Raw genomic sequence first — 72,089 nt, forward strand, 5'->3', positions numbered from 1 at the left:
TTTATCTAGTAAACGTCAGCAGAGCACAACATAAATTTATATTTTTGAGATTCTGCATGAATTTGATATCTTTGATGCTAGCTCATCCGAAAAGAGTGTTTAAGCACTCAGATTTAAGCCCTTGCCCGTGTGAGAACCTTTCCTTACAATCTGACGTGCATCTAGTCTTCTTCTGCAGGTTCTATAAGAAAGACAGAAGTGAATATATTCTCCCGATTTTAAAACGTTACAATTTTAAACAATGTCGGGTCACACTCTACTTTTTATAATTTTTGCATGGCCCTCTAGTCTGTTTTACTGTAGCAATGTTTATCTGGGAATGTATCAAAAAAGAGGAAGCAGTGGGGCAGAAGTTTGTAGTGGCTCTAAACATTCTACCTATTTAATCTGTTTTTTTGGTAGGAAAGTTTTTATGGGCCTGTATAAAAAAAAAGGAAGCAGTGGGGCTTAGGAATGTAGTGGCTTTCAACGTTTTACTTATTCATTTATTTTTATGACTTATTAAAGATAAAAATTGAATTTTGCATGCATACCGTATGTTTAAACCTCTATAACTCATACTGGTCTCGCTTTTAGAGTATCCCCATTTCCAGGTTCTTATAAAAGTAATCTTAATGACTTGTGTTATGAAATATTAGACATGGATTTTATATTAGATGAATTGCGATTTTAATGTTGGTTTCTGACATTTCTATCTGTGCTTTTATGATCTTATTTATTGGATCGAATAAAGAATTATTGACTGACTGACTGACAATCAAACCAGGCTCTGTGCTAGACTCACTTCCACCCTCTAGGATGGGGCTCCTAGACCCTGATTTGCTGGATCTTCTCAGGACCTCCATTCATAAGGGTTTTGTCCCACGTTTGTGGAAACACGCTATGGTTCTCACACTTTTAAAGAAGCCTAATCTTGATCCAATCAACATGGCGAGTCTCAGATCAACAACAAGTACATTCAATGCTTACCACATTTGTGGAAGCCCAGCAATTCCTACCCCTCCTCAGCCGAGTTTTAGGGCTTGACACAGTATGGAATTCACCCTCCTAGGAGTCATGGAGCATCTAAAATGACTCCTGGATGAGGGTGGAACAGCCTCGCTGAATTTATTAGATCTTAGTACGGTCTTTGATATTGTGTCCCATTCCACCCTGGCAGAAAGACAGATCACACTAGGTCTGGAAGGAACAGCGATAGTCTGGATTACCTCCTTCCTGAAAGACAGGTCTTCCCAAGTCTTTTCAGTCAGAGATTTGTGTCTTCACCTCTGGTGTCCCCCAAGGCAAAGCCTTAAGTCCGGTCTTATTTAACCTATATGTTCCCCCTCTTGTGGACATGGTGGAGAGCTGTGTTTTTTTATGTTTTATAGTGCGCGAACTAGGCCCGAAGGTATCAGAGCGCTTTATAAGAGCTCCAGTTGCGTTACAGAGGAACACATTCATTTTTTGTTAGGCACAGGAAGATTAAGTGATTTGCCCAGAGTCACAGGATATTGAGCATCCCTGCCAAAACTTGAACCCAGTTCCCCAGCTCCAAGGCAGACCACCCTAGCGGTTAGGCCCCATCCTCTCCTGGCTTAACCCAGTTCTCCTAGGCAGATGTCACAAAAATCATTTTCTCTCTGTCGTTTGCATGGGGGTACAACCCAGACACCCTCAATCTCGGTCTGAGACAAGTTTTTTCCCTGTGATCTGCAACATTGGCCTGAGTTCCTGGATGTTCTTCCAAAACTCCCCCTAAAATTGAAAAGTTTGGGTTTTTGGCTGGATGAAAATCTCTCTATTAGACCTCAAGTGGTTAAAATGGCCTCCACTTGATTTGCCACGTTGAAGTGGGTGAGGAAGATTATTTGGATTATTCCCCACTCTGCACAAAGAACACTGATCCAGGCCTTGATTCTCTCATGAGTAGATTATGGCAACATTCTTCACTTAGCAGTAGACATGGCATCTATTTTTCACTTGCAGGTTGTGCAGAACTCTGTGGCTAGACTCCTGTATCGACTCCCCAGGCATGCCCCTGCTTTGCATCTCCTCCATGAGCTGCACTGGCTCACAATTGAAAAGAGAATTCAATTTAAAGCTTTATGTTTTATTTTCAAGGCTAACGCTGGACTAGGCCCATGCTCTAGTGGAACCTTATCAGCCCAGGCGGACACTGAGATCAGGCTTTATGCCTTAAGCCCAGAATCTGTCTTGTGAAAATGGGAGGCTGCTCCTTCACATACCTGGGCCCAAAACTGTGGAATGTCATCCCAGAATCCTTAAGACATTTCACTTCTCTGCTGATATTTTGAAGGAAATTGAAGATCTGACCATTTTAATGCCTCAGCTAGACATTTCTGCCTCGGCTTAGTGCTGGGAACCTGCCTGGCTGAATAAAAATAATAATGATAATATTTTTGGGAGACCACCAACCTCCTGGTTGCCCCTTCCTTGAGGTTTCTGACTTTAGTATATAGGACTCCCTTATCCAAATAGACTATGTGGAATTCACTGAAATCACACTTGCTTGGAGGCAGCCTGCCTCAGGCCCTCAAGAATGGGACACTCTCTCTGTCCCTGACACAACTCCTCTCTAGAGGGTGCACCAGCTCTTTGCAATACTGCCAAGTCAGACAGATCTTTCAGGGGTGGAAACCCTACCTCAGAGGTCAGAGCTTCCCCTCAAGGTCAGAGTCCTCATGCACCTCTGGATTTTTTTGGGCTGGCTCAACAGACTCGGTGGCCTTTCTCTTGTCATTGGAGGCTTGGCACAGTGTTCCAGAGAGCAAGTGTCCAGAATTTCCCTTCTCTGCAGTCTGTGACCGGGTCACAGGACATACCTTCTCATGGAGGTCCAGCATCCTTGCATGAACCATCCTCCCCATTCATGACCAATGAGAAGCTTCAAGATCATTGGAGACACAAATACCTTCTAAGGGCCTGTCACAATTCATCATTCCAAATTCACCATTGCTATGGAATGGAGTTTGGCTCTGCTGTCTGTATAGGCCACCTAGTGATACACATCAGGCATGATCTTCTCTGGAGAAATCAGTTTCTTTGTGACCATGGTTACACTGTATCCTGTATCTCACAGAGCCTCAACCTCATCTCCATTGATTTTAGGCCTCTGTCTAAACCTCTCCATGCTGGGGGGCAAGGCAGCAAGGGCTGCAATTTCTACCCCACCCAGAGAAGATAAGGTTGCCACTGTGAACCCTTTTCCCATCTCTGGAACAATCTCCTCCTCCACACCTACACTGACAATTCCCTGGGGCTGTCCACCAGTGGGGGGTTTCTTTGTGCAGACAGCATCTCCTCTTTTGTGCTCATAGTCATAACACTGTCCTACCTTTAAGGGATCACATAACTTTTCTGCCTTTGAAGGGTCAAAAGACTTGATACCACCTCCCCGTGAAGTGGGTGTGATTCGGGCCACACCCCTCCTTGTGCATGTTTTTGCGGCTGCAGTGAGGACTTTTCTTTGGTTTTATCTTGTTTATCAAAGACTTTCCCCATTGAGAAGGGACCTGTTCCCTTTCTTTTGATCACCCCTCCTGGTGTTTTGTGGAAACCCTGGTTCTTACCCACTAATCAGCTGTCTCACCCAGTTCCCTGTGACCAGACAGCTTAGATTCCACTAGATAGTGGTATAACTTTTCTAAGGTGCGATTAGTCAAAATGTGCTCTTTCATGAATGCTTTGTACAGTCCCCTCATAGGTACTTACCTGGTTGCCCTGTATCCAGCCCTCTAGTTCCTTTACTGAGATGTCTACAAATTCCATCAATGACTGCGGGTTTACTTTCATGTTGTCCCTGAACTTCATTCTGTACTGCTCTGAGGTGAGATCAAACATCCTGACATTTCTTCATGTAGGTGTACAATTCTGCTTCATCCCCTTCTAGGGCAAAGAGCCTATCCCTCCCAGCTACTGGGATCAGATTCCACTGGAGTGAACCCCAGTATTTGAAGCTAACCCTGCTCATCCTAAGGGCTCTCTTAAATGCTGTCAGCCATTTGTCAATGTCATCCCCCTCATGAAAATTGGTCCTACACTGTATTCTAAGCTCAGCTACTGTGAGGTTAGTCAGGTTAGCCAGATGATGCTCCATGGTCTTTTTCTGCCATTTCCTGCTATCAGTCCCTTACCTCTGGCGCCTACTCCTGCAAAGTGGTACTCCAATGCTACCCTCAGGCAGACCACAACACCCAGCAGCCTCCGTTACTGGGAGTAGGACAGCATACTTTTTTCCGTTGTTTCCTACCACAAGCCCCATATCTCAGAGTGCCTGCTCCCACATCACGGGACTCCACAGGTTCCCTAGCCCTTGAGAGCCTTGTCCCGCTTTGCGCACTTGTTTTTCTGCGCCTGCCTGCCCTTTCCCGAGCGAGGTCCAGCCGGCCTCAGACCTGGTCTTGCCTCTTTCCCACAGCACTGCCGGTGCTCCCCCCACTGTTGCCGTTCAGGTAAGAGATTCCCTGTGCTTGCCTCCTGCTCCCCCTCAACTGCTCTTCCCCCCATGGAGGCCACCACCACTCCCTTCCTTCCCTCCAGTATCGCGCATCCATAGAAAATGGAAACTGTAGCACGACCACGCAGCGGACGCACGAAGATGGCATGCAATGGATGCGCCTGGACCACACCCACCACCAGTACCCCAACCAGCTCACGGACCCCAACCCGCGCCAGGGCCCCAAACCCAATGGACCACCAAAGCTTCACCTCAGACCAACTTTCAGCCCTGAACCCCAGGACAGAAACAACTGTGCCAAGGCTGCCCCCAGGAACACATGTTGGAACTGCTGCTTCACCTGCATCACTGAGGTACCACCCACACCTCTCCAATCAGCCACATCGAGTCACACCCACCCACCAACAAGGCCAACGCCAACACCTCTGAAAAGATCAACTGCCTGCTGATCAACACAAGTTCACTCAAAAAACACACCACAGAAATCGTGGACATTCACAACCCACACCCCAGATACCGCTTTCATCACAGAAACTCAGATGAACCCCATATCTACTCCCGAAATTGACAGAGCCACGCACATAGGATACAAGATTGCACACCTGGCCCAAACGAACAGAAATGATGGCGACATCACAATGATCTACAAAGAGAACCTTGAAACTCAACCACCACACACAACTCCACCTCCTTTATGGAAAACCTCCACTTCCAAATCTGAACAAACAGAAAAACCACCATCAGAGGTGCCTGCAAACCAACGGGCCCTAGCCCTGCCTTCTGCAATGCAATCCCAACTTCATCGCCCCTTTCCCCATCAACTCAAATCTATACATATTCCTAGGAAATCTCAGGTTTCACCTCAAGAACACAAAAAACACCCAACACGGCTGACTTCCTAAAAAGCATAGCAAAACCTGGACTCAAGCAGCTTGCCACCGGCTCCACCCACACCGCAGGACACATGCTCAACCCCATCTTCTCAGCCAGAGTTAAATACTCCAACACAGAGGAACTCACCTGGACTGATCACCACTGCATCCATTTCGTCATCCTGGTACCTTCAAATACACTGCCCCCACTGCCAGTGATACACGGCTCAACTGGTCTAAGCTATCAGAGCAACAATGAACCAACACCCTCAACTCCTGCCTAGCTACCACCACCACCACCGAAGACACAGAACAAGCAGTGGAAAACGTCACAAACTGGATCACAGAAAGTTCTGACAAGGTTGCACCAAGGAAACTCTCCAATCCCAAGAAATGAACACGGAACCCCAACTGGTTCACACCAGAACTGAAACCCTGAAACCCGACTGCAGAGAGAAGGAAAGAAGATTGCTCTCCAGTAAGACTCTTGAGAACAAAAAAATGATTCAAAGACACCCTGAACCAATACCACCATCTCCTGAAAAGCACCAAGAAGACTGCCCTTATCAACAACAGCTCCAAACAACAGCAAGAAACTGTTTAACATAGCAAGGAGTTCAACAACCCCTTGGCAACTGAAAACATCATTATGCCCTCGCAAGCTCTATGCGACACCCTATTAGACTTTTTTACAGCAAAATCAGCACTATTTACCTAGACCGCGTACTCCAAACCCATGCCAAGGACAACCTCAATTTATTCATGCCGACTTTCACCCATCAACACCAGCTCACCTCATGGAGCACCCTTACTGAGAAATAAACGGCCTCTATCATGAGATCCATCCACTCCAAAGCCCCAGATGACCCCTGCCCCCCCCACATTTTCACCCTCTGCAATCATCCCATCAGCAAATAACTCACCAAGGTCCTCAACTCCTTGATCACCATAGCCCACCTCCCCCCGAAATGGAAGCATGCTGACATGAAGCCGTTGCTGAAGAAACCATCCATTGATCCAGGAGATCCCACGAACTACCAACCCATCTTCCTGCTACTCTTCCTGGTCATCAAGAAAGCTATCAACAACCAGCTAACCAGACATCTGGAGAACCACAACCTGCTGGACTCATCACAAGCCAGTTTCAGAACAAACCACAGCACTGAGAGAGCTCTAGTTGCAGCCACGGACAACATCGGAATGCTGCTAGATCACAGAGGAACAGCAGCCCCCATCCTCTCCGATCTCTCAGCAGCCTGCAACACCGTATCCCACCACACACTGGTCAAAAGATTCCACTAGATTGGAATCCATGGAGCAGCCCTTAAGTGGATCACATCCTACCTAAAAGAAAGAAGGCGATCATCTTCCCTCCCTACTCACCGCTCCCTAAGAACATTACCTGCAGTGTAACTCAAGGCTCTTCCCTCTGTCCAACCCTCTTCAATGGATACATGACACCCCTAGCTAACCTCGTCAGAAGTCACAGATTCAACATCATCTCATATACTGATGACATCCAACTCATCCTCTCCTTGATAAACAACCCTATAACCATCAAAGACAAGTTCCAAAGAAGCATGAAGGACATGGTCTTATGGATGAACAACAACTGTCTCAAACTCAATTCCGACAAAATAGAAGTACTCCCTATGGAACAACGAAGGGTGGCCACCTGAGCTGGGCCCTACCCCCAAACCCACTGAACACACCCGCAACCTCTGCATCATTCTCGACACCCAGCTATCCATTAAGAAGCAGGTCAGCTCCATCTCCTCACTTGCTTTCTCACTCCCCAAGTGCTCCGCAAGGTCTTCAGATTGCTCCGACCCAACACCAGGCGAACTATCACATAAGCTCTTATCACCGGCATAATCGACCACAGCAGCTCCTCTACGTAGGAATCACCACCCAACTCATGAAGAAAGCAAAGACCCATCAGAATACAGCAGCCAGACTCATCCTCAACCTCCCCAGACAGACTCACATCACCCCTCACCTCAGGAAAACTCGATTGGCTACCATTCACAAAGAGATGAAATTCAAGCTGCCCAACCATGCGTACAGAGCACTACACAAAGAAGGACTGGCATACCTCAAGAATTGAGTGAACTTTCACCAACCCGCCATGGAGCTTTTTTCCGGATCCCTCTCCTGTTAGAAATGGGGGTCTCTAGTTGACAAGTTGTTACCCTGTCCAGGTATGGACCCTTCTTCCTAGTCAGGATAAGGGGAAACACTACTGAAATTACCCCTGCTCACCCCCTTGGTAGCTTGGCATGAGCAGTCAAGCTTATCTCAGAAGCATTTGCACATAACCAGCAGTAATACAGTAAAGACACTACAAAAGGACACTGCACCAGTTTTAGAAAAATATCCAATATTTTATCTGTGCAAAACAAGACCAAAAATGATAAAAATCCACCATACAGTTCTTAGAAATATCAATAAGCAAAAATAGACTTAAAGTACAGTTCCTTGAAGTTTAGAGCTGTGTCCGGCACTATCGCGGCGTTGTGAACAACAAATCCAAAGAGTTCTGGCTGTACGCGGCATCGTAGGCTAGCTACGGTGTGGGGAACATCCGCAAAACAGTACCTTTAAAAAAGTAGGGCGTAAGGGACCTCGACACAGCACCAATGTCGGTGTGAAGCGATGTCGTCGGTGATATCAGGTCGATGGTGTGAAGTGAGGCAGTGCGAAGTGCGGTGTACACATGTCACGGTGCAAGCAGTGGCTCGGTGGCCAAGGTGTGCGTTGGTGTCAGTGAGACCAGGGTTGGGTTGCGAAGTGTGGTGGTTCCTTTTGCAGTGCCTTCAGGACACGGAGCCGGCATTGGCATCGTTGACGGAATTGGGTTGCTTTTTCTTCTGTTGCTGCACAAAACACACCGTTACCAATGCTGGTAGTAGATGAGCTTGAATTATTTGCTGTTACTGAGACTTTCTGAACAGGGGGCAAGCTCTACCTCAAGCCTTTAGAGAAACTCAAACAAAGAAATTGCAGAAAGTTCAGTCCAGTCCTTTCTATGCACGAAACAGAAGCAGCCACTGCAGGCCAACACAGCAAAGTGGTAGTTGTCCACACAGTTTCTCCAACTCTTCTCCTTGGCAGGTTCCTTGATCCAGAAGAGTTCTAATGTCCTGGGGTCAGGGCCTCAATATTTACACCACAATTACTTTGTTCTATTTGTGACAAGGATCTCTGAGCCAAGTCCAAACCAGTTCTGCCCTCTCTGGCCCAGCTTCACTACAGGGGGTGGAGATAGCATTGTGCAGAGGAAATACTGCATATTCAGGTGTTAGTGAAAACTCCTCCCACAACTCTAAATGCAGACTTGAACTATTCAGCCCAACTTTCACCCAGGAAAGGCAAGACACACCTCAACCCCCCATGTGGCTGTCTACAGTGAATGCACATCCCCAGCCCCTGTCCCTCCAAACCAAACAGTTAATAAACAAACCATCAGAGGCACACATAACAGTTAAACAAGAAAGTGCCCACTTCTAAGAGTGGCATTTTCAAACATACAATTTGAAAATCGTCTCCCTAAAAAGATTTGTTATTAAATTCTGAGTTCAGACAGTCTAAACTCCGTTTACCCATCTTTTCCCAAAGGAACGTTATGCTTGTAAGATGTTATAAAGCAACTCCCATGTCAGCTTATGGGACAGATAGCCTGTCAATAGTCAAAAATGAAATTGGCAGGACATATCACACACACCAGGACATGTTCTACCTTTCACATACACTGCACCCGGTTCATAGGGGTACCTTGGACCTATGTGAGGGGTGCCTTACATGCAGCGGCGAGCGGCACAGGTAAATGCAGTATGGTGGTGGGGTGGGATTAGAGCAGGGTGGGGGGAAGTCGACGGATGATGGGATAGGTACAATTAAATAAATAAATAACACCTATTCCGTCATCTGTCAGCTTCACCCCTGCCATGCCCTGCCCCACCACGCTTACCATTGCCGGCAGTCACTGCTTACATGTAAGAAAAGAGAAGGTTAGGGCCTGGCAAGTGGGGACCTTGCCAGGGCTACAAGCAGTAAAAAATGTGCACAGTCACTGCAGTTTCAAGTCTGAGGCTGCATGTGTGGATGGCACAATCAGTGCTGCAGGCCCCTTTGTTTTTGATTTGCAGGCCCACTAGCAGCATTTGATTTCCAGGCCCTTGGCACACACAGTGTACTATGCTAGGGACTTAGTAGTAAATCAAATAAGCCAAAAATGCAAACACCAATCCATAAACACAATTTATAGTAGGAGCACTTGCACCTTAACACTGACCAGCAGTGAGAAAGTGCACAGGGGCACTAAGCCAGTGAAACAAAGTCCAACATACCATTAAAAACAAGAGGCCAGAAAGTAAAAATACAGGGGAAACACGCCAAAAGATGCCAGGTCTAACATCTGCCTAGCAGTCACCCAACGCATCTGCCGAGCAAACTGTAGAAGCCGTTCCTTCTTCCACCTGGTGACTTGCAACCCCCTCCCCCTGCACCTCAGAACCTCTCCATCGCTCTAGCCATTCAGGAAGGATCACAAGACCTGGATGTTCAACCAATAGGTACAGTCATCATGATATCACAGCACCTTGAGACTCTCACAGGTGAAACAGCCGTGCTTGATAAATCCTGATTGATTGATTGATGGTATCCCTAGTTTTGGGTCACACAAAAACTTTGCATATTAGAGACAGAACAAGTTAGAAAAATTAAAAGTGAATTAAAAGCAGTTTAGTTGAAATTTAAAAATTACTAAAATCAATGTTTGTTTTAAGTCAATCTACGGGTTTTTAAAGAGCTTCACTTAAATACTGTATGGTATGGTCAAACACAAGTACTGGATCCCACCACTGCCCACTAAATGTTGAAAGGTTTAGTAATAAGGATAGGTAGGTACCTACACTTAGTAATAACACCACAATCACAAGCAAGGCTCAGTCAAGTTGTCAATAAATTAATCCTTGCTCAACCTTTGGTAGCTTGGCTGTGAGCAGACAGGCTCAACTTAGGAGACAGGTGCGTAAACTAAAGTATGTCTCCTCGTCAGACTGACTTGCAGTTGGATGATGGCGGCTTGGATCAGTATGATGCCTCAGTCAATTCCTGGGAGTCTTTTGATGATGAAGAGCTACAGAGTTTCAGCGGGGCAAACCGAGATCTCAGGCCGAGTTGCGGTACGACGTCGCCGGCTTGACTCTCAGGGACTGGTCAATCAACTTATGAAGCTTTCGGACAAAAATTCTCCAAATGGTCTCAAACTTCCAGATCTTCACCCAGAAGGTCCTTCTGGGCTCATTATTCAAGGTTCCTGAATCTCTGAGTAGCTCCTTGGGAGGTTGGGACTAAAAGATCCACAATGCACCTGGCCAAATCCTTTAAAGTCCACTTAACACTGTCCAGCTGGGTTCTTTATGGTGGATATGATGCAGATGGAGCTCTTTTAACCTGCTGCTTTGAGGGAGTCCACTCCTCATACTTTTAGAGGCAGGCAAAGTCCCTCTTTTGCTGAATCGCAAAATATGCAGTAGGTGCAGTCCTTCAGAGTGTAGTCCTCTTGGTGTAGGCCAGGGGTTCAGCAGGGTAGTTCTACTTCTTCTTGTTTCTTCCAGGCAGGGATCTGAGTTGCTGGGAAGCGCTCCCATATTTAACCAGGCTATTGGGCATCCAAGCAGGGCGGCACCACTGACCAATGAGGTCCAGGGAGCCACCCTCAATGATGACCACTTCCCCTGAAATGTGGCAAGTTCTTTTCCCACAAAGCACTTTTCTTTAAAAACCAAAATGGAGAAAATTTCTGCCGGAGCTTAAGGTCTTTTTCACCAAACTTAGAGGTGTGACTATCATTCCCAACACTCCCCTTCCAGCCCCTCTGTAAATTCAGTTACATGGGCTTCTGTCTGGCTGGGGGTGCAGGAAGCGGGGATGGACCTCGGTCCTGTTTTAAGTGTCTGTCCCTCTATGTAGATCAGTTTGGCTACCCAGTCCCCTTCCTGCCTTTTGCTTTGCAGCTTGCAGAACTCCTCCCACCAGGTGTCTCTTTGTTTCCCTTCATGCCACTTCACACATCATCAGAGCAGCTTAAATCAGGAGAGGCTACTGTAGAGGTGGATTTAGGCACATCAGAAAAGCAAGTTCTATAACTTCTCTTCTGTCATAGTTATAATAAAACAAACACAACAAGATGATGGACAAAGTGCTGAACCTTTTCAAACACTCACTCCCAGTTAAGAGATCAGAGTTAAATCCATCGTTCCTTTGCTCACGATGCCAGCTCAGTTTGGACCCAACCATATGCAAATCAGTCTTGACCCTGCTCCCCATGGGAACAGTCCAGCCCCAACTGCAGGGTGGAAATCCTTGGCCCGGAAACAAGCATCCTGGGACCGGTTACAAGGTATCGCCCCTCATCAGCCAGGCTAGCTTGAATCCAGTGGCACAGCAAGCAAAGAACCCATGTATAGGCATACTCTTAGCCACTTAGGGTGAACATAACACACAGAACAAAATGATGGATGGAGTGATGAAACTTTTCAAACAGTCACCCCCAGTCAAGAGATCTGGGTTAAATCCATAATTCTTTTGCTCATCGCGCCTCCCAGTTTGGACCCAGCCAATGCAAATCAGTCTTGACCCTGCTCCCCATGGGAACAGTCCTGCCCAAACTGCCAGGCCAGGTCCTCCTTGGACCAGAAACATGAATCCTGGGACCAGTTTTGGGGTATCAAGTGCTGTTGCTCAGGTCTTGAGATCCTCCGCAGTGTCAAAGTGTACTCCTATCATCCTGAGAAACCTGGGAATTTTGGCTCCAAAGACATCCAGAAGCCTGGGCAAACCAATTGCTGGGCCAAAGATGCAGGTTGCTCCCACTCAAAACTTTTCTGCAGCAGCAAACCCTTTTCAGCAGGATGCCGTGGACAGGGTATCTGGCCTCATGGATCCCTGTTCAGCTATACATTGCAGCCTTACCCGCTTGTGGAATCCAAGCTCCAAAAAGTGACCAATTACAAATGTAGAATTTCTCACTGGGAAAAGGCATCAAAAGTATTCGGCTAGTGAGGGACTTTCCTTGATCCAAACTTTAAATTTCTCCTGCATGAAGCTTTCCCACCAAAAGACAATTGCTTCACCTGGATCTCGTCAGACGGCTATCCAGCCTCATGGAGCCTTCTTTACCATAGGCAACTGTCTAGTCCTTCTGAAGATGTTTGACTTCCATTTCAGAGATTGAGGGCCTGATTTAGATTTTGGCAGACAAGTTACTCCGTCACAATGGTGATGGATATCCTGTCCGCCGAAATCTAAATTCCATAGCAAATAATGGCATAATGGCATTCAGATTTAGTGGGGATGGAAGTAACCCATCTGCCGAAATCTAAATCAGGCCCTATTTCTGATGGTAAAAATTCTGAATGGGTTGAACCTGGTTACTTTATCTGACCTGTGCTACATAAGTACAGAACCCAGGCCTAAATCATGCATAGGTCCTAGTCATGCACAACCAGATGACTGCATTCGGTGTTTAATGCTTTTTAATGCTCTTTTTATTTAAAACTTAAATAATTAACGTCTCCTGTTCCCCTTATTAGATTTTTGTTGTTTTGGTGTTATTTTGTTTATTAAATCATTCTCTATGTTTATAAATTGAAGTGGGGTGTTTATTGTGTTGTGTTTTCAATTGTTTTGATACTTTTGAAAGTATTACACATTTCTTAAGTTAAGCCTGTTTGCTCTATGCTATAGTTTCCAGGAGGTAAATTACTGAAACCTTTACTGGATCAAACAAGAATAGCGACATCATTGCTTGAGGTGGACTACAATCCACTTGAACTAGTAATCTGCTTTCTCACAACAACAATATCAAATATTGGTATTTTCTTTTCTCATTATACTGACCTGGTCTTCTTTTCTGCAAAGACGTGGAACCTCCATTGCTCTCCTGCTCTGCAGTTCTCTCTTGTTCGCAAGATGAACAATGATAGAACAATGCAGTTGCACTGTATACAGTATATTTTTTCTTAACTTACATTCGAAAATGTTTCTGTTATTTGTGTTGGTACCATTTTAGACTTCAGCTTACATAACTATAACTAACTTGGGAGAATGTTGGCTTTTAAAGATTAAGTAAGTTACCTTAACTGTCATCTTCCATCTATGACAAAGGCATCACACTCATGGACTTGCTGAATAATGTGTTTATCTCTGTAAAGTTTTGCCTAATTACTCCTACACATCCAATCATCAATCTCCTAACCTTCTTCCCCAAAATTGTGAAATCTATTGGGTGGTTAGCTACTTCCACCATCAAAAGATCACGTGAAAGGGTAGATGTAGTCCAAGACGAAATTAAATAGTTATGCGGTAGGATACAAAACATTGCTCACACCATTTTCTTATCTAGGCCAGAAAGGAATATCATAGTTACAAAATAAATCACAACAATGTTGGGCCAAGGATAGGCTGTGCACTTTTTCTTTCACAATTTATGCCCAACAGAGAATTAATCTACCTAATGATTCTACCAAAACTAACCTCCTACTTTGACTTGAATGTACTTTGCGCTTATTTTAGAAAATTTGATTCCCCCTTTACACTGTGATTTATAATTGGATTTTCAACCCATTGCTTTTTTTTATTTTTTCTGCTTTGCCTGTTCTACTCAGAATAAGAAGACCTTGTTTTTCTAGTGACAACATCCCTGTTTGGGGATTTTAAGTACACCAGACATTAGTCCCATTAGAAAACCCTTGCATTAACAGAAAGTCCTCGGGGAGAGGGCAGAAAATATATTTCTGCTCAGGCAAGAACTGGAATGAGGGAATGATTGGGATTGGGGTGAGGCAGAACTTTGCAGTATGTTCTAAACTCTTATCCTGTATACCATTGGTTATTGTATGTAGTGTTTCTCATTAGTGAGGAGTGTTGACTAGGTTAAGATGGTGAGTCAGTACACAGATGTTACTATTGCTGACTGATGTGAGGGTGAGTGTTCTCAGGTGGCATCAAGTCATGACGGGGTGAGGCAAAGGTAATGCATCATCGGTTTTCTAACAGTTATCGAAGCAGCGTGGACTGTAGACATGCATTTTTTGTAACCTGACTTAAGGAAGCTCAAGAGAAATAGAGACTAGACTTGAGAGAGGGTGATGATTATCGGCTAATGTCTTTGTGATAGGCCAGGTTGGGGGCTCAACATCTACTCTGATGGTTGTTAGTTGCCCTTGACTAAGGGGTGTTACAGTAAAAAGTACAACTAATGAAGCAATATCAATAATAATAACTATGAAAAATACTTATGATCATAATACAAATTAACAAAAAAAGTCATGTTGGGAAAATAAAGGGTTTATTTAAATTAACATACAAATGCTCCCACTCCACCCACAATAACCCAGCCCTCTCCCTGAAAATCCCTCAAAAATATACAAAACTAGACTATACTAAATCTAGTCTATTCCACCTCTTTCTGAGCTGTTCCCAGCCACACCAACTGCAACAGGCCCTCTCCGCTACCTACTGATGCCCCAACAAATAATCCAGTCTTTCCTTCATTTCCCTCTGGCCCTGGTTAAGTTCTTGAATGCCTGTGAGGCACTTTTGGAGTAGGACCTCCACGGTTGAGGTGGGAGTGGTTGTGGCTGCTGAGATGAATGAGCATCCCCTCCACTAGATTCAGTGCATGGGTTTGATGGAGCCTTGCACTCGTTTCCACTGGCTGTGCATTGCAAGTCAAAGAGAGTGCTGCTGTCTCTTCCTCTTCCCTTAGGATCACCAGTCAGCAATACCTCACCATAAACTCCTCTATTTTTAGAGGTGCAGCCAAGCTCTACCTCCCACTGGTGCTCACAATCCTTGGTGGTATTAAAGGAGCTCGAGGAAGGGCCTTCAATGGGAGCAGCAGGATATTATTGAGAAGAAAGAAAAAAAGAACATGACCTGTAGGGATCACTGACATAGTATTGTCAGTCAAAATATCGAAGTACCAGAATATCGTGTCCAAAATATCGATGGACAAAATCTCAACTTCCTATCTCCATAAAGGTAAGTACCAAAATATCATTGTTAAAAATATAGTTGTATAAAATATCGATTTTTTTATGTCTTAAAAATAATATAAATTAATTAAATTATAAATATAATTAAATAAAAATAGTTAGATTTTTTAAAATTAATAAATAATAAATGTAATGTTATATTAAACATGCATATTTTATATATATTAACTTAATAATATTAATAAATAATTTAATTACAAAATGTTAAAAACATAATTTAAATTATAATTAAAATATATCTAAATAAACCTGTAATATAACTATAAAAATGTATTAATTTTATATATAACAAATTAAATTCTTCCTCTTTTTGTAGCAGTAGGGAAAGCGTTGGATAGCGGGTGGGTAAAAATTACTATTCCCACTCCAGAGAGTGCAACAGTAGGGAAAGTGTTGGATCTCGAGTGGGAATAATTTACTATTCCCACACCACCAAGTGTAACAATAGGGAAAGTGTTGGATAGCGGGAGTGTAAAAATTACTATTCCTACTCCAGTGAGTGCACCAGTAGTGAAAGTGTTGGATAGTGGGAGGGTAAAAATTACTATTCCCACTCCAACAAGTGTAACAGTAAGGAAAGTGTTGGATAACGGGTGGGTTAAAATTACTATTCCCACTCCAATGAGTGTAACAGTAGGAAAAGTGTTGGATAGAGGGTGGGTAAAAATACTATTCCCACTCCAGCAAGTGCAACAGTAGGGAAAGTGTTGGATAGCATGTGGGAATCATTTACTATTCCCACTGCACCAAGTGTAACAGTAGTGAAAATGTTGGATAGCCAGAGGGTAAAAATTAGTATTCCCACTCCAGTGAGTGCAACAGTAGGGAAAATGTTGGCTAGTGGGAGGGTAAAAAATACTATTCCCACTCCAGAGAGTGCAGCAGTAGGGAAAGTGTTGGATATCGAGTGGGAATAACTTACTATTCCTACACCACCAAGTGCACCAGTAGTGAAACTGATGGACAGTGGGAGGGTAAAAAGTACTATTCCCACTCCAATGAGTGTAACAGTAGGGAAAGTGTTGGAGCACTGTTGTTAAGAATTTCACACACTATTTGACTTAATACCATATACACTGTTAGTGATTACTATTTATACCATTTTGATTGCAGCCTTGAAAAAAAAGTTAACGAAAGTAACAAAACACGTGTCGGCTGCTCCAAACTGCCATCATTTGGAAGGTTCTAGAAATAGGACCCTTATTTGGCGACTGTACATTCTCCGTTTGTTGAAAAGCAATGCTATGGGCATATAATATCTCTGTTCTTCATTTGTGTGCCCTTGCCCCCACCTCCTGACCTCCATGGTCAGTTTGCTGTTTTTACCCCGCTTTTGTCTGCTCTTTGTTCTCTGCCTGCATGCTCTGGCCCCTCCCACCTACTGACTTTGGTCAATTTGCTTCCCTGTCCCACTACCCGCTACTCTCTGTTCTGTTCATGCTCCTGGCCCCTCATACTTGCCCACCATTGTCTATTATGCAGCCCATGTTGGTCTGCACTCTGTTTTTATCTTTTTACCTCTGCCCCACTACAAGCCATCCATTCTCCATGTGCATGGCCCAGCCCCTCCCTCTAGCCCTCTATGGTCCATTGTGCTGCCCCTGCTCATGGAGGTCTGCTCACCATGCTCATATTGCTGCCCCTGCCCCCTTCTGCCGGCCCTCTGTTCACCATTCTTCCCATCCCATCAGACCTCTGTGGACAAAATACTGCACATGCCCATACCAGCTAGACCAATGTGGTCAACTTGCTGCCCCTGCTCTGGCCCCTTTCCTTCCTGCCCATTGTTCACTGAGTATGGTCCTCTGATCCCTTCCCTCCTGACCTTCATGGTCTGTTCTGCTGCTCCTACTCATGCAGGCATTTCTTATATGGTCAGCTTGCTACTCATGCCCCCTGCCCTCTGTTGTCCAAGTCTATCCATACCCACTCCCTCCTGTCCAATGTGGTCTTTTGTGCTGCAACTGCCCCTCCCACTTGCCGTCTGTGCTTAGCTTGCTGCTCATACCCACCGCCTCTGTTCCCTCTGTTTTCTGAGTCAATGCCCTTCCCTCCTCTCTCCCGACCTGTATGGTTCGATGTGTTGCCACCGGTCCTCCCGCTTGCCATCCATGGTGATCTTGTTGTACTTGACCCTTCGCCATACCCTCCAGTGTACAAAGCAATGCTCCCTCAAGATTGTCAACTTTTGCACTTCCAATGCCTTTCCTGTCTGCTGTTTATGATTAGCTTGCTGTCCCTGCTACCCCTGCTCTCCATTGTCCATGTGCATGCCCTTTGCCCTTTCCTGCCCCCTATGGTCCATTGAGCTGCCACTGCACCTCCTGTCTGTGCTGCATGGTCCGTTGTGCTGCTCCTGCCCCTCGCACCTGCCCACCATGGTCAGTCGCCTGCCCCTTCCCCACCTGTCTTCCACAGTCTATGTCCCAGCCCACTCCCTCCATAGACCATTGTGCCACCAATGCTCCTGCACCATTGCTTGTGTGGCCTGTTTTCCTGCCTGCCCTACATGGTTAGCTTGCTGGCCCTTCCCTTCCCCTGTCCTCTATTGTCTGAGTCCAGACTCTACCCCTTCTCTTCTTCCCTCCATGGTCATTTGTGTGTACCTTCCTCTTTTGCCACCATGGTTGGTTGTGCTGCCTCTAACACTCCTGCCTGCCACACATGGTCCGTTGTGCTGCCAATGCCCTTCACATGTGTCCTGCATGGTCATCTTACCATACCTGACCACTTCCCACCTTCTCCTCTTTGACAGAAAGCATACCCCTACCCACTTCCTCCTGCCCTCTATGGTGTATTGTTCTTCTATCGACCCTCCTGTCTGCCCTTCATGATTAGCTTGCTGCTCCTGCCACTGCCAACATCCCCTATCCTCTCTTATCAGTGTACATGCCTCTGCCCTCTCCTCCTGCCCTCCAGGGTCCATTGAGCTGCCTCTGTCACTCCTGCCTGCCCCGCAAGTTCGTTAATGCTGCCACTGCATCCCCTACCTTCCCTGTGTAGTTCGCTTGCTGCCCTTGTTCCCTCCCTTCTAACCCTCATTCTCAGAACCCCTTCCCTACCCCTTCCCTCCTAGCTTCCATGGTCTGCTGCACTGCCACTCCCTCTTCTGCTTGCTCTGCATGGTCAGTTGTGCTGACCTCGCCCCTCATGCCTGCCCTTGATGATCAGATTCTTGCCCCTGCCACCTCCCCCGTCCTCAGTTGCCTGAGTCGGTGCCCCTACCCCTTCCCTCCTGCCCTCCATGAATCTCTAGTGTGCCCCTGCACCTGCCCCTCCTTCCTTCCCTCCATGGCCTGTTGTGCCACCACAGCTAGCTGCTGCCTTCCATTATCCATGTGTGTGCTCCTATCCACTCCCTCTTGCCCTCCATTGTTCATTGTGCTACACTGCCCTCTCTGCCTGTCCTGTGTAGTCTATTGTTCTGGCACTCCACTTGCCCTACATGGTCAGCTTGCTGCCCCTCCCACCTCCCGTTTGCTCTCCATTCTCTGAGTGTGTACCCCTACCCCATCCCTCCTGCCCTCCATGTGCTGTTGTGCTGCCACTGTCCACCTGCCTGCCCTGCATCATTCATTGTGTTGCCACTGGCATTGTCAACTTATTGTCTCTGCCCTGCTCTTCCCCACGGCCTTCATTGTCTGACTTCTTGCACCTGCCTCCTCCCTCCCAACAGTGTTCTAATGAACTACTCAAGTATTATCATTCTGTGTATTCAACAGAAGTGTGGCACATCTGAAGTCATCTTGATGTGTGCTTTAGAAAGCGGAAATGAGGACACATTTCCGAGTTCTCAAGTAGCGACAAAGGACCTTTAAACTAAATGCTAATTTTATCTTTTTTTCAATTGATGACTTTATAATTTGTTGCATTTTGCACACTTTTAACATTGAGCTACATTTGTCTAATAGGTCGACTACATTTGGGCTCTTTTTCTTGGGGGGCCACCTTTGGAGACATTTTGTAAATCTCCCTAATTTCTTAATTTACTACAGTATTCTGTATGGGTAATGCTTCCAGTTTTAAAGGTTTGATTCCATCAAGATGACGCCCTGGTGTGCCACTTTTGTCATAGATACAGAATTTTAGCACTCCAGTTGCTGTTAAAACACTCTGATGAAGCTGCAGTTGATCACCTTGGAGTTAACGGGCAGGCTGCTACTAGTGTTGTAAGTACATATTTCAGTCTGCATTTCAGAATGTTTTACTAAAATGGAAGAGGAAGACAGTTGAGAACTCATTCAAAATGTGTTCTGATTGCCCTTTCCTTTCGACAGCACTAACCATAATTTCTATGACAAAACAGCCTCCCTCACTGTGAGTTTTACAGCTTTGATTCAATCAATATTGCTTCAGGTGTGCCACACTTTTGTAATAAATAAGAAACTTTGCACTCTAGTTGGTTTATTAGACCACTGAAGGACTCTGCAGTAGAACACTGGAGAATCCCCTGAGAGGCTCCTGTTGAAAGCACATGTTTTTATAAAATATGCTCGCACTTTAGCTTCTGGAGCACCTTGCATGTCCTCTATGGGAAAATCATGAGAGAAAAGAGTTTTCTCTCCAAACATCATTCATTAAATTCCAGCAGAGTATCAGCATGTGTAATCAATTTAGAATACACACCGATTGCCAGAACTGGTGGGGTACCAAAAACAAATTATTTATCTTGTGACTACAATCTGTTGTCACCCTTTATGTGTGCTTCTTTTTGTGATCCTTAGAAACAGGCTTTAACTACAATGTATTTCAATAGGGATGATATCCCAGAGTCCTGCTATGACTGCCACAACATTTTGTCAATGTTGTGGCCAGCCACGTAAGGTGGGTCCTCCCATGTGTTTGGAGTCAGAGTATGCGTATCCTGCCCCTTATGTATGTTTTAATTCATTTTCAGGACACAGGGACCAATCAGAGCATATATCAACACCAAGAGGGTCATCAGCATTGCAGGTGGATTGCCACCGCCGGGCCGGTGGTGGCGATCCACCCGCTAATGTCCCTGTTAGACCCTGTGCCATTTGAACATGGCGAGGGGCACCGTGGCGGATGGAAAGAGCGTCTGCCGCTTTTCCGCCGGTCGGATTGCCGACCGGACAGAAAAGGGAGATGATATTGGCATGGGCAACCTGAAAGACCTTTGGCCAGCGGAGATTGCTATGGGGGCCTGTTATGGGCCCCTGGGGGGTGGAGGGGTGGGGGTTGCACTTGGCATACACAAGGTGGCAGGCACTGCACAGTGCCTGTCACGTTATGCATGCCAATGCACAACATGCATCTTGAACATTGTGGCGAGTGCTGCTTGAAGCACCGCCCGCCACAATGTTTAATGTGCGGGATGCGACCGACAGGGTGGCGGTCGCATCCTAAAAGGCACAGCGGCACTGCTGCACCCCTGGTGGGCGGTCCCACATACCGTTACGGTGGCAGGCAGACTTTGTCCGCCCGCCATCGTAATGGTGCCCCAAATGTCAATATAGCTACACATTTTGAGCCTTCATTTGTCAAAAACTACAGGACAGATGTACTCTAAATGACAAAATGGACTCTTTCTGAGAAAAAATCTAGTTTTCTGGCAAATGTGGTGCAATTCTATACAGCTGTTTTAGATGTAGCACTGTCCAATGGACAATGCATAAGGGAAAAAGATTTTAGGCTCCCGTTTTTTCTCGGGCCTGGCTTGACAGATCACCCCAAAACATTACAGGAATGAAAGATGCACTTCTTTTGGAAAGTTTTGTGAAGATTCATTGAGTAGCAGCAACGTTATTAACAACACAAACAAAACAGACAAAACCTGCATCCTATGGAAAGTCTGGACTTAACTATAACTACACACTAGCAGTACATTTATAAATATACATATATTAAACAGTGGCATTCACCACTGTGTAATTAGAGTTACAACCAGGCTTTCTTGGAAATAAAATTCTTGTGTTGCTAATGACTTTGTCACCATTTAACAAATCTTCACGATTTATTTTAAAAAAAAGGTTCATCCACCTCAGCTCCTCCCTGTAAAGATTTGGGATGATTTGTCAAGTGGGGGCCAAGAAAAAGGTGGGAGTCCCTAAATGCATTTTTCCCATCTAATTTCTAATAGGAACTTTAGAGACATCTACAGCTGAACAGAATGACACCAAATCTGTTAGAAAGCTAGATCTTGATCCATAAAGTGTGCATTTTTTATTTGGTGTACATTGGTTTATTAGGTTTTGAGACATTAAGTTTCCGAATTTATAACTATCTAACAAGGCTGTACCTTTTGCAGTACTTCTGCGGAGTACCATGGTACGGTAAGCTGAAAACATGCAATCTGGCTAGTACGACACTTACTCGGTACTACTGCTGTGCAAAGTGGTCAAAACATCTGATTGGCTGGCAGTAACATGAAGAGAAAGTTGCACCTGCCATTTTCTGACTCTGGGACCCAGTCCCCGTGTCATAGAGAACAAAAACAAATAAGGCATACATGGATAAGTTAGGAGTACAATGACCACCTGGCCCTTGTAGGAGGACAGTGGACACTGGCAGCCTTCACGGGGCAGGACCTGTCCCACCTGTTCCAAGCAGGGTTCTTTACAATAGTTTTGGAGGCACTCCATCTAAATAATACCAGCCTCTGGGCCGGAAATAGGCTCAGGAAAAGGGCTGCCACCACATTGTGTTTTCTCTGAGTGTTTTTTAGACGCCGTAACTGTTGCTGCTCAGAGAGTGCTGGCAAATGACTTCATTTATTAATACTAGCCCATTACTAATGAGATGATAACAAATGCATTTGAAAAAGTATCTATGCCCTCTTGCCCAATGGGCTATTTAACTCCTGATAGCCTACAAGGAAAAACGGCAGAAAATCAGGAACTACATTTTATTTTGCCTTTCACAAGTCTCCCAAGTGGCACTCTACAATGTGATTCCATTAGTCATTCCTGGCTTGACAGCAAACCGCATGTCGAATTTTCTAGCTTGTAGATTGGAATTTAACAGTTTCATTATCGGCTCGAATCCCCAGCATGCATATTGCAGTTGACTGAAAAGCAAGAATCGGTCAATGGTGTTATTTAATACATAGGGTCACTTGCCAGCTATGTTTCAAAATTTTACAAAGTTCTCTAGTTCATTTCACAACCTACTCGTTTCACATGCAGGAGCAGCCTGTGCAGGTAAGAGCGGTAGGCCGGTGGTGCCGGGTTGGGGAGGGATTCGACAGTCAACCACAAGGGAAAATTAAATAAATAGTTAATTTTCCCTCGTCGTCGTCTGTCAAAATCCCCTCCACCCAGCCCCACCGTGCCACGGGCCACTGCTGTTCGCATGTAAACACAACAGTAAGCTCTGCTCATATAGTTTGTGAGGATCCACTCTTTGCTATAAATCAGGTATTAAAACAAGCATTGGCAATCCAAATCGCTTTTTTTATAGAGGGAAGATGTAAACTATGCATTAGAATGCAAGGGTGCCCTTGCACTATGGTGCGAGGGGGCCTACATTGCCGCTAGGCAACCCAAAGTGCTCTAGCACATGGAGAGAGCAAAACTCCTCCATTTCTCTGAAGATATGGTGCAGTTCTGCTCTCTCCGGGTGATGCAGTTCAGCACAGCAACTTTGCTTGCTTCACTGCATTGTGTGATTTCTTTGTAATAATGCCCCTTACTGTTAGTGCTGAATCGTTTGTTTTCCTCATGCTCGGAAGTAGCAGTTACCTACTAGGTCCTTGTTCTTTAGAGCAGCACTGCCACAGCCTAAATAACAATGCTCTACACAGGCACACAGGTGCCAGCCTCTTAAAAAAATATGTATCTGCACTCCCCAGGTGATGTGCAGTCCCAGACTCGGTGCTGCACTTGTTCAAACATGTTGAGGGCAGCTACTGTATTTGGAGGTCTCATGCAATGAATGACTGCCTTTTTTATATTTTGAGAGGGTGGATGCAGAGGAAATATTAATAGTCCCCCTTATGGGTGTTCTTCAGTTTTTTAAGATGAACGAGAGACCGAGTGGTACAGCAAATGTGATAATCTATTGTTTAGTTTTGTTTAATTAACTTTGGATGTTGTGAATGGCATCATGGCACTAAGAAAATAAAAGATAGCAAATTATATCATTTCATTTCTTGGGAAGACATCAGCCCTACTATGTTGTTGTAGCTGGAGTGCCACATGAATCATGGTGCCTCTGTGGTGTGTTTGTGAAGGGGCTAGAATGTGATAGTTGCTGACACGTGCCCCGAAATCATTTTGGTTATCATGCAAGCAGAAGAGTCGGGCAGAGAAACCCGGCCATAGTGCATGGGAGGAGGAGGTACAGAAAGCAATGGGAAATGTAAATGAGGCTTGGTAGGTGCCAAAGGCCTTGGGAAAAGTGTTTGCTCATGAATATATTGTTAATGAACTTATGAGGCCTATAGGGATCTAAAGCCCTGTCAGCCCAAATGGACAGGGCACACATTGCAGGAATTGCTTCAATGAAATTCCATTTGTGACTAACTGGCATTAACCGAAGCCATGTCCTGCCAGCTCTCAGTAATTGTGGGATCTGGACAAAACTAGTAACACTCGCATACAACAATCCTGGTAAGCAGCTGCTTGGGTGCAGACTGGTTGCCTTCCTTAACTGGGTCTGTGTATCCAATGAAATGTCATCTGCCTTTTGCTAAGGTATTTCTGTTGATAATGGATGTATGGCATGCAACGGGACTGGTTCATCCAACACTGTTTCTGACAGACCGGTACAACTTGACACTGGGGAACTTGCTGAAGATCTTTGTAATGCAGAACAGGATGACCATTAAATGTGCTTCAAGCAGACCAGAAAAAATAGGCAGCGTTTATGAACCTAGCTGCAGCTTGCCGTAATGCACCTCTTGTTAAGAAGGACCTAAACACAAGATTCACAATGAAAGAGAATCACTTACAATATGTCAAGGGCAGAATGGGTTGAATTATGCGGGTTGCTCGGATCACCCAGCCACACCCCAGATCGGATGAGTTGCTGGTTGAGGTGGAACAGACACCACTGCTATCACAGAGCATGCAGAGAAACATGGGCTCTGCTGACACAGGAGAAGTAAAAGGTTGGTTGGGGACAGTTCACTGATTCTCCCTGATTTGGCCTGTTTGCATAGGATCCAATAGAAGTGTGTCTCACTACAGCTTCAGTCCCTAGTGACTCTGTCACCTCCCCTTTGTATTACTTTCCAGCACATCCCCTAGATAACAATATGGGGGTAAATGCAGAGAAACAGAGATCAACTGTAACTTCTATAGGAGTATATGAACATAATGTACAGAATCTTTCAACTCCATCTGGCAGGATTGTGGTAATTCTCCCCAGAAATGAAAACAAACCAAACCAAACAAATTCTTTTTTCTACAGACATACATGATAAGATTATCTTCCTCCTCACAGTCACCGAGGTCTCATGTGCACCCATTTGATCTTCCTCTGGGCCTTTGTGCCTTGCAGCACTCCCCATTTGAGCCCCTGCCTTCTGTGTCTCCGGAGTTTCTTACCCTGAAGGTGTGTTTTCTCATGGCTATCACCTCGGAGATGCATTTGGGGGAGCTTGGCGCCTTGCTTTGCCATCCTCCCTTCTTGCGTTTATTTTCTGATAAGGTAGTCCTTCGTCCAGACCGGGCCATTCTTCTCAAGGTGATCTCTCCTTTCCATTTGTTCCAGTGTATTGTTATTCCTGCCTTTTTACCTGACCCCTCTACTGTGGAGGAAATCCTGCTTCTTTTGATGGATTTAACAAGGGCTTTTGTTGTTTACCATGAGGAGACTGCCTCCTTTCGCCAGTCACTTTTGGTGTTGCACGGCGGGGTCATTGCACTACAATGGCTACACTTTGGCGTTCGGTCCGCTATTTCCTTTGCCTATCTTCATTCAGGGGTTTCTCTTCCTCCTGTCATTCAGGGTCATTCCACTAGGGGTTTGGCTTCCTCCTGGCCTTTTTTTAAGGGCACCTCCATGAGGGATCTTTGTGCGGCAGAATCTTGGTCCTCCCCTCAAACCTTCATCTCCCATTATAAATTGAGGATCGGGTGGTGTTTTCTGGGGATTTTGGCTCTGCTGTCCTTTCTGCTGTTCACTGATTGTGCTTGTCTGTGAAAACATTCACTTGACATCCTTTTGGTTGTAGATTTTTTTGTGTTTTGTCTGGCACTTGGGTATACGCTCCTGAATGACTGTGTTGAGGAAGACGGAGGAGCAAGGCAATAACTCAGTTACTTACCAGTAATCTTCGTTACTCTGCGTCATAGTCTTCCTCATCACAGTCATGTTCCCTCCCTCCCGTCCTTGGGAGTTGGGGGACAAACTAAATAGAACCTTATACTTCTGGTTGCTACTTTGCTTGTGGTTATTACAGGATGTGATCTGGGGTTGCCCCACCCTTATAGGTCAGGTGACAGATACTTTCTGTCAGGCCGCCATGTTGGGTGATGTATTTGTTCTATGGGTGAATGCTATGCCCCGAACACATAGTGCTCCTTGGTGACTGTGACTCGGAAGACTATGACTCGGAGTAATGAAGATTACAGGTAAGTAACCGAGTCAGTTTCAAAGTGCACCTTCTGAACCCTGCTAAAGCATGCACACATTCTTTAATCAACATGACATCTAATACTGAGCATTCAAAACAGGGACTTTGCCACAGTATTAACAAATTGGGATCACATTTCATGTATTTGGCAATACGTGCCAAAGAATCCAATGGGACAATTGGTTGAGTAATTGGATGCACAGAGGGTTACTTACCGGTTTGGTCAAATCAGTGAGAGAGGAGAATCGAGCAGCATTCTCAGCAGCGATGAATGCTGTGCACAAAATAACAGGAGAGGCACTTGAAGGGAAATGCAAAGGACGGTGCAAGTTTCTTTCAACATGTAGTCTCTGCTGCCCTCTAAAGGCAAACTTCGATTGCTTCTGGTTTTACATGAACATTCATATTTCAGTCTAATTGCCTTTAACCAGTGGAAATTAGTTAAAACCGGAAATTGGGAACCATACACATAACTAATTAATAATACGAAATTTATAGTTTTAAGTTTCATACAAATACATCAAGTACAAGAACCCTTAATGCGGTGGTCAAAAAAGCTGCATTTTTTATTTTGACTCCCATAGGAATATTTGCTCTCTGCTGCATAAGGAAACACTGAACTGGTGAACAGAATTATCGTGATCTTAGCATGAAAGTAGAACTTTACAGGGAAATCCTTTCCTTCGTTTCATGTAAATTTGTCAGTAAATTTCAAGGCATTTTTCCACTACAGTAGTTTGTCACTGGACTTCAAAGGATTAAAGGTTTCAGGTATCTGAACTGTTAGTCTACAGGCAGTGCTCTACCCCAGGTTTGCTGACTGTTCGTGGACAAGGATCCTGTTAACTCTTGTTGTCCATTTCGAGTCTGTGGTATGAAAGATTTGTTCACAAACCCCTTAAAACAGGTCCATGAATCTTTAAAAAATATTTACAAAACCAAGATAAATCCGATGGTAAACCGAAAGTTACACACATTGGAAGGCTGGGCGCAACATGGATTGGCAGCCTGTAGTAGGTGAACACATTATTACCAAACTAACACTTTTTTGCCCCCTCACCCCCAGAAACTGTGCCCTCTGTTGATGGGTTTGCATGTAACTCAAAATACTAACAGTATTCTAAACATGATAAGGGTCTACCAAATTTCACACTAGTCCATGATTCAGACCAAAGATATTAGTAAATAAAATACATTTTTGACTCCCCCTGAAACTTTTACCACTTTGTCAAATCTTCCCAAAACCTGAGGTTCATGCATTGGGATTGACCTGTTAAGGGACTGTCAAATATCGTGCTGATTCATAGTGAAGTAGCAACTTTATTAGCAAATAAACACCTTTTTGACCAACCCTGCTCAATTCTGCCCTTCTCGATGAATTTGTAGGAATCTCACAAGATATATTTAGGTAAAGTAACTATAATTTGCACCCCAGTTACTCATTACATACAACATCACATAATACCACTCATGTGATGGTAAATTATGAGTTATGAGCTCTTGCCTACTCCTAGTGCAGCTACCCTAATAATGCAGCAAGCAAGGGGAGTCTGGTTAGACTGCTGAACAGCTAATTCACCCGCCCTCAAAACTAGTTGTATGATATTCCCCATTCGCCCTAAAAAAAGGCCATTTTATATTCATTATTTACTTGGGAAATTTACTGAATAGAATTGTAATAATTTCTTGTAATATATTCTATCACACTGTATTTACCTGTGAGCCCTAAAAATCCACAACTTTTCTTTTGCTTGCAAAATTAGGTTGGGGAGAGATTAATTTTGATCCAATGTGTGTCATGTTACTGAAAAGCTTCTTGGATTAAAACTGACAATCCATCTGTGGTCTTAATCCAGGGGATTTATATTCCGACAGGGAAGTTATCGGAATTCTCCATGTTAGGATCTTGGGCAGCATACAAGGGTTTCTCATCTTCCCAAGCAGCGCATCGAGTCACTGCGATTTTTGTGGGGAAAAAATTGGAAGTAGAAGTTGTTAATTTTGCTAGTAACAAAAATGGAAGATGGTGTTGGGTGACCTGCAGGAGGGGGTCAAGATGCCTCACGATAGTTAGTATTTATGCCCCAGTGGAAGATAATGCTGGGCTTTATGAAGAGCTATTCCAATCACTAATACAAATTCCTGGTGAAGTAATCATCAGGGGGAATTATAACTTCCTACAAAACCCAAAGTTTGACTTCTCAGCTAAATTAAAACGGCAATTAAAACCAAAAAAATAAAGTTATAAAAAACGTATGCAAAACCTTGGGACTTGTTGAGCCCTGGAGTGAGGCCTTTCCTACAAAAAATAGTATACCTACGTTTCAGGCAGATAAGGTACTTCCTCCCGTATAGATTTCTTTTTAGTATCTAAGACCCTGGTATGTAACAACTAACGAATCCTACCGAATGGATTCTGGGACCACGGAATGATTGTTCTCACGTTCGAGCTCTAATACAGCCTAGGTGATGGGCTTTAAATAAACAGAACTTACAAGAAGAAAAGTGAGTGCCATTTTACAAAACCGTAACAAAGGAATGTTTGCCAATAAACCATGGAACTGCTCCCAGGAGCAATGTATGGGACACTTTAAAGGTATTCATTCGAGGGTGGGGATAGGAAAAGAAGCGGAAAACACTAAAAAAGATAAAGTACAGAAGTAAACCTTGGAAAGGAATGTGCAGCAGTGCAACACAAGTTTATTAAGAAGTTTAATGTATTTAACAAAGAAAACTTGACAAGGCTAAACAGGTGCTAAGTGAGGCATATTATGTAGAATGTGAAACTATAAATCACGCCTACACGCACAAGGTAAATGAGGAAAGTAATTTAATGGGGAGATTCCTTGCTTGGCAGGTTAGGGACCAAACTGAAAATAATCGGATTGATGCGCTGAAATGCCCTGTCACCGGCATGAGGAACAAGGATTCAGTAGGGGTCGGTGAAATTATTTATAGAACACTGTAGACGGATTTGTGGACAAAAACATTCAATTAGTAATGAGTGTCTTGAAAAGTTCCTTCTGGACCAGAATATCCCGGTGCTATTTGCAATTGAAAAGGTAAATATTGTGCGACCCTTTTCTAAGGAAGAACTGGCGGAGGTCATCAGGAACCTCCCCAATTACAAAGCTTGTGGACCAGATGGTCTCCCTGTGGAATTTTTTTAAGCATTCGCCCGGATTTTACTTGAATACATTTTAATGGTCGCCAATAAAATGCTGGAGTGGGGTCCATTACCAGCGTCATTTCAGAAGGCAAATGTGGTAAGATTTTTAAAAAAGCGGAAGGTTGGAGAGGATCCTAGCTCATATCGTCCAATCAACCGAAAAGATATTTAGGAATTATGTTGTCATTACGGATTGAGGATCTATATGATTTTAATTTCTTCCCTTTGCTTTTCAAAATACAAGATTTATTCTCACGCTGGAACTCTCTTCTATTAACCATTATGGGGAGGGTCTCTTTGATTAAGATGTCCATTCTTCCGTTATTTAATTTCTTATTATCGGCTATCCTGTGTATCTTAACTGCATCATTCTTTAAAAAGGTAGAAACCATGTTTAGGTCCCTTATTTGGAAAGGAAAAATTCCCAGAATTGCACTAAGCACTAGCACTGAACTAGCACTCCATAATCTTAGGGATTATTATTTTGCACAGAATATGTCCAGGTTTAAAATAGAATCTCACACAGCAATATTTGTGAACTATTTTATGCAGTTGATTTGCACAGAACACCTGATAAGAAATCCGTTAAAAATGGTGAAATCACCCCAAAAGTTCCAATATAAGAGCATGCAGTGTTTTTCTCGAAAATGCCGGCATTTGTTTAAGAAGATATGCAATTCCTTTTTGTAATACCACAACCCCTTCATTCTAACTCGTTTTTGAATCAGTAGGGTTTAGGAAAATATCAGACTTTCTCCTGATTGGAAGATGATTCAACATTTCTGAAATTTCTGAGTTAATTCAAAATGATTTTCTTCTCCTTGGCTCTTATAGAATGTTATAGAAAGCCTTTAGCAATTTGGATCTGGGTCAGATAAATGGGAGTATAAATATATAATTCACGCTATTTGAAGAAGATACAGAAAAAAGTCTGTGGTAATGGAAAAAACTCTTGGCTTCTGTCAAATCCCCGGACCTTATGCAGAAAGCAATTGCAAAACGGGTAACATAGGAAGGGGTGGAATTAACAGCTAAAATGTGGACTGAAGTTAATAAACTTAATTTCAGTATGTTACATGGCGGTAACTGGCACTGGATGCTATTTTTTAGCAAATAGCTGCTGTATAGAACCCCACAATTTCTCTCACAGGTTACTCCTAACCAATCCAATCACCGTTTTCGGTGCTTAAATGGGCCGGCAGCCAATTGAATGCACATAATTAGTCAGTGCCCTTTGGTACAGGGGTTCTGGAATAAATTATTTCTGTTTCTGGAGACTGAATGGCAAATCAAACTGGCATCCAATAGTTGGTTGAAAGTCTTGGGATATGATCCATCTCTTGACGTAATGGAGTAGTGGGGAAAATTAGTATATAATTCAATGGATGTGGCCAGATGCCTTCTGCTACAAAAATGCTGATTACGACAGGTTCCAACAATGAGTGATTGGATTCGGAAAATGAAGCAAGTCAGAAGTAGTGAACGGCTATATGCAATGCGAAATGGGCCGATTATGAAGTTTGAAAAGCAGTGGGAAAGGTATTTTGAGTAGAAATAAAGGTTAGAATAAATGATTTAACTGTTATTCTGCCATTTTGCACATCATATTCAAGTTTCAGCAATTTAAGTGATTCACACAGCTTAGTTTAAGTGGTCGCTAGAATGATAGCATATATATTTTAGGAATAACATTTTGCACATCTTATCCTCACATGTACTCTAAGGGGCATATTATCAAGAACAGTGTTAATATTATCGCTGATTTAGCGACAGGAAACTGCCGCTAAAGCAGAGATAATGGGCTTGATAATATTTCCTTGAGAATTCCAATAGAAGCCCAGGTTCACACCAGAACATGGGCTTCTATTGGAATTCTCAAGGGCATATTATCGAGCCCATTATCGCCGCTTTAGCAGCAGTTTCCTGCCACTAAAGCGTCGATAATTTTAAAACCGTTCTTGATAATATGACCCAAAGAGTTTTGTATTGTCTATTTACGGAAGCTGCTAGAATTATATATTATATATATTATACATAGTTTATGTTTTTTTTCCCCTGACAACTCTTAAAGTACCAACGTTCATTCTCTTAGCCTTCTGCTTCTTGTATCTCTGAATATGAATATGTATGTTGTGCATATTGATTATTGGTGCATGACCAATATTTTGGCACTGTGATATACAAATAGATTTGAAATTAATTTGGATGTCAATAAAAATAATATTAAAAAAACATATTACTGAAAAGCTTGAAAATTACTGAAAAAAGAGGCACAAAGCCTCAGTCAAAATGCTTTTTATGAGGTTACTGAACTCCGAAGTGACTTACAATATCACATCTAATGTACACATGGAGATACATTATACTAAATAGATGATTTCATTTTATCAATCGAATTTAATATGACCCTGATCAGGTATGAGTATAAGAATGTCCTGTTTATTTCGTTCTGGGACTTGTAGTTTTAATATTTTAGGTAGATAAGCAAGGCTATTCAACAGAGAATGCAAGGAAAAACCATCAAGATGCAGTGCCCCAACATACAATAGAACACTGCTTAGAATCTCTACTCTTAGAACTCTTGCAGATAGCTCAATACAATGTACAATAGCCTCATTTCTCTTTTTTTTTTAAACAGATTTTATTGGTGTTTGGTTAACATAACATTCAATTGTGCATTTCTCATAAGCATTCGTTCATGTCCTTACAGTACAGTGCTCTTTCCCTTGTCTGTTTTAATGTCTTAACAAGCCTCATTTCTCTTTTATATGTTCATAATAATAATATGCTTTTTCTATAGAATATCTACACAAAATGTGTTGTTTTCAATGCATTTGTGGTATCTCTTAGGGGTATGGAAGGCTGAGTCGGCCATACAGGTACTACAAATCGATCATGATTCTCCATGATGCTGGAGGAAGAAAGCCTCCTGACAATGTAAAGACGTGACAGTAAAACAGGCCCCTGCAGTCCCTGGGGTGCAGAGCTGCCCCCAAACCTCAAGGGGTCCCCAGCCCGTAAGGAGGGGCCCTTGCAGCCCAAGGCAAATGAATATCCGTGAGATATGGCAGACTTGGGGGATCCTCATCGAATTCTGCAGCGATCCCCCATCATTTTACGTTACGCCACTGATGAGGTGACGGGGAATGAGAGAGCTCCCAAGTTAGTAAAAGCCGATGCTGTGATGTCACTCCTTGCTTGTACTAAACCGTTAAAAACTTGTAGGGATGCAATTCTCTTGTTACAAGATTATTTTGCTTTAGATTGTGCTTGTAATAGGAAGCACAGCCTAATCCTTTTTCGGTATGTTATCCTCTCCCACTTGGTACAAGAAGATAATTCATAGGCACTCACAGAGAGATTCAAGCAGAAGCAATGGCTAATAAAGGAAATACTCTTGCCCAAAATATTTTTTTTTCTTTTTCAGGAAACAAATTATATGGTTTTACTAGAATATAGGTATTAGCTCACTCATCATTCTAAATTCAAAAGTTACCCACTTTTACAATGAATCGCCTAATCAATTGCAGCGAGTGGGCTCAAAAAGCTGCTATGCTGAATTATTTTTCAGGCTGGTGCCTCTGAAAAACATCAAAGGCATAAAGCTTATGATAACAGTGCTTGCTTTAAAGCCTTGTTTTGCCGCTTAGCAATCACAGCATAACAGCAGTCTATTTATTTTAATTGCTGTTCTGGAAAATGATCATCAGGTGTGATTAATCTGTTCAGAATAGGATGGCCCGCATGCCTTTATCCACAGAAAGCATAGACAATCACTTTTGCATAGTTGATGCTTTCCACTTGATTTCCATCTACTAAATCAACAACAAAAGCTTTTGTAAAGTGACAATATCCAGGTTAATTTATTGTCACGCGGCTTAGAAAATAGTTTATTATTTGCAGGTAAACATAAATCATTTCACTAATAAATATTGCTTTAGAGAAAATAACTGATATTAAAGTATACATATATAAATGTATGCGATTTGAGCAAAAACAATGCCAGTAGTGAGTACACTGAATAGGATAGAGGGAGCATAAGATAGCAATAAAGACACTTTTTTTAATTTTGCCAGCACCAATGCTTGACAACATTTTTGGATTACGCATATATAGGAACATTTTACCCAGATCACAGATTGTAACATTAAATGCTGGACATTCGGCAATATCATTGACAAAGAGCTATCTATCTTCGCCGATCAATCAGACAAGAAAGGAAAGAGATGACTGCTAGGTCGCACAGCACACTCCACTCCAGTATTTACAGCTGCAAGGGAATGCAGAGAGACTGTGGACAGTTAAAATAAATCAACCGAACGGAGAAAAGGAAGGATCGCAGTGTGTTTTTTTCCCACAGAGTCATCCAAATTGCAAACATAACCATGTACTATTAATGGGGAAACGACGACTGCTCCTTCGCATAGCTGGTGGCACAACACGATGCAGAGATTGGTGCACTCCTTTGTATTTTTCACCACAAAGCTTTTTTTCCCGTCAACGAGCTGCCCAGTGATTGCATAACACGTCATCAACTGCCCTTAAGATATGAGGAGGGACCTTTTTCGTCATGCATAGGAATCGAGGTCCTCATTGCTAAACAGCCACCCCTATAAATGCATACTTTTTTTCATCTGGTTATTAATTCTGTACTCAAAAATATCAAAAGAGGACAGAGAAGTAAAAGCGTCCCACTCACCTTCCCAAATAATATCAGTAAATACCAAGGGGAGTGGGAAAACACAGTCTCATATTTTGGTATCTCCAATAAAAATTGTTGCGGGACCCTCAACATAAATGTTCTGTCAGTGGCGTATTTTCTCACTGACGTACTGATTACTGATTGTATCATCATCGGGTCTGTCCTCTGCCAGGAGGTAATGTCTCTCACATCAGAAACAATTTGGGATCCATGAACATAGAAACTGTTTTATAATTAACTTTTACCTCAACAAACGATGACTAATAAAAATTGAGATATTGGCAAGGTTAAAAGAAATGGATGTGTGTGGGGAGGGTTAGGTATCTCACACATCTATATAAAACACATGTTTCAGCCTACTGGAGCCTAATGGGGTCGGTGGCTTTTATCAGGACCGTATTTTATTTTATGGATCTGTTTTTTAAACAAAATGGGACACTTTCCCCTGGTTACGGCAGCGTCCTCTCAACGGAGAACATTGGAGGGTATCATGTCCTCTCCTTAAATTTTCCCTTATGAAGCTCCATATTTGTTCTGTTCACTGTCCCTCCTCACCTGCATATATTATGCAGGTCGGGAGGGACAGCTACAGAAAGAAATCTCAGCTCTGCAGAGCGCAGCATTATCCGCCTTCCTCTCGCTACCTATGAAGCCTCATAAGGGAATACTTAAGGAGAGTATATGATATCCTCCAACATTCTCCATTAGTTCTGTGCACCAGTCTCTCAGAAGAGGCTGAGCAGAACCTTTCAGGGAACCACAGACCTCGCATCAGGAATAATTGGAATGAAGCAGTCCATCTGTGCCAGCTGGAGTTAATTCCACTGATGCTCACAGTACTATACAGAATACATGAAACCACTGTACAGTGCCATGGCTTCTGAAATGGATGCCCAGCTGGTGTGTAAATGAGGCTACTCAATAATATGAGTAGGATATTGCCTTCTCACTGATTCCATCGCCGACATATAGAACTGGTGGTAAACCAGCTTTTTTCAGTCTAAGAGCTGTCCAATATCAACTGTGCACTATTTTATAGATAGTAATTGTTCATCTAGCTTCTGCGTATACTTAAACATTTAGTGGCATTGCTAAAATTGATGGATGAAATGTCATTAAGGGCTCTATAGATTCCTAAAACCACCACTTTGTAATATGACCTAAGATATATTCCAATTCAGTTGTCTCATGTAATTTTATTGGAAAGGGGCAGAGTTGGCTTCCCAGACAGCTAGACAGTTGTTTGAATTTCTATATCTAGGCGTGGCCTAATTCAAATTATTTGCATAGTATTAGTTAAGATTCCAGATGACTCTTGTGCAGTAATTGGTTGATCATGTTTATGCTTTCATTGTACCAGGTGGGCCAGTTCATCGCACGACCTCCAATCTGCATCCCCGTGTTGTTCCATTTTGGTGTACTCTTGTGGATCAGTGTATCATCTCTAATCTTCCTATGCATAGTGAACAATTCACAAGCATTGCCTCAATGCTAATGTTGGATATCAAGGGAAGTATAAATGTCTGAAATACAAAGTATTTCCAGTCTCAGTGTGTTCTGCTTCATACCACGTTCTGTAATGATGGGACATGGTCCGAAGGCCAATAGAGCGGGAGTTTGACACCGGGTGACTCTGCGCTGGAATGTGCCTGACCCCAAGATGGTGGCCCTCACCTCATCATAATTAAAATCGAAAGCTCTTCTGACATAGAGTGGGGTCCCATGTACAGCCCATTATTATCCTCCTTGCCTAATCCCATCAAGCCCTTTCACCTCACCAACCTCAGTCCTGCCTCAGATGCCTGACCTTAATATGGCAGACCTACCGGCAATCGACCACCACCAAATTGGCCTCCACCCACCCCCTTCTCCCTCCACAGGACTGCAGCAAAGAGAGAAGGCCCTCCAACCACACCGGACTACATGGACTGGCTCTGCGAGCTCACACCAGTGAGGCCAGTGATGCACTCCCAACATCCTCCCCCACTCAGATCACCCATCATGTCAATGAATATGTGATTCATCTATGTTCTTTAAATGTTGTAATTTTTTAATTGATGTCAATTTTGTATAGTTTTTGGAACCTCATGTTTAGCGCTCTGATACCTTCGGGTCTAGCCAGTGCTCCATAAATCTCATAACCCAAACACCCACCTACCTTTTAACCAACAGCTCCTCAAGACCTGTCATCATTTTTGTCGTGGCTAATTTATCGTTAATTGAAGAGGGATATACTTTGGGCTGAATTTTCCCTTCGTCTTTCTGTCGTATCCCCCCCACCCTGTTACCCCACCCCTTACCCTTCTACGTTTCCTCTGACCACGTCCTAAAAGATCTCTATATGCTCTCCCTGCAACCGATATAACCTATAACTGATGTAATCTTGGAACAATTAGGATATCCTTGTAATGCAACGATCCTCTGGTTAAGCGCTCTGATACCTCTGGGGCTAGCCAACGCAATATAAACTTATCAAATTAAATAAACTCAAAATTGGTTCACCTGATCGCTGAGACCTGAGCAACATGGCTGATATCCGGTGGAGCTGCTAGACAGCTATTGAGGAGATGGGCCTTAGTTTCCCCCTGACCGTCACCTACCCAGCCGGACATTGGGCACAGTTCCTCCTCGTCAGCCCACTACTGACTCCTTCCTTCCCTTCCTCCTACAAATTATTGCAATATTATTTTTGTTCACTGTACCTTTCTATGCTCTTGTAACTGATGTAACTTTTATCATAATGATCTTAAATGTGAAGCGCTCTGATACCCTCTTGGGTCAAGTTCGCGCTATATAAAACTTTATAAATAAATAAAGAAATGTAGACAATTTCTTGAGACATGGGGCCAAATATGCTACGTGCTGTGCTTCAGAAGTTTCCACATGATCCACACAGGGAACAGCTCCACCAAGGAGATTCTAGTGTGCAAATTTTGAAGGGTAAATCGAAAACAGTTACTTGCCCAAATTATGGTTTTAATGTCAAGAGTAGTATATATCATTATATGTAAGGAATCCAGCAATAGTAAAAAACGAATACATTAGTTGCACATATTTCAAGACAACTGCCATCTTGCTGTCCTGAACTCTTCCCCAGATGGATTACTTTCATAGTGACCATCGAGCGAAGTAATTTGACATAGCATAATTAGCAGATATAGGCTCTTTTCAACAAGTTGTTGAAATCACTAATTTCAAAATTACCTCAGTATTTAAGCCTTTTGTGGTCCAATCTAATTTCATACTTTACCAGTAGTAATATTGCAATACATTGGTAACACTTAACACATTTCTCAGTAGATCTTGTAGCCTTAGAAAAAAATGTATTGTCTCAAGCAAGGTAATCAAGGCTGGCAATGAGGTGCTGAGATTGTTAAATCTGAGAAAATACAATCAGCGCACAAATTAGTGCCTCATTACGATGTCGGTCGGTAAGCCTCTGACCGCTCGTCGGAGGTTACTGACAGACATGCTAGGTTTACATTCAGACCACCGAATTACAATGTCAGTGGTAGGAGTGTAAACCAGCCAGCCAATCCAACTTGGTTCCGATGGGCTCAAGGAGCCCGTCGGCCAGTCAGAAACTGCCCATAATCCCTTAAGGACGCGTTTCCGCCATTAGGATTAGGATCTTGGTTTCTCACGGCCTTTCCATGTCTGCCTTTACTACATGGAAAGGCTGTGAGAAAGTGACTTTGGGGGCCCCTAGCACAGCCCCCATCCCTTCTGCCGCCTATGGTTGTGGCCCTGGAGGGCACATATGGTCCCTCGCTTCACATCCATGCACAGTGTGGCAGGCACCATGGGGTGCCTGCCACACGATGCATGGCTGCTCAAAATGTCCATTTTACAATGGGAGCCTGTGCTATGTCCATTTTTAGACTGCTGCACTGTCTCCGAATGTAAAATGGAAGTTTGCAACGGTAGCATGTGCAGTCGTATCCTAATTGCGGTGTCAGGACCGGCAAGCGGAGGTCGGTCAGTTCCGCATCCACATTGATTTCGGTTGGAGACAACTACAGCTGACATCGTAATCAGGCCCCTAGTATTATCATTGCCAGCCATCATAGATATCTTTTGGATATGACCAAACTAAAATATCACTGTTATTAGGAGTTCTAAAGGCAGGAGGAAGAGGATAGCGGACAGTCGTCTCAAGCCTCTTAATAGCTTAAACTCTCTTGACAGCAATCTTTCACAATTAACATAGGTAGTCAGATCTAAAAAAGCATTTAACTGTTACTATGAAATTTGGTCTTAGTTCAGCCCACTCCATTATCCTGAAAACAATCTTCACTCCACACTGTCAAATGCTTTTTTGCTTCAAATGAGCTTTCAATAGTATCATCCCTCGAGTCCCTAGTTTGTCACAGTGGTTTGGCAGAATTCTCAAGTGGTTCCTGGAGAAACAATTGTGGGAAAAAGCCACTTCTCAGTAATTGGCCAATTTTGAGATCCCACTGCATAATTACCATGCCAATATTTTATCCAGAATCTTAATCAGTGAAATAGCACGAGTACAGACTTTAACTGGCTTCAGGATAAGTGGCACAACAGCAGTTTTAAAAATAGAGTTATAACACCTCTGGTTGCAACTTCCCTTCCTTACAGGCTTCATGCAAAAAGGACCTTATCAATAGCTTACCAATCGTGCAGAATTCCTGAAGGGCTCTTCATACATCCCTTATAGTTATATCATTCTTCAAACAGGTTTCTGTCCTCTTCCAGTGATAGCTAGGTGACCAGATCAATATAGTTCACAACAGAAGAATCCAAATGTTTCTGTGATGTCCTTAGAATATGAGCTGCACTATTTCCAAGAACTGGTTTGGTAATGTGTTCTTTTCTGTTTGAGTAGCAAAGCATACCTCTGAAAAACATCAATAATCAATGCATAAAGCATATGATGAAATTGTTTGCTTTAAAGTCTTCTCTCCATTTTCATAATATATCTCAGTTAATAGAGGACATATTTAGCTTTGAGATGGCATGCTAAGCTTCGGCTGTGGATATGGAATTCAAAGCATTTGTTTTTCTTTTTTCTTTTCCCGTGCAAAGAGCATTTTAGAAATAGATCTTTATATCTCATCATGAGGTCCTTGAGTAAGTTTTCAAGCAGATATTGTTTTGTTCTTCCACTCAATATTTGAGATGGCTGAGTCATGCCTAGGCAACATTTTAATTACACTGAAATGATTGGAGTATTTTTAATAATTCCACATTACTCTTAAAATGCAAAATTACAGAATCAGTAATTAAGAGTAATTCGGGAGAAAAGTCTGACCACAGGAGCATAGGAACAACAAACTAAGAAAGGATGAGTGGCTGCTGACTACTGCTGTTTAAGTTCTGTAGTGTTTAGGGCTATTTCCTTATTGCAAAATTCATCCGCAGGCCCATTGTGGGTGTGAGAGTGGTTTAGACTAGGAAAATAGTGCAAAATGCTGGATTATGCTTCTCACACAATTGCACATAACTATGAGCAGCTTTCCAGTAATTATGAGTAATATTGTTAGAGAGAATTAATCCAGTTATACCTTCTCTTAGTCATGCTTTTCAGATTTCTGCATGATGTCTACCTTGCATGCCAGAGGATCTGAGCAAAGGAGGCAGATCATTTGTTCTTGATTATTTTAATATAGATTCTAAGCACCTTTATTTTCAGTTTATAGTTCAAAGGGCCACTTGGCTCAATCTGTTTTTAGCCACACAGTAGAGTAGTTTGAAATACCACTCTCACGTATTTTACAGTGCAAGACATAGGGCATCAGAGGACTAGAGAGCCATCGATTTTGAGCTAGTGCTGTGCATACTTGAAAAAAATATAAAATATTTTTCAGTACTGTGGATCAATTGCCATTTGACAATCAGTCTGTTCTGTATTTGGCATCTTATCAAAAGCACCAGATCTGGAGAATATGGAGTAAAGGCCCATACTTCATTCTCAATAAGCCCATCAATCTGTATTCTGGAAAATTGAGAAAGAAATTTTGGTTTGGGGTATACTGATCTGAGAATCAGTATGAAGTCTAATATCTTCACCTGTGGCACTAGAGAGCTCGCTAAGGTCTGAGAATTGTGTGGGGTCAGTGATCTCTTGATCAGTACTTGGAAACTACAGCCCAGATTTACTAACATTAGGCATCAGGGGTTCCCCACTTATTTTATGCAGCCTGATGCAAAATGTATTTCTTGATTTACTAAGCCACACTTAGCCAGGTTTGTGTGACTTTGTGTGGTTTAGTTAAAAAAAAGAAAAGTAATACAAAGCAGCATATAGAGCAGGATTGGGTTACTTTGCATCAGGGCGCTATTCCATGGGTGGAGAATGTTCGTTCCCATGCATCGACCAATACATTTTGACACTAGCCCAGAGTTACCAAAGGCAGTAAACCTGGGTTCACACCTAAGTGGTGCATCTACCCGAGGCTTGGTAACAGGGAGTTAGATCTTAATTTCTTCCTGTTACTTCCTCTGTATATGTGTGCTACATTCTGTTGAACACATACAAAGAGGAATATGCCTCTATCGATTTTTGTGTGGGAATGAATCCCTTTAGACACAAAAACAATCAAGCCCGTAACTCAGACACCCTTGCATGCTGGTGCAAAGGTGTTTGCATTGGAGCAAAGCTGCCGGAAGTGCACCAGCACTATGAGAGAGTAGAAGTGCAGCACATTTTACCAGATAAGGTGCCTTTTTGCTGTCCCTTTCCCACAACGCAGCTCAGCACGTTGCCGTGCTGCATTGTGTTGAATGAAAGGTTAGTAGATCTGACCCTTAATTTCTTCTAACTGGTTTTCAGGTAGATGCAATATTGTGAAGGAATGCACCCATGGCTGCTGCTAATTACAGTGCCAAACCCTCCACGTTTGAGCTTGTCAGATTCAGACTGAATCTGTCAAGGGGATCTCATGTATGAGCACTGTGTCCATGGTCTGGGAGATCAAATCCTGTAGTATTTATTTTTTACTAAGTTCAGGCTGTTAATTGTTGGCCTTCACAGGGACCACAGCCTTGTTTGGAGGCACAGCAAAACCAAAGGGGATGATGGACAGAGTGTTGAACATTGCAAGCACTCACCCCCAGTCAACTGATCTGGGATTAATCCATCATCATTCTTTAACTCACTCCGCCACCCCAGTTCAGACACGGCCATATGCAAATCAGTCTGACCCTGTGCTTCATGGGAACAGTCCAGCCCAAACTGCCAAGCCATGTCTTCCCTGGACCGGAAACAAGCATCCTGGGACTGGTTACTGGCTAATCAGCCGTCATCAGCCAATCTAGCTTGAATCCAGTGGCAAAGCGACCAAGGGACCCACGGCTGGGCATACCCTGCCAACTTAGGGCGAACAGAGCAAAACCAAAGGGGATGATGGACGGAGTGTTCAACATTGCAAGCACTCACCCCCAGTCAACTGATCTGGGTTTAATCCATCATCAGTCTTTAGCTCACTCCGCCACCCCAGTTCAGACATGGCCATATGCAAATCAGTCTGACCCTGTGCCTCATGGGAACAGTCCAGCCCGAACTGCCAAGCCATGTCTTCCCTAGACCGTAAACAAGCATCCTGGGACCGGTTTCTGGCTAATCAGCCGTCATCAGCCATGCTAGCTTGAATCCAGTGGCAAAGCGAGCAAGGGACCCATGTCTGGGCATAACCTGCCAATTTAGGGCAAACAAAGCAAAACCAAAGGGGATGATGGACGGAGTGTTGAACATTGCAAGCACTCACCTCCAGTCAACTGATCTGGGTTTAATCCATCATAATTCTTTAGCACACTCCGCCACCCCAGTTCAGACATGGCCATATAGAATCAGTCTGACCCTGTGCCTCATGGGAACAGTCCAGCCCGAACTGCCAAGCCATGTCTTCCCTGGACCGGAAACAAGCATCATGGGACTGGTTTCTGACTAATCAGCCAGGCTAGCCTGAATCCAGTGGCAAAGCGAGCAAGGGACCCACGTCTGGCCATACCCTGCCAACTTAGGGCGAACAAAGCAAAACCAAAGGGGATGATGGACAGAGGCACAGCAGAATTCCCTCCAGAAGTGAAAGTATTCAGTCGTTAGCCAAACGGGGTGCTGGCAGATAAGAAAGTTGATGGATGTTAGAGAACAGGATTGTTGAAAATTAAAACAGCGATATGATTAAGCATTCACTAAAGACATGAATTAGAAAGATGGATGTGCATTATCAGTTTTAGTGCAGATGCACGGCGACAAGCAGCGCCCTTGTGCATATTTTTCGGCTGTACTTGATCCTGTTGCCCGAGCATTGCCTGGTTGTTTTCGCTCGGTTGCGGCGACAGCTGTGTCAATACGCCAAAGCGAGGGAATTGTGTTATCCCACAAACTGTTGGTATTAGTTCCCCATGCTGTTGATGCCCTGCTTAATCAGACAAAGACGCAGCATTTGACCAGTGCTCGTTTAACGGGATACGAGTTGACGGTTTTGGCTCCTCATATTACGTTAAAGAGGTGTGCAACATTAAATCCAGCCACATTGTTGCCGTTTCCGGAAACTCAGTCTGAAGCACGGAAAGCACATGATTGTATTCTTTTGACTGAGGAACAGACAAAGGGTCGTATTGATCTACAGGATACGCCCTTTACAGATGTAGATGGAGAACTGTGGGTGGACGGATCATGCCTGAAGCTACCAGATGGTACGACTTCAGCAGCGTATGCAATTACCACATTGCAAACAATAGTGGAGACAGCACGCATACCGCAGAAGTCAGCTCAAGCAGCGGAACTGATAGCATTAACACGAGCATGTGAGCTCAGTACAGGATTGTGTGTGAATGTTTATACAGATAGCCGCTATGCTTTCGGAGTAGCGCACGATTTCGGCCTACTCTGGAAGGAGAGAGGGTTTCTAACGTCACATGGAGCACAGATAATGTATGGAGAGTTAGTTCACAACCTCTTGACTGCATTAACTTATCCAAAGAAGATTGCTATAGTTAAATAGAGCGCCCATTAAAGGGTGGTTGATAAAGTTGGAGAAGGGAATGCTTTAGCAGACTGGGTGGCACGAGAGACTGCGATGCAGCCTGGCGCTACTGCAATGTATGTTGTGAAGTCACAGGCAGAAAGATGGCACGATGCTAGGAGAGAAGTGCTGGAGATACAGAGTACCGCTTCCGATAAGGAACGGGAACAGTGGTCTAATGATGGAGAATTAGATGACGAAGGGTGTTGGAGAAGTAAGCAGATGGATAAATGGAAGTTACCCACAGCTTTCGTACAACCTATGGTTCAGATGGCACATTGACTAGCGCATGTCGGAGCTTCCGCAATTGTCAAATTACTCACACGAGTTTGGGAGCATCCGGAGATCGCTAGTACGGCAAAGAGGGTAGTGCAGACTTGCATGATTTGCCTGAGGTATAACCCGGGAAAGGGTACACGAACCCCAGCAGGAGGTTTTGCAACACCTACTGCACCCTTTGAGGTTTTGCAGATGGATTACATTCAGCTTGAGCGCTGTAACAATCTGAAGTATGTCCTAGTAGTGGTTTGTGCCTTCAGTAAATGGGTTGAGGCATACCCTACGAAAGACAATACTGCAATGACTACCGCCAAGATGCTATTGAAGGAGTTCTTCCCTCGATATGGTGTTTGTAGATTGTTGTGGAGTGATAACGGACCTAATTTTATAGCAGACGTTATCAAGTATGTCCTGAAAGGGCTAGGCATTACCCAGAAGTTTCATGCAGTATTTCACCCTCCGTCTGCGGGATTGGTTGAGAAATATAACGGTACTTTGAAGCTTAAGATCGCTAAGATCCAAGCTTCGACTTCTTTGACTTGGCCAGATGCTTTACCGCTGGCATTATTGTCAATTAGATCGATACCGCATTCCTGGACCGGTCTCACACCCTACGAGATCGTGTTTGGACGCCCAATGAATATTTGGGGTCCACCGAAACCGAAGTCAGTGTATGATGTACCTTGTGTAATGATGAATGATTATCTGGCACAGTTAACGGATAATTTGGTTTCTATTCATCAACAGGTTCGAGAAGCGCTCCCTGATCGGTCCACAGGTGAAGGACATAACCTCCGACCTGGGGATCATGTCATGATCAAGGTGTTCGAAAGGAAGAACAGTCTGGAGCCGAGATGGGTTGGTCCTGAGCAAGTCTTGCTCGCAACGAGGACAGCTGTGCGAGTTTCTAATCGGAAGAACTGGATCCACTCCTTGCACTGTCGTAAAGGGCCGCCTGGATTAGTGGAGCCTGCTGTGTTGACCGGCCATCGAGAAGTCCTGACCGCAGAGAAAGGCCGTGCTGTGGAACCGAACGACACTGAGGAGCTCTTCCCGGACCAAGCGATTCCTGGAGGAGAAAGATATCATCTTAGACCGAGGAAGTGATTTTTTTTTCTGTACCCAGATACGTTGTCAGAACAGCCCTTAGGTTAGTGAAACGGAGAGCCAATTAGGCAAGGGGGGGGGATCAGCCCTGCATTAGTGTAGCAACACCCGTCTTGGCCCGCTGGTGAAGAAATCAACGGCTGCCTAAGGGGAAGAGTTCTGACAACCTTTTTAGTTTCAGGAAGATATTGACTTTTTACTACAAGATGGAGAAGAAGAAGATTCTTTGTGCGACAAGCTTTATTATCATTGTAGCTATTGTTGGTATAACCACGTGGTTTGTTGAGGATGTGACTCCTGCCCGTGAGTTACTTGTCTTGACTACTCCAGTGCCTGAGGAGCACTACTTTTACACCCTTCCGTATCAAGAATTGAAGCATCGTCAGTCTTATTTGAATAATACTTTCATCCAGATGTTGCATCATACCCATGTTGCTACAAATGCTACGAACTGTTGGATATGTGGTATGATGCCAGCTCATCAGAAGAAAGGAGGAACGCCGTTCATACCTCTTCCTTTCTCTCATAATGGCTCTTGTACAGCATGGTATACTTTGCTTTTTGCCACACAGAAACCTACAGTGGGACGACTACTTTTTAGACTTAATAGGGAATGTCATCAAGATAAAGATGGCTATCCACAAGTGAGTGGGACAATATGGGAATGGGAAGAATATCGACCAGACAATGAATCGATCCCCTACATCTTCACGAACACCAGAGACACTGCTGGGAATGAACAATTTGTGATTCAAGTGGCACAATCTCAAGCGGATCTGTGTGTTCAGAGTGTGGGTCATATTCCTGTTGGTGTTAGTGACTGTATTATTGTTTTGAATATAGATGGATTAAATAATAGTACTTTCTTAGCTTCCCATAATACATACTTCGTATGTGGGAATAAGGGTTATTATCGCTTACAACCTGGCTGGTCCGGAGTATGTTATGTGGCGTTTTTATTACCCCCTGTATTCTTAGCACCTGCATCCTATCATAAAGATTTGAAGTTGCTGAACAATGTAACTGTAAATAGGTATAAACGTACTCTATCTATTGATGATGTTGATCAAACTGATACTAGCTTACAGCAGTATGTTGATTTTAACTTAGGATTGTTTTTCTTTGTTGGAGCTGCCCTAAATAGTAGGAAGGTTCGAAGGTTAACAAGAGTTGTAGAGGCTGTGACGAATCAAACCGCTGCTGCTCTTGGGAATCTTACGGAAGAATTACAAATTACCAGAATTGTTGCATTACAGAATCGTATGGTATTAGATGTTATGTTAGCTGACCGAGGTGGAGCATGTAAAATTATCGGAAGTAGTTGTTGTGTGTTCATTCCTGACCACACGCCATCAGTTTATAACGCTATTAATAAATTGCATAAAATCGCAGCTGAGATTCATACAGAAAATGGCACTTGGACCTTTTCTGGATGGTTCTGGGCATTGATCACTACATGGGAATGGAAGGTTTTAACTGGTCTCTGTATTATTGTAGCAGTTCTGTTTTCCTGTTGCATCTGTGTTCAGTGTGGTCCTTTACTCTGTTCTCTATGTGTGTCATTCTGTATTCCTGATAAGAAAGCTATTGCCAATGTCACCTATCAGAAACATTTAAACAAAGAGGTGGAAGAGATGATGAAAATTGACATATATGATGATTATCCTAATAAGCCGAATGTCTTCAGTGAATGCTGAAAGGGTCGTCTGTTGAAAATTAAAACAGCGATATGATTGAGCATTCACTAAAGACATGAATTCTCCTTCCTTAGAACATGTTTCTTGTCTTATGTTGACTAATGTCTGGACTCCATTTTGTATTGTCATGTCTCCATGTGCTTTGCACGAGAAGAGTCCTACCTTTTCGCTAGTTGCTCTTGTAATCTGCCTAGTAACAGTCTATAAATAGCTCCTTTGTCCGTCTGGCGCATGTCCAGACTTGACCACATCTGTTATCAGTTAGTCCTTGTTTGACCATGTTTTCGCGGGCTCAGGAAATTGTTAACTCCGCCCACATATTGATCCTGTATCGAAAATGTCCATAAATGGTAATGGATTTTGCTCTATGTTGTATCCACCCACTTATGAGCCCCTCTGTTGTGTATAAAAGGGGACCGTGTACGCAAGTTCTTTGTGCTACTCTATGCAATACTGAAGAGTGTTGTGTAGGTTGTAGGACCACCCTTAAGGGTTAATAAACTCTGTCTTTGTATTTGCAGTTTCCGTGCCAACTTCCTTCTAGCTTTTGTTACAGGAGAGCGAACCCTTGTATTCTGCGGGCCTAGCTGGGGCCTGTACTCATCAGGATGAGAAACCAGAGGACCCTGGAAATGATTGAGGATAAATCATGGGTGGTAAGGTAGTTAGGTATATCAGACTAATTGATTTCCCTCAGGAAAATCAGTTCAGAAGACAGTGGTAATGTATGATGCTGCTAAAGTGGGAAACAAGCCAATCTCTGTGAAAGGCACACATTAAAAGCCATGCAAGTGGGGGTTGTAATGTCCTGAACTGCTATAGAAAACACTACATATGAAGACAAACCTTGGTTAGCATATTGTACTATAGCTCGGCAGCCTGTTCTCCACCAGAGAACATTACAATGTAAAGGATCCAGTGAGGCAGAACAGATTGATTGGAAAGGCCATCGGTGGAATATTGACATTTAGGTAGACTGACAGTAAGTTCTATAGGATGATTGGCTCAGAAGTAACCTCAATTTGTCTTTTTCATTTAACAAAGCTTTGACAATGTGATTAAGGCTTTATTGGGAAAATCTTTCATTGTCATGTGTGGGGCAATGTTCAGCTCTTCGATGCAGAGGGTCTTGCTTCAGATCACCAGTAGAGGGCTAAGAGTTAACTTGATCAAAATATTTTATCATCTTCCCATTCTTTGTAATGATCTTAAGGGCATCATGAATGCAGGTTCAAGAGACTGTATTTGTTGTCCCATTTGTGTAGTTGGGAGCTAAGAGTGAATAACTTGACTTTGGCATCAAATACGTAGTTTACTAAGATATTGATGAAGTATCCCTCCAAGACAGAAGTGTCACAGTTCTGTCAGGACCAACACAGAGTCTAGGGCCAAGGTGCTTGAAGATCCCAATTCATCCCATTGACTTTGGCAGGGGAATGGATGGACAGTGGTGGCTGGAACATGCCAGTGTATTTAATTTTGCCTATCTGGGGACAGCTGAAGCACCACAGAGTTTTAGCTGCTCATCAGCAAGTCTCTGTGGCCATTTTAAATAATGGGTATCCTTTGTTAGACAATCCAGGATCTAATCCAGAAAATCCACACTTCTTCAGCAATCCTGGTGAAAACATCCAATGGTTTTCCAGACATTTGCCAGGGCCTGTTGACGCCAACTCATCTTCTCTTCACCAACAAACTGCAGACATCTGTTGAAGCCCAGAAATGAAAAAAAGAAAAGGTCAGTCAAGAGCCAATTCATGAGCCTGAGATCATCTGCAATTATACTAGATGGTACTCAAGCATGCAAACAACTTATTCACAGCTAGTTAATTATAATTAAGTGGCTGAGGCAAATAAAGCAAGTATTTCCCTAATGATAATTAAATACTCAACTAAAAAATTAAGCTAATTGCCAGAGTCTGATATAATAGCTCTAGAAGTGCTAAAGATCAGTTAGATTTACCCCACAAATTAAAAGATATTAAATGTTTAGACAGGAAATTATTATGTGTATACACCAAACTAATTACAGCATTGTCCTATGTCATAACAGGAGAGCCTACTAAAGAAGGAGAAAAAGATTAACCATCCAATATACAAGATACACAAATATATAAGGAGCCAAGGAGCATAGTGAACATTGTGGATAGCCACCAGGAAACATTACTAATTGTATTTTGTTATATCATACAGGAAAGTGAGATAATGCATGCAATTATATTTAACACAAAATTAGAGACTAAATGATAAGAAGCACAGGGAAGAGTAACACCAGAATGTGACATAATGTGTCATAAATGTAATTTGTTATAATAGGTTGTTTAATATGTTCTGGTGTACACTTTAAGGACCAGTTCTGAGAGGAATGACCTGATTGTCAGGAACCCTGAGAACATCTGAAAGTGATAGAAGACTCTCCTTCATTCAACTCTATTTCTACGTTTCCCTTGATTCGAGCATTGGCCATGCTGTTACTGACAAAGATGAGACTCAGAGAGCAAGGGCACATTCTCAATAGTACCATTGTTTCTGTAATTGAAGGAAAAGGCAATTTGTTTTTGCAATCTGCAAAACTAGCTGAGATGTTTGACACCCCAGGGAACAGTTTTATAGGGGTAGTGAGCGTGTTGCATTGTTGAAATTCCAGGGTCAGATTCTAGGTGCTCATCCAAATACTAATGTGGCAATGAAGGTACTTTTTAATATATGAGGGATGCGCCCTGCTAAGAATCAGATCGAATGATTTCCTCCAATTTCTCAGGTATGAATAAAAATGGATGTTGCCTCAGCGGGTCTTCAATTAAGTGTGTCAGTTTCCTATCATGTGCCACAGGTCCGGGCTTCAGTCAGGCATATTGTCTATGCAAGATTTAGGGCCGGCCATCCATTTTTCCAAAACATTTGAGTCTTTATTGGAATGTTGCTGTACCATAACACATTTACTTAACATCAGTCATCATCTTCAACAGGTTTATTCTCCATTAACCCCATCATTGTGCCTACTATCGCTATTTCATTCATGATGACCTCAAGAATGATGTCAGCCATTTTGACAAAGGTATGGTGCTTTGAAAATTATTTGCCATTACATCATAATCAGGCCTTTAGTGCTTGTATGCTGATGCCCGATGTAGCCAATTGTGTTTGTGCAGTTTGAGCAATCTGCACGGATTAAGTGTCAATGTTTGATAACAAACTGTGTCTCACTATGTGTTTGTATAGTCTACGCCTTTGTACTGCTGATAAATCATCAACATTAGGATGCAGTCTGTATCCAGCTAAGACTGGCCATGTTGCTCTCTCATTGCCAAGGGAACCTAGTCTAACATCTTCTGTTGTGTGTGGTAGGCTGCCGTCAAACTAATTTCTATGTTCTTGGTATGTTAAAGATATTTCTATTTCTTTGTATGGTGTGTAGTTATTTGTGACTTTATCTTGTTTATATTTGTGAAATAGCCTAGCTGTGTTGTCTGCTGCTGTCTGCTGCTGGGAAAGTACTCCATAAATAGAATACCTCTGTCCTACATGCTTCATGAGCTGCAGTACTCATCAATGTTAAATGCTGCTGGGTCTGCTGTGTCAGACACATTTTAAAAATGGAATTCAGAGAAGGTAACACAATGGGAAAAAATACTTTGAAAAGTTCAAGCTTGAGCAACCTGCAGCCAGTACGTTGGGGTTACCTACTCAGCTGAGGAGGATAGTCCCTACAATCAAGGACACTTCAATTAGGGGACATGTAGGGGTCTCTGTGTATGAATGAGAGAACTACTCAGGCATCAATTAAATAAGAACCCAATCTACAAATGTTGGTGGGACCATGTCGTACAGTTGCCATTTTCTCAGTAGGAACTGTTTGTTTGTTGAACAACATAAACATTGGGATGATGCCAAGCTTATTTCATGCAGCCCTTCAGTATATGTTGGTCTATTGACCTGCTAGCTCACAGTGCCATCATAATTACCCCTAAACCTAGTAAGGTAACAAATGGTTTGGGCAACCTCAGAACATGACAACCCTGACTCCCCAAGGATTTGTGGTAACAGATCTAGAACATTTTGGATCAGTCAGTCACCCGTCAGTCAGTCACAGAGTTACAAAAGAAATACATGAAGGGGTGTTTTCAATTTTTATTGAACTATTGTGATTCTTGTATAAAATATATGTGCTGCAATGATTAATAGACAGAAGCAGATAAAAGTGATGAGAAATACAAGGACAATGAAAACAATGACGATTTCACCAACATGCTAAAACAGTCCATATATGCTGGAATATAAGTACTGGGTATAGTGCACTCCTACTATGTGCTCTCTCACATAGATGTCTAGGGTGGGTGTTCTGCCAAGACTCCCCTACTGGATGATCTAATTCTTCATTACCTGAAGGCAAGGTATGTAGGTCCCTGTCTTGGTCATAAGTTGGACATCCCTCCTTGTAGAGGGTAAACAGGAATCAGCTGGGCTAAGACTCTGACACAGGGACAACCTCGCAATGACAGCAGAGTGCTCTAATTGGACCACGGAAATGTGTTCATATTTATCATCCATGCTTCCATGTCAATGCTTCAGCCAGGCAGACATTGTTTATTGCCTTTGTGATAGCCCTGTCACCTCATGGCCGAATACCAAATTACAACACTTGCACAATTTGTGTTCAGGCCTTGCACTGAATGTTCAAGGTGTTGTGATAGTGTACTTACAAAGTGGAGTTGTAAGCAATGTGGTTTCAGTGAAACTAATCGCACTGTCATGCAAGCAAATGTGTGTCAGAAGTCATTGTGTCAAAAAGAAGTCAACCTAAAAAATGTGTACATGAAAAATGGCACTGTTACTTCCAGGGCCTAACCTAGCCGTATGACACCACTGTCAAACAACATATGAAGCAATGCTCAAGACCTCGCAAGATCTCACGCACTTGTGAGATTTGACTGCCATCTTGGGGCGCGGTATATAAATACTGCGAGTTTCTGCTTGGCTTACAGGTCCTAGCAGAGAGAAGAGCCCACAGTCAGCTTCCCTTTTTTCCTGTGACTTACCTGAGCTCCTCAATACCCAGTTCCTGCTCTATGTGAGAAATTCATCCTCTAGGATCACAGTTGCTGACGTCCTCATTACTGCATCTAAATAGTAAAGAAAGGACAATGTTAACATGTAGTGCTGCACCTAAATAAAGAAGTAAGGACAACGTCAATCTGAGGTAAACCAAACCATGAAAACACACAAGGTCAGTGCACTCTACCCAAAAAACTTGAATAAGGAACATTTCATTTCGGAACAATTCAAGATAAAAAGACCCTTGAACTATTTGAACTGTAAAGAAGCAAACTGCTCATCATGTTGGTGTGAGTACACAACTCTTCATACAAGCAATCTTAGACAAGAAATCTGGCATATCATTGGGGTAACAACCCTCAAGCAGCAAGAAAAAGACTTTGAGTGCAAATCTATGCCAGTATTAATAAAAATATGGAATACGTTCTTTGAGACACAAGTGTGAGTGCATACAGCCTAGACCTGCAGAATATTACCACAGTTGAGAAGAACCATCTCAGAACAATCAAGGTTCCACGAGCCAGACGCTGAAGATTCCCCGCTCATCTCTCGCCCTCTTCCCTAAGCCCCTTTACACTGGAAGGTGAACTGCCAACAAGTGTTCTTTTCCCTTCTTGTGTTGAGGGTTGACTGATGTATGATAGGGTGGATAATCTTCACTCTCACAGAATATGTACATACAGGTGACTGGACTTCGACACTCTGAAGGTAATGAGCTAGCGTTAATTCAACCTGTCTGACACTTGCTTTCTTCATTCAAGCATTAATTTACACTGTCACCCTAAGGGATTTTCCAATGTTTTCATTTCTCTCCATGGGAAGTTGGCTGACCATAACTTCTGCTTTGGACGTCTCATTCATGTGCTTTACAAACAATTTCATAACTCACCAATTAACCAAAATGTCGAAACATGGCACATAAAAGTGGACAAGCTCCTTCAGAAACTTGGAAGGGCGTTTCTGGAAGTCGGAGAGGGACCAGCTTCCTATACTTAACCCTTTGTTCTATTATCCTGATTTTCTGACTTTTAGGGTTTACCACTCTCTTTCCAATCTCCTTTTCTTTTCCTGTGTTTCTCCCATCCTTATCCTGCCATTCCTGTTTATTATCCCACCTTTCTTTTTCCCTCTCCGTCTTGCATCTTTCAGGTCTTTTCTCTTCCTGTCAAGCTAATCTCATCTTCTCTCTCACAAATGACATGGCCACTTTTTCTTCCTCAAACTTGTTTTCTGATGGGCCAAATACTGAGAAAAGGTGGCAATGTAATTTGTGAGGGAGAAGATGAGATTCGCTTGACAGGAAGAGAGAAGACCTGAAAGAGGCAAGACAGAGAGGGAAAAAGAAAGGTGGGATAATAAACAGTGGGATAAGCACAACCCACCTAAGAGGAGACACTGGTACTGGCAATAGGAGAACCCCTCAAGATTCTAGGCGATGTCAAATTGAAAATCTGGAAAGCAATCTAGAGAATACTCTAGGGATGTGCCCAAGGATAGCCGGTACTAGGCGGCTCTGAAAGCCTAACACCACACTCTCTTCCTTGTGCTTCTTCCAAAGTGCCTTCTCCTGAGAAACCTACAACCTTATTTCCATTCTCTTGTTTTTCCAACTGGCTCTTCAAAAACTCTAAAAGGATTGCCCTATCTTTGTCCTTGGCAGTCCTCCATTCCTTATTCCAATACATCTGCCTCAGCTGATCTGGGCATAGGTTGTTCAGGCCTACTTCTTCTCACCATGTGTCCGCCATCATTTGTACAGATCGTGATATCAACAGTCTATACTTACTAAGCACCAACTGTAATTGTTGTGGCTAAAATATAGTAATCCCACAACTGCAAACAGTTGTAAGAACATGTCCAAGAGTTCTGGTATATACAAGGCCTAAACCTCTGTGTTTATCACTGATGGCCTAGGATCTTGCCTGTTATGGACACTAATGACTGAGCACCAAAATACATCCCTTTATCTCTTGACTCTCATTGTATCAAGGTAAGCAGCCATGGCTTAATCAGGGAGGTGCTGAAGCATTCAACTCATAACTCAACAATGTGCCAATATCACCCAATATTACAATGTATAGCCAGGGCTTTTACTTGATGACAAAAATCTACTGTAATGTACCTTTAAAGATACACAATGATTTGAAACATCAGAAAGGAAGGATGTTATTAATATGTTATTATATATGAAATTTGTGCTAGATGGTATAATCTATACAGGTGCTTCTCACGGTATGCACGGTGATCAACCATCTGATGTTGCAGTGATCCAAGGGCTACTCCTCAAAGTGTGCCGTATTAAACATTTGCCCAAAAATTCAGTGCTAGATGTACTAAGAATCTATTCGCAAAAGTGTTTGAAGTTTGTGTACCAATGTTTTGTAAATACATTCTGATTTTGCCTGCAGACCTATATATATATATATATATATATGTGGGTTCACAAAATTCCCATTTGGAGTGGGGCTCAATCCGACCAACCTAATGAATTATTGAGATGGGTAGCTAAGTGTGACTTATTCTAATTAGATGCTATTACAGAGATGGCAGGCTCATAGGTTTAGACGACCACGTTGTGGTAAACATAGCCCATTTTCACTGAAGAAAATGTGTTTGCGATGAAAAAGAATTTGAATATTTAAAAAAATAAGTTTGTTTGAACATTGGCAATGGTCTTGTAGACCACTGCCTACTACCCAAAACATATTTTAACATTTGCAAGGAGGAAGTGGTCTCCTGAATATTATTTACCTTCTGTAAAGGAGTTACCACCTCCTTTGAGGTATCAATACTATTATTTTCAATAGTTGTGTCCACAATTCCGGTCACAAACCATTGATATCTGGAAACAAATGACAATTTGGATGCGGTGCCTTAAACAAATCCCTCCTTAATTGCAATTGGTATCAATTTCTAAATTCATTTTGCAATTTGATACTTCTTTATTGAATTGCAAAATTAGCTTAGCGTATACCAAAATCACTTTCGACTGGGAATCTCAGCTCTTGCTCCCGCAAAACGGCTTAGTAAATCTGGCCCCTAGTCCGTTGCAATTCTTTCCCATTTCCAGAGGCCTGCATTGTGCGAGACCTGGAGTTGCCTGCTTAGCATCAGAGACTTTAGATGTGAGGTTGCTGATGAATTTACTTCACAGTACACTATCATATCCCTATCTTCTTCAGATGTCCATCTTCCAGATGGGCCCTGATTAAACAGAGGACTGGGAAAAGATATTCCAAGGGCAAAGTAAAAAACTGCACCCAAATAAGGAGCGCAGAGTAAGAAAGGTGCTATAGCTGATTTTACAGCTTGAATTTTAAACTTTCCAGATCCTGTGACATGGCATGACTGCAGCTGTCAGTCAGTCCCTCTTAGTAATCCTGTCCCTGCTGCACAAAGGGTTCAGTGCTTCTAAACAGCGTGATGTGATTTCTCTTTTTCTGGCGCTGCAATTAAAATGATGGGCACACAATCATGGGCAGATTTGTAACCTCTAGATGCAGACTTAAGAGAGGAGTGGGTTCAGGAGAACATAGGATCCCCTTCTCGGTCACTCTGATTAATACCATCCTTTTACTTTTTCTCCAGCAACCCTGTGATCACTCAAAAGCCAGGAAAGGGGCCAAGGTAATCCATAAGGACCAATGGGGGTAACCAGTGGCACACTACCACAACAAAATCTGCCACAGACCTTGAGCAGTGCCAATATTATGCTTGGTTTGATATCATTATTATGTTTCATTCAGTCAATTTCCTCTGTTTGGCTGCAGTCAAGCATCTTTTAATTTGCCACTCTTCAACACAGACTCTTTCCTGGAGAAATACCTCTAGCAATAATCTCTGAACAGGACAGACTTTTAAGGACTGGAACTTTTTCCATCCAAACTACTACATGGGAATCATGCATGAAGAAGCAATAGCTGATACCTTAGTTGCATTATGAGCAGAACTGTTATAAGAAAACTCTGCTATTCGAAGATAACAAAGAATAATTGTAAAGATTACTTTATCGTTTTGAGTATGTTAATCAGATGATAGAGTTTCTTCTATTCCAATGCTCTGCAACTGTGTTCCAGATATGTGACAGAAACAGAGCATCTCTATCAGAGGTGATTTTATCAGGTAATCCATGAAGATTAAATATATACTAAAACACACTGTGCCATCTTTTCAGCTGTGGATATTTTTAGGAACAAAATAAAGGACCCTCTTCAAAAAAATCTGCCCTTTATAACATGATACGCTTGAGAAAATGTAATATCAGTGAGAAGAATTATGAAAGATCATTTGCCATGGTTCTGGGGCCATGGGTAAAGGCTGCAGATAGCCCGAGGGCTTAGAATGCAAAGAGTTTTGATGAGCACAAATGTGGGAGGCATAAAGATAATTTTGGGATATGGGAATTAACATAAAACCAAATTGAAAGTAGTACTAACTTCTCAATGACCAGACTATGCATACAAATACATTGCTGACTGAAATATAGTTAGTTTCTCCAAAGACAACATGAGTCTCTTGGACTCAAATTTTCTTCCGCCATCCTTACACTTTCTTTAAAAGACTTAACTGTTCCAAGAACTTATTGTGGATGAATTACACTCTATTTGTGTGTGAGTACAGATTATATGAACCTAGGAGTGGTAACACAAACTATGCATAGAAAAATCCCAAACATACTTGAACAACTGATTCTGCATTGGAAGTTTCTCAGATATTGCAAATTCTAATGGTCAATATGTATCTCAGAGGTAATAGGCCTGGGCGTAGTTCGCAAAGTAGCACTTCGCGAAGCTACGCAAAGTGAAGTTCGCACTACGCGAGCTACGCGTAGCACTTCGCGAACTGCGTAGTACCTTGTTCGCACTGTGCCAGATGTCGTTTTCAATGATTGCACAGTGCGGACAAGCAACCAGCACTGTGCAATCATTGAAAATGGCATCTTGCACAGTGCGAGCTGTAGTTTTCTGCTGCTCGAGTAGATTTTTACTCGAGCTTCAGCTTTCTCAACGCGAACTGGTAGTTTCTCATCGCGAGCGGTCGCGAGCATACGCGACCACTCGCAATGAGAAACCTGACCTCCTCGCGTTGGGAATCTCGCCGGGAGGTTTATTTTCCATGCTCGCGATCGCCAACTTGCAGTTGCTGTTCGCGGAGAAGGAAAAAGTCTCGCCGGGATGTCATTTTGCTTGCTCGCAGTCGCCAACTTGACGTTGAGGACCACGAGCAAGCAAAAAATGACCGCAGCACTACGCAACACTACGCTACGCGTGTTCGCACTGTGCTACGTGCAGTTCGCGTAGTGCGAAGTAGCGCGAACTTCGCAAACTACGCGAGCGTAGCGTAGTGCTTTGCCCAGGCTTATTATTTATGCCCCATTTAAAATGTCTCTATTCGCTTCACGCCATATTAATAGCCATATATCACACAATCACTGAAGAATTACATTCAGATTCTAACAAGAAATGAGATAGACAGAATATAGTGCGTTTCTTCACATCGTCTTACTTTTTCAAAAGTAAAATGGCTCGCTCATCTCTTTCTGGAGCATATGTCTCCACAATTCATTTCTTTTTTGTGTTTGAATGACACATGATAGGTGCCTGCACAAACATCTGTTTTTTAATTACTAAAGCTTTTTGACCCATATCATCCCAACAAAACCCCTTTTTCACTGTCTCTGACTTTCATAAGCATTCAAGTAAAGTGACCATTAATCTCAGAAAAGTCTTTAATAAACTGTCAATAAAAAATTGTGAACCCAATGAAACTATGGATTTCTTTGAAGTGTGTGGGTAATAGCCTATCCAAAATAGCCAAAGATAAGCCAGCAGCATTTAATCTAAATCTAAGATATCTGACTTATTTCTTTTTAAAATCACATTTTTTGGTCTTATAAAATAAATGTTGTTTTGGAAGCCTAGTCAGTACCACCCCTATGCCCTTTTGATAGTCCATAAGAGTCTTGGACCCTTAATACAAACTAGGCAAAATTCCATTCAGTGAATTCCAGCAGCTGAAATTACTATTACCAGGTTGTATTTCCTCATGGGAACTACACCTAATTCTATTTAGACCCTTTGCAATTAGAAATAACTATGTGGACACAGAAAGTCAATGTGATTTCGGAATGCCATTCCCTACTCTGAGCCTCATGCAATTTTACTGCCTGGAATTACTAGCCAGTAAAATTGACTATGGTTTTTAATATCCAAAAAACTGTATGCATAATTACTGTGCCAGTGGTGATCAGGCAACATGAAATTCCATATTGCAATTCCTCTCTGTCTAGCTCATGATCATGGCCTTAGAGTCCACCAGAGACATCTGCTACTTGTCACCTTCCTTAAAATGCAACAGAGGACATACTCCTCAAAATTCATGTTTAGGAAAGACTTGAGATCCATGAACTTTGATTATAGGCAAAGAGTTTCAATCCATGACTATGAGTGCTTTATAGTCAGAGCTATGCCCTAAAAATATTGATCTTTCTCTGGTACAAAAAAAGAAATTTGGACTAACTGGAGAGAAAGATGGAACAAGTTTGTATATTATCTTGTAAATAACTATTTACTACTTTTGCTGTGAGACATAACCAGTCCCAGGATGCTTGTTTCGGGCCAGGGAGGACTTGGCCTGGCAGTTTGGGCTGGACTGTTCCCATGGGGAGCATGGTCAAGACTGATTTGCATATGGCTCGGTCCAAACTAGGTTGGCATGGTGGGCAAAAAAAAGATGGATTGGGATGAGGCCCGAGTGATTGCAAGTGGCTGAGATAACTTCAAGCATTTCATCCATCACCGTGTTGTGTTTGCATTGTTTTATTAAACAGCATGCGTTTTAGCAAACCTTTCTATAGTATATCACGTAAAAGATTTTGTATGCTAACAAAATTGTTCTTGGTCTCCTTTCCATCTGACATCCACGTAACCCGTAATTATTTCAATTGCGCTCAGTATTATCAATATAGATAAGTACTTTTCTGCAGGAACCACTGTTTCTGGTACACAAAATTGGTGTCTTATTACAGATGTGCATGAGATTTGACAGGCCCATATTATGTTTACCTTACTCTTGATATACTGATTTTGATACAAATCCTTTAAGGAGGGGTTGCATTACATGGTATGAGTCAGGAATCTGCAATATATTCGACTGTCTGTTGGCAAGTTAAACCATTGCAGGAATCTCAGGTTTCAGACAGCTGTGATACATGAGGTAAAGTAAAAAGTCTTTCATTTACTAATATCTTTTGCAGTGTATCACAGATCGATAAAAAATGTGTCAGAACATTAGCATGTTTAGCTTACCCAGATACAAATCCATCACCTGAAGGCACTGTTTGTGGTACAATAATAAACATTGAGGCAAACATGCATGTGACTTAGAGTAGGCTGGCCTAAGAGAGAGAAAGCATGCAAAGGATGGAAAGGATGGAAAGTAGAGATGGTCTTTTAAAAAGAAAAAGTAGAGGAGATTATTGAAAGTTAGGAGTTTTGGAATATTAAGGAGGGCCTTTAGTCTTGCACTGTGGGAGGTTGGCTGCAGGGCCTGGGATTCAGTCAGGCCCTACAGCCAACCCCCCCACTAACCCCACGCTGCACATGATCTTTCTCCGTTTACAGTAAGGTGCTCGCCACAAGGTCTTGTCTGCTTCCAAACCCTGAGCCAACCCCACATAAAGACAGGTAACCACCAAACTGAGCAGGGCCTTCAGTCATGCACAGCAGGGGCTTGGCAGAAGGGCTGGCTCAGCGATGAACCATCCCGCATGAGCCAGCCCCATGCTGTGCAGAGCCTTTGCTGTGCACATTAGATCCATATTTGCCATTTGCCATTACATCATAATCAGGCCTTTAGTGCTTGTATGCTGATGCCCGATGTAGCCAATTGTGTTTGTGCAGTTTGAGCAATCTGCACGGATTAAGTGTCAATGTTTGATAACAAACTGTGTCTCACTATGTGTTTGTATAGTCTACACCTTTGTACTGCTGATAAATCATCAACATTCGGATGCAGTCTGTATCCAGCTAAGACTGGCCATGTTGCTCTCTCATTGCCAAGGGAACCTAGCCTAACATCTTCTGTTGTGTGTGGTAGGCTGCAGTCAAACTAATTTCTATGTTCTTGGTATGTTAAAGATATTTCTATTTCTTTGTATGGTGTGTAGTTATTTGTGACTTTATCTTGTTTATATTTGTGAAATAGCCTAGCTGTGTTGTCTGCTGCTGTCTGCTGCTGGGAAAGTACTCCATAAATAGAATACCTCTGTCCTACATGCTTCATGAGCTGCAGTACTCATCAATGTTAAATGTTGCTGGGTCTGCTGTGTCAGACACATTTTAAAAATGGAATTCAGAGAAGGTAACACAATGGGAAAAATTCCTTTGAAAAGTTCAAGCTTGAACAACCTGCAGCCAGTACGTTGGGGTTACCTACTCAGATGAGGAGGATAGTCCCTACAATCATGGACACTTCAATTAGGGGACATGTAGGGGTCTCTGTGTATGAATGAGAGAACTACTCAGGCATCAATTAAATAAGAACCCAATCTACAAATGTTGGTGGGACCATGTCGTACAGTTGCCATTTTCTCAGTAGGAACTGTTTGTTTGTTGAACAACATAAACATTGGGATGATGCCAAGCTTATTTCATGCAGCCCTTCAGTATATGTTGGTCTATTGACCTGCTAGCTCACAGTGCCGTCATAATTACCCCTAAACCTAGTAAGGTAACAAATGGTTTGGGCAACCTCAGAACATGACAACCCTGACTCCCCAAGGATTTGTGGTAACAGATCTAGAACATTTTGGCTCAGTCAGTCACCCGTCAGTCAGTCACAGAGTTACAAAAGAAATACATGAAGGGGTGTTTTCAATTTTTATTGAACTATTGTGATTCTTGTATAAAATATATGTGCTGCAATGATTAATAGACAGAAGCAGATAAAAGTGATGAGAAATACAAGGACAATGAAAACAATGACGATTTCACCAACATGCTAAAACAGTCCATATATGCTGGAATATAAGTACTGGGTATAGTGCACTCCTACTATGTGCTCTCTTACATAGCTGTCTAGGGTGGGTGTTCTGCCAAGACTCCCCTACTGGATGATCTAATTCTTCATTACCTGAAGGCAAGGTATGTAGGTCCCTCTCTTGGTCATAAGTTGGACATCCCTCCTTGTAGAGGGTAAACAGGAATCAGCTGGGCTAAGACTCTGACACAGGGACAACCTCGCAATGACAGCAGAGTGCTCTAATTGGACCACGGAAATGTGTTCATATTTATCATCCATGCTTCCATGTCAATGCTTCAGCCAGGCAGACATTGTTTATTGCCTTTGTGATAGCCCTGTCACCTCATGGCCGAATACCAAATTACAACACTTGCACAATTTGTGTTCAGGCCTTGCACTGAATGTTCAAGGTGTTGTGATAGTGTACTTACAAAGTGGAGTTGTAAGCAATGTGGTTTCAGTGAAACTAATCGCACTGTCATGCAAGCAAATGTGTGTCAGAAGTCATTGTGTCAAAAAGAAGTCAACCTAAAAAATGTGTACATGAAAAATGGCACTGTTACTTCCAGGGCCTAACCTAGCCGTATGACACCACTGTCAAACAACATATGAAGCAATGCTCAAGACCTCGCAAGATCTCACGCACTTGTGAGATTTGACTGCCATCTTGGGGCGCGGTATATAAATACTGCGAATTTCTGCTTGGCTTACAGGTCCTAGCAGAGAGAAGAGCCCACAGTCAGCTTCCCTTTTTTCCTGTGACTTACCTGAGCTCCTCAATACCCAGTTCCTGCTCTATGTGAGAAATTCATCCTCTAGGATCACAGTTGCTGACGTCCTCATTACTGCATCTAAATAGTAAAGAAAGGACAATGTTAACATGTAGTGCTGCACCTAAATAAAGAAGTAAGGACAACGTCAATCTGAGGTAAACCAAACCATGAAAACACACAAGGTCAGTGCACTCTACCCAAAAAACTTGAATAAGGAACATTTCATTTCAGAACAATTCAAGATAAAAAGACCCTTGAACTATTTGAACTGTAAAGAAGCAAACTGCTCATCATGTTGGTGTGAGTACACAACTCTTCATACAAGCAATCTTAGACAAGAAATCTGGCATATCATTGGGGTAACAACCCTCAAGCAGCAAGAAAAAGACTTTGAGTGCAAATCTATGCCAGTATTAATAAAAATATGGAATACGTTCTTTGAGACACAAGTGTGAGTGCATACAGCCTAGACCTGCAGGATATTACCACAGTTGAGAAGAACCATCTCAGAACAATCAAGGTTCCACGAGCCAGACGCTGAAGATTCCCCGCTCATCTCTCGCCCTCTTCCCTAAGCCCCTTTACACTGGAAGGTGAACTGCCAACAAGTGTTCTTTTCCCTTCGTGTGTTGAGGGTTGACTGATGTATGATAGGGTGGATAATCTTCACTCTCACAGAATCTGTACATACAGGTGACTGGACTTCGACACTCTGAAGGTAATGAGCTAGCGTTAATTCAACCTGTCTGACACTTGCTTTCTTCATTCAAGCATTAATTTACACTGTCACCCTAAGGGATTTTCCAATGTTTTCATTTCTCTCCATGGGAAGTTGGCTGACCATAACTTCTGCTTTGGACGTCTCATTCTTGTGCTTTACAAACAATTTCATAACTCACCAATTAACCAAAATGTCGAAACATGGCACATAAAAGTGTACAAGCTCCTTCAGAAACTTGGAAGGGCGTTTCTGGAAGTCGGAGAGGGACCAGCTTCCTATACTTAACCCTTTGTTCTATTATCCTGATTTTCTGACTTTTAGGGTTTACCATTCTCTTTCCAATCTCCTTTTCTTTTCCTGTGTTTCTCCCATCCTTATCCTGCCATTCCTGTTTATTATCCCACCATTCTTTTTCCCTCTCCGTCTTGCATCTTTCAGGTCTTTTCTCTTCCTGTCAAGCTAATCTCATCTTCTCTCTCACAAATGACATGGCCACTTTTTCTTCCTCAAATTTGTTTTCTGATGGGCCAAATACTGAGAAAAGGTGGCAATGTAATTTGTGAGGGAGAAGATGAGATTCGCTTGACAGGAAGAGAGAAGACCTGAAAGAGGCAAGACGGAGAGGGAAAAAGAAAGGTGGGATAATAAACAGTGGGATAAGCACAACCCACCTAAGAGGAGATACTGGTACTGGCAATAGGAGAACCCCTCAAGATTCTAGGCGATGTCAAATTGAAAATCTGGAAAGCAATCTAGAGAATACTCTAGGGATGTGCCCAAGGATAGCCGGTACTAGGCGGCTCTGAAAGCCTAACACCACACTCTCTTCCTTGTGCTTCTTCCAAAGTGCCTTCTCCTGAGAAACCTACAACCTTATTTCCATTCTCTTGTTTTTCCAACTGGCTCTTCAAAAACTCTAAAAGGATTGCCCTATCTTTGTCCTTGGCAGTCCTCCATTCCTTATTCCAATACATCTGCCTCAGCTGATCTGGGCATAGGTTGTTCAGGCCTACTTCTTCTCACCATGTGTCCGCCATCATTTGTACAGATCGTGATATCAACAGTCTATACTTACTAAGCACCAACTGTAATTGTTGTGGCTAAAATATAGTAATCCCACAACTGCAAACAGTTGTAAGAACATGTCCAAGAGTTCTGGTATATACAAGGCCTAAACCTCTGTGTTTATCACTGATGGCCTAGGATCTTGCCTGTTATGGACACTAATGACTGAGCACCAAAATACATCCCTTTATCTCTTGACTCTCATTGTATCAAGGTAAGCAGCCATGGCTTAATCAGGGAGGTGCTGAGGCATTCAACTCATAACTCAACAATGTGCCAATATCACCCAATATTACAATGTATAGCCAGGGCTTTTACTTGATGACAAAAATCTACTGTAATGTACCTTTAAAGATACACAATGATTTGAAACATCAGAAAGGAAGGATGTTATTAATATGTTATTATATATGAAATATGTGCTCGATGGTATAATCTATACAGGTGCTTCTCACGGTATGCACGGTGATCAACCATCTGATGTTGCAGTGATCCAAGGGCTACTCCTCAAAGTGTGCCGTATTAACCATTTGCCCAAAAATTCAGTGCTAGATGTACTAAGAATCTATTCGCAAAAGTGTTTGAAGTTTGTGTACCAATGTTTTGTAAATACATTCTGATTTTGCCTGCAGACCTATATATATATATATATATGTGGGTTCACAAAATTCCCATTTGGAGTGGGGCTCAATCCGACCAACCTAATGAATTATTGAGATGGGTAGCTAAGTGTGACTTATTCTAATTAGATGCTATTACAGAGATGGCAGGCTCATAGGTTTAGACGACCACGTTGTGGTAAACATAGCCCATTTTCACTGAAGAAAATGTGTTTGCGATGAAAAAGAATTTGAATATTTAAAAAAATAAGTTTGTTTGAACATTGGCAATGGTCTTGTAGACTACTAACATATTTTAACATTTGCAAGGAGGAAGTGGTCTCCTGAATAATATTTACCTTCTGTAAAGGAGTTACCACCTCCTTTGAGGTATCAATAGTATTCTTTTCAATAGTTGTGTCCACAATTCCGGTCACAAACCATTGATATCTGGAAACAAATGACAATTTGGATGCGGTGCCTTAAACAAATCTCTCCTTAATTGCAATTGGTATCAATTTCTAAATTCATTTTGCAATTTGATACTTCTTTATTGAATTGCAAAATTAGCTTAGCGAATACCAAAATCACTTTCGACTGGGAATCTCAGCTCTTGCTCCCGCAAAACGGCTTAGTAAATCTGGCCCCTAGTCCGTTGCAATACTTTCCCATTTCCAGAGGCCTGCATTGTGCGAGACCTGGAGTTGCCTGCTTAGCATCAGAGACTTTAGATGTGAGGTTGCTGATGAATTTACTTCACAGTACACTATCATATCCCTATCTTCTTCAGATGTCCATCTTCCAGATAGGCCCTGATTAAACAGAGGACTGGGAAAAGATATTCCAAGGGCCAAGTAAAAAACTGCACCCAAATAAGGAGCGCAGAGTAAGAAAGGTGCTATAGCTGATTTTACAGCTTGAATTTTAAACTTTCCAGATCCTGTGACATGACATGACTGCAGCTGTCAGTCAGTCCCTCTTAGTAATCCTGTCCCTGCTGCACAAAGGGTTCAGTGCTTCTAAACAGCGTGATGTGATTTCTCTTTTTCTGGCGCTGCAATTAAAATGATGGGCACACAATCATGGGCAGATTTGTAACCTCTAGATGCAGACTTAAGAGAGGAGTGGGTTCAGGAGAACATAGGATCCCCTTCTCGGTCACTCTGATTAATACCATCCTTTTACTTTTTCTCCAGCAACCCTGTGATCACTCAAAAGCCAGGAAAGGGGCCAAGGTAATCCATAAGGACCAATGGGGGTAACCAGTGGCACACTACCACAACAAAATCTGCCACAGACCTTGAGCAGTGCCAATATTATGCTTGGTTTGATGTCATTATTATGTTTCATTCAGTCAATTTCCTCTGTTTGGCTGCAGTCAAGCATCTTTTAATTTGCCACTCTTCAACACAGACTCTTTCCTGGAGAAATACCTCTAGCAATAATCTCTGAACAGGACAGACTTTTAAGGACTGGAACTTTTTCCATCCAAACTACTACATGGGAATCATGCATGAAGAAGCAATAGCTGATACCTTAGTTGCATTATGAGCAGAACTGTTATAAGAAAACTCTGCTATTCGAAGATAACAAAGAATAATTGTAAAGATTACTTTATTGTTTTGAGTATGTTAATCAGATGATAGAGTTTCTTCTATTCCAATGCTCTGCAACTGTGTTCCAGATATGTGACAGAAACAGAGCATCTCTATCAGAGGGGATTTTATCAGGTAATCCATGAAGATTAAATATATACTAAAACACACTGTGCCATCTTTTCAGCTGTGGATATTTTTAGGAACAAAATAAAGGACCCTCTTCAAAAAAATCTGCCCTTTATAACATGATACGCTTGAGAAAATGTAATATCAGTGAGAAGAATTATGAAAGATCATTTGCCATGGTTCTGGGGCCATGGGTAAAGGCTGCAGATAGCCCGAGGGCTTAGAATGCAAAGAGTTTTGATGAGCACAAATGTGGGAGGCATAAAGATAATTTTGGGATATGGGAATTAACATAAAACCAAATTGAAAGTAGTACTAACTTCTCAATGACCAGACTATGCATACAAATACATTGCTGACTGAAATATAGTTAGTTTCTCCAAAGACAACATGAGTCTCTTGGACTCAAATTTTCTTCCGCCATCCTTACACTTTCTTTAAAAGACTTAACTGTTCCAAGAACTTATTGTGGATGAATTACACTCTATTTGTGTATGAGTACAGATTATATGAACCTAGGAGTGGTAACACAAACTATGCATAGAAAAATCCCAAACATACTTGAACAACTGATTCTGCATTGGAAGTTTCTCAGATATTGCAAATTCTAATGGTCAATATGTATCTCAGAGGTAATAGGCCTGGGCGTAGTTCGCAAAGTAGCACTTCGCGAAGCTACGCAAAGTGAAGTTCGCACTACGCGAGCTACGCGTAGCACTTCGCGAACTGCGTAGTACCTTGTTCGCACTGTGCCAGATGTCGTTTTCAATGATTGCACAGTGCGGACAAGCAACCAGCACTGTGCAATCATTGAAAATGGCATCTTGCACAGTGCGAGCTGTAGTTTTCTGCTGCTCGAGTAGATTTTTACTCGAGCTTCAGCTTTCTCAACGCGAACTGGTAGTTTCTCATCGCGAGCGGTCGCGAGCATACGCGACCACTCGCAATGAGAAACCTGACCTCCTCGCGTTGGGAATCTCGCCGGGAGGTTTATTTTCCATGCTCGCGATCGCCAACTTGCAGTTGCTGTTCGCGAACAAGGAAAAAGTCTCGCCGGGATGTCATTTTGCTTGCTCGCGGTCGCCAACTTGACGTTGAGGACCGCGAGCAAGCAAAAAATGACCGCAGCACTACGCAACACTACGCTACGCGTGTTCGCACTGTGCTACGTGCAGTTCGCGTAGTGCGAAGTAGCGCGAACTTCGCAAACTACGCGAGCGTAGCGTAGTGCTTTGCCCAGGCTTATTATTTATGCCCCATTTAAAATGTCTCTATTCGCTTCACGCCATATTAATAGCCATATATCACACAATCACTGAAGAATTACATTCAGATTCTAACAAGAAATGAGATAGACAGAATATAGTGCCTTTCTTCACATCGTCTTACTTTTTCAAAAGTAAAATGGCTCGCTCATCTCTTTCTGGAGCATATGTCTCCACAATTCATTTCTTTTTTGTGTTTGAATGACACATGATAGGTGCCTGCACAAACATCTGTTTTTTAATTACTAAAGCTTTTTGACCCATATCATCCCAACAAAACCCCTTTTTCACTGTCTCTGACGTTCATAAGCATTCAAGTAAAGTGACCATTAATCTCAGAAAAGTCTTTAATAAACTGTCAATAAAAAATTGTGAACCCAATGAAACTATGGATTTCTTTGAAGTGTGTAGGTAATAGCCTATCCAAAATAGCCAAAGATAAGCCAGCAGCATTTAATCTAAATCTAAGATATCTGACTTATTTCTTTTTAAAATCACATTTTTTGGTCTTATAAAATAAATGTTGTTTTGGAAGCCTAGTCAGTACCACCCCTATGCCCTTTTGATAGTCCATAAGAGTCTTGGACCCTTAATACAAACTAGGCAAAATTCCATTCAGTGAATTCCAGCAGCTGAAATTACTATTACCAGGTTGTATTTCCTCATGGGAACTACACCTAATTCTATTTAGACCCTTTGCAATTAGAAATAACTATGTGGACACAGAAAGTCAATGTGATTTCGGAATGCCATTCCCTACTCTGAGCCTCATGCAATTTTACTGCCTGGAATTACTAGCCAGTAAAATTGACTATGGTTTTTAATATCTAAAAAACTGTATGCATATTTACTGTGCCAGTGGTGATCAGGCAACATGAAATTCCATACTGCAATTCCTCTCTGTCTAGCTCATGATCATGGCCTTAGAGTCCACCAGAGACATCTGCTACTTGTCACCTTCCTTAAAATGCAACAGACGACATACTCCTCAAAATTCATGTTTAGGAAAGACTTGAGATCCATGAACTTTGATTATAGGCAAAGAGTTTCAATCCATGACTATGAGTCCTTTATAGTCAGAGCTATGCCCTAAAAATATTGATCTTTCTCTGGTACAAAAAAAGAAATTTGGACTAACAGGAGAGAAAGATGGAACAAGTTTGTATATTATCTTGTAAATAACTATTTACTACTTTTGCTGTGAGACATAACCAGTCCCAGGATGCTTGTTTCGGGCCAGGGAGGACTTGGCCTGGCAGTTTGGGCTGGACTGTTCCCATGGGGAGCATGGTCAAGACTGATTTGCATATGGCTCGGTCCAAACTAGGTTGGCATGGTGGGCAAAAAAAAGATGGATTGGGATGAGGCCCGAGTGATTGCAAGTGCCTGAGATAACTTCAAGCATTTCATCCATCACCGTGTTGTGTTTGCATTGTTTTATTAAACAGCATGCGTTTTAGCAAACCTTTCTATAGTATATCACGTAAAAGATTTTGCATGCTAACAAAATTGTTCTTGGTCTCCTTTCCATCTGACATCCACATAACCCGTAATTATTTCAATTGCGCTCAGTATTATCAATATAGATAAGTACTTTTCTGCAGGAACCACTGTTTCTGGTACACAAAATTGGTGTCTTATTACAGATGTGCATGAGATTTGACAGGCCCATATTATGTTTACCTTACTCTTGATATACTGATTTTGATACAAATCCTTTAAGGAGGGGTTGCATTACATGGTATGAGTCAGGAATCTGCAATATATTCGACTGTCTGTTGGCAAGTTAAACCATTGCAGGAATCTCAGGTTTCAGACAGCTGTGATACATGAGGTAAAGTAAAAAATCTTTCATTTACTAATATCTTTTGCAGTGTATCACAGATCGATAAAAAATGTGTCAGAACATTAGCATGTTTAACTTACCCAGATACAAATCCATCACCTGAAGGCACTGTTTGTGGTACAATAATAAACATTGAGGCAAACATGCATGTGACTTAGAGTAGGCTGGCCTAAGAGAGAGAAAGCATGCAAAGGATGGAAAGGATGGAAAGTAGAGATGGTCTTTTAAAAAGAAAAAGTAGAGGAGATTATTGAAAGTTAGGAGTTTTGGAATATTAAGGAGGGCCTTTAGTCTTGCACTGTGGGAGGTTGGCTGCAGGGCCTGGGATTCAGTCAGGCCCTACAGCCAACCCCCCCACAAACCCCACGCTGCACATGATCTTTCTCCGTTTACAGTAAGGTGCTGGCCACAAGGTCTTGTCTGCTTCCAAACCCTGAGCCAACCCCACATAAAGACAGGTAACCACCAAACTGAGCAGGGCCTTCAGTCATGCACAGCAGGGGCTTGGCAGAAGGGCTGGCTCAGCGAAGAACCATCCCGCATGAGCCAGCCCCATGCTGTGCAGAGCCTTTGCTGTGCACATTAGAGGGTTGGTCACAAGGCCTTACCTGTGGATGGGCCCTGTGCCCAGCATCCCCAACAGTAACTAACCTCACACTGGGGGTGCTCGACCCCAGTCCCCAAGCCCGAATTTTATAAAGGATGGTTTCCTGGTGCCCACCCAGGCCCTAACATACACTTGTTAGGGGCTGCAGGGGGGTCCCAAGGCCACTGCTGCCCCAGCCGACTCCCCTCATGCTGCCGGAGCTGGCATTGCTCCCACCCAAAGGGAGCAGCCACTAATGCTGCTCCCTTCGGACGGGAGCACACTTTTGATCTGCTTCCCTGCCTACTTTGTGCAGGCAGGGAAAGAGATCAAATATTGCTCCTAGCAGGCAGCCGCATTTTGAAAGCTCCTTCCTGCCAGGAGCAGTGTTTGCTCGCACTTGACAGACACTTTGAAAATGCTACCGTCAAGCATAAGCCAACACATGTTTCAATGCCGTCACCGTTGCCGACAGGGACACCCCTATGTCTTGGGATAGGGCTCCCCGGGACATAGCATGTGAGCCGGCCCCAGGGGATGGGGTTTATTTACATGGCCTTTAATGGCCCTGCAGAATGGGGTTTCAGGGCCCTAAATATTTTTTTTTTGGGGGGGTGATATGCACACTAGCCAATATTCCAGGTCCTGCGGCCAACCCCGCACCCTACATGGTCGAAGTCGGAGGGTTGGCTTTGGGTAGGGTAATAAACTATTACTTTACGTATAAAAAAAACTAGAAATTCAGGCTAAGCTGACATTATAGTTAGGTGAAAATGTATTTGCCAATGTTACATTTTGAACTACCAATTATAGTTATCTCTAGGAACTATTGTGTCCTAATGTAACTACACCTCACGCCCACACCATTCACTGCGAAATAACTCCAATGGTACATCACGCAGGACATGTTCTATGACATCATTAATAACATCACTGTAAGATCTGAAATACCTTAATTGATGACAATACTGTGCATTGCAGGGCCACAAGATATGGCAACAGCTTATATAGCTTTTCCATAGCACACAAACACTTCTCCTCCATACCTAATTTAACATATGGTTCATCACTCTTGTAAATTTGTTTTCACATGTACCCCTTCAGTTGAAAAACTACCTAATTATCACTATTTAGTACTAGTTACCAATCTCCAATTCTATTGGTACGGCATCAACAATGTGTGTGATCAGTTTCACTAGCAATAAATCTTGTAATAGGTCCGGTTGTTCCTTGATCATAAGTACATCTTCCACTTGCACAATCTACTTCAATGAAATAATGATCCCAATGGACCTAAAAAATTGCCCTTGTTTCGTGAACATTAGATAAATGAGTATCACTCTTACAAGCACAAGCTAGGTGATTCACAGAGCTTATTTAAGCAGACTCAGAAACATCTTTTTGAGTTGCTATATAACATAGCATTATACACTTCAACGTGATCAACAGTTCTAAACATCTGTACTGAAAATGCTGAAGAAAATGAAGGCTCACTCAGAATTTCATAGGCTATCACCACATCTCCTCACAGCAAGAAAACCAATGCAATTGCACTGGGCCTGGCAAGTCACAAAGCAATTCAAACAAAAGAGGGAATGATATCTTGTGATGTCTCATCATGCTTAATTTGATGGTATGCTGATTCAAGATCAAGTGTAGTAAATACTTTTGCTTCTGAAAATATTGAGATAATTTCCCCAGTATTAGGCAACGTACAGTTGGCTACAATTATCTCCTTATAGAGTGCAAGCAGAGCGACACAAAGACGAAAGTCCCAATTCCCCTTGCGTGCAACAACAACTGAAGCCAACCACTCCATAACTTCTGCTGGTTCAATCACCTCTGTCTCACACAATTTCTCTAACTCATTCATTACTGCTACCTCTATGCTCAGCGGAATGCACCTTATGTTTGCCACCGCAGGAATTGTACTTTCCCTCATCTTGATCCTGTGTTTGTATACAACCGGCTGCCAAGTCTGTTCTGCAAGAAAAAATGGAATTCTTTTATAAATCTGTTATCTTCAGATGCAATCTCCTCCACCTGAAGCTGTGGAACTTTGTTGTGGTTTAGACTTAGTACCAACCTTACTTCGTGAACTCATCCAAACAAATAATCACCTTCGTGTGGCGCATACACCTTCCCAAGTGTGCTCTTACTTTTCACTGTGATGCAAGCCCCAAAATATAGCAACAGTTTGATCACTGAACCATCATACCCACCAAGCTTGACATCCATCTTCATCAACTTTATTCCATTCAGGGAAACATTTATCCAATGTTCTTTTAGAGATTATGGTATGATTCAAACTTCATGGGTACTAGTGTTCCATCAATCACCTCTACCTCTGTGGGATAACCCTTGGTCACCCCTTTACATGCAATACCACCTCCTAACACACTTCTGAAACCTTATTCTTGGGTGATTTATTTCCCTTACACCTACATTTGTTAAAATGACCTTTGCCCCCACAAGTATTACATGTCTGAAACCATGCTGGGCACGATTTATCATTGCCTCTGTGACATTCCAAAACCCACCTCAAACACTTTCCTTTAAATTCAATTTCACTCTTCTTTTGAGGAACCCTGCTTATCACCACACACACTTCAGTTACATTTTCCTTAACAGCACTAGAATTTCCTCCCTTTTCTGCACTGAGTTCCTCTACACATTTTAAATGTGTTAAACCCATTTAGCTACCAAAAGCACTTCCTCTAACGGTGGTTTGTTTTTAATCCACTCGGATTTGGTTGCTGTTACAACACAGAACAAACTGGTCTCTGATCCTCTCTTCCACAGTCTCTCCAAATTTGCAGACTAGTGACAAACTCCTCCACAGATTCATCTTTTCCCTGACTTCATAAACCAAAATAATACCTTCCCAGTATTGTGCTTATACTTGGCAAATAATGTAGATCTAGTTTAGTGAAGCAATGTAACAAGAGTGCATGTTTTCCTTCAGCACTGAGATTTCTACCACAAACTTGTGAATAGTTCCTTAAACCTTTACCATTTACTCTATTTGAGAATGGGTTCCCCAGGGGAGAGCAAAAAAAAACTGTTTTGACGTTTTGCATTTCACAGCTCTATAATGATACTCAGTCACTCACAAGGACACATTGTTATTTGTGGGTGAGAACTGTATTTTCGTATAATAATTTTCCCTGTGAAACACTTGTGCCAGACCAAGATCAGCTATTTAGACAACAAAATGTTCACCAAAGATCTTTTAACTTGAATACCACTGACAACAGTATACCAGTGTTTAAAGGACAAGACTTTGTCCCAAATTAAAATGACCACCATTACATTTCCTTCTGCCGACAACAGTTTTCCAATCGCACTAAGGACATGCGAATTTCCCAACTTAAAATAGCCGGCACATATTTTCCATCTGACATTATGGCATCAGCATGCTGCCATTCGCAGGTACTCCTGTGTGAACACACGACCTGTGAGCGACGGTGAAGGACATGTGCTGTCTCTTCACAGCCAGGGGACTTCTGCAGGCACGAATGCTTGTGTCTGTACTCACAC

Source organism: Triturus cristatus, chromosome 2_2 (genome assembly GCF_964204655.1).
Source record: "Triturus cristatus chromosome 2_2, aTriCri1.1, whole genome shotgun sequence".
Taxonomy (NCBI): domain Eukaryota; kingdom Metazoa; phylum Chordata; class Amphibia; order Caudata; family Salamandridae; genus Triturus; species Triturus cristatus.